At 38.9% G+C, this 72,089-nt stretch overlaps 1 protein-coding gene and 1 non-coding gene across 2 annotated transcripts; one reads left to right on the top strand and one right to left on the bottom strand.

Annotated features, from left to right (window-relative positions):
- Nucleotides 1-44,389: 44,389 nt before the first annotated feature.
- LOC145556841 (small nucleolar RNA R71) lies at nt 44,390-44,496 on the bottom strand. Its single transcript, XR_014091935.1, has one exon. It is a non-coding gene; the product is annotated as a small nucleolar RNA R71 (small nucleolar RNA).
- Nucleotides 44,497-51,097: 6,601 nt separating this feature from the next.
- Nucleotides 51,098-51,637, top strand: LOC145643006 (uncharacterized). The gene has a single exon (XM_081694169.1). It carries the CDS (start codon nt 51,098-51,100, stop codon nt 51,635-51,637), a length of 540 nt encoding a protein of 179 aa, XP_081550295.1.
- The last annotated feature ends 20,452 nt before the right edge of the window (nt 51,638-72,089 follow it).

Raw genomic sequence — 72,089 nt, 5'->3', positions numbered from 1 at the left:
TTTTTCTTTTACTAATTCAAGAAAATCGAAAACTAGAGGATTTATTATAAATTCAATTTCCAAAGCAGTCGTTAGAGTTCAATCTAAGAGGTATTTTAAATAAAGACTCCCCGACGAAAGATACAAACAAAAAGTTGTTTTTATTGGAATCTAAAGGAAATAAGCATGGAGGTTTTTGGTTCGCGACATCCTAATTTTGGAATAAAAAAGCTTTTTGACACAAATATAAAAATTGCCCTTTTATCCTCGCCCTTATTTTTATTCAAAGGAAAAAAAAGCATGCAGCTGAAATAACTCACTTAGAACGCCTTTTAAAAGATAATGTGGTACGATTGGATCGAATGAACAAAACCTTATGGAATAAAAATTTGGCTGCTTGTGACCCTTTAGGTACTGTCTTATTCAATGTTTGCTCAATTACTCATTTACCCGCAAATGCTATGTAGGCGTTCGGTTCAGCAATAATGATATCCCCCAACATACCAAAGCTGGCAGTCACCCCACCAGTAGTAGGAGATGTAAGGGTTGATACATAAAATAAATTTTTATTTGATTGATAATCATATAAAACCGACGAAATTTTCACCATTTGCATTAAGCTCAAGCTTTCTTCTTGCATGCGTGCCCCCCCCCCCCCGGAAGCACATACTATTATAAGGGGGATTAATTTATTGGCAGCATATATACTCAATCAATCAGGTGATCTTTTTCCCTACTACGGATTCCATACTGTCTCCCATAAATTGAAAATCCAAAACACCAATTGCTACAGGAATACCGTTTAGTTGACCTATACATGTTTGAACAGCTTCAGTTTAACCTGACTTTATTTGATAAGAATTAATATGATCTTTATAAGCTTCCTCCTCTGAATGAAATTCGAGAGGATCCATACAGACCATACCTTCATCCATAGGATTCCAAGTACCAGGATCAATCAGAAGTTCGATTCTATCTGAACTACTCATTTTTAAATAATATCCACATTGTTCACAAATACCCATTTTTTTTACTAAAGTAATTTCTTGTAATTTAATGCATAACAATTTTTGCATTGAACCCACAAATTTCTATATTTTTTGAGTTACATCAAGATTAGTAGAATTTTTTATTTTAGGGAAATTATTGTAGTTCGTGATAATTCTTTTACTGAAACTTTCGCAGGTATTTCCACTTTCATTAAAAAGTAACTTAAAATGTAACTATCACTATAATTGTCACTATCACTTAGGATGGAATTGCCACTACGGATTTGAGAATGAAGATAATTGGCAATGCAAATTATTAATGTGACTATTCCAACTATCTTCAATATAATCCATGGAATGATCATTATAAGTATTGCCACTCTTAGATCTAAAGTTCAGATTACTTGAATTCCAATAATTCGAAAAGGAACTTTGTAGTTCATTCAGAAAAGACAAATCTTTTTCAATCTCAAAAATTTGATTTTCAATATCGAAGTAAAAGGAATAATCGTTCCCTTTACTATCTATAAGTAAAAAAAGAGTATAAGAGATGAAATTCCGAATGTCCATGACGCGAACTAAATGATCAACATTATAATAAATAGACTGTCATATTTCTCCAACTATGAATGTTTTTTTCCTGTATCATTTAGACTTGAATCTTCCGTTGTACTGGTATTTTCAGTAGGAACAAGAATGTCCATTGATTTACTTAATCCACACATGTATCTGTGTTCTAACTCTTTTTTAGACAAGATCAAATTCATAGTGTTTTCATAGAGTTTTCTTGCCCCCCATTCACATGAAAAAAATCGACAAATAGTCATTATTTGATGAAAAAAATTGAACATTTCTTGTCAGAATAAGCATCTAGATACAACCGCTCATATTATTAACTAAATATTAATGAAGTATTATATTGAAAGAAAGAATTTTTTTCTCAGAAGAGAAAATTCACGCGTAAGAGAATGTTAAGAACTTCGATTTTAGAATTGGAATCGGGTTGGTATATTTTTTATTTAAAAAATCGAGTTCGAGCAGAGTTGTTTATGTTGATTGTATAAGAAAAAGAAAAAAAAAAAGACTACTTGTTTTACGCTTTGATAGGGAAGGTATATGTATGAAATCGAAAAGTCTCTTTAACAATGTTTCCAATGAAATTTCTTTTCAAATTCAAACCCAGGCTTGGCTCCAAATCAAATTGTACTAAACAAATCTAAGTAGGGTGTTCCTAGATCCATTTCTTCCAATCGATTGCGGTTGATTGGTTTTAACTAACAATCAAATATTACTAATTTATTAAACTATATAGTTTTAAAAAATTAGTAATACTCATTACTATATACGTAGTATTTAGTAGGGCTACATGGACTTGAACCGTAGACCTTCTCGGTAAAATAGATCAAACTTTGTATTCTCAAAATGATTTGAAATGTTTCAAAAACCTAACATGCATTTTTTTGCATTGGGCTTTTTCATTAATTGATATAAATATAATCTAGTCTACCATATTTTTCTTTATAGAAAGAAAATGGTTCCGTGTGCTTAGATTCATTATTCATTTGACCTTTGCTTCAAAAGCACTACCAAAGTTTTTCAAAGCAGAGTTATCTTGACGTAGGTCTGCCTTTGGCCTAGCTGAACTTAAAAATTAAATGGAGTCTCTATCATTTTGCTTAAAGAATCAAATATGAAACTTCATACACCTTAAAGTTCATAGGACGAAAAAGAGATTTTTTTTTTTTTTTGCCTTTATACTCATTATGCCTAGCATTGAATAGGTTGGGTATTCACCCTATCAATATGTCAAATCAATAATGGGTTCTATTTGGTAACTAAATAGACACTTGAATTGGACCGAACTAGAATTCATTGTCAGGCTATTATTCTCTTGTTTTGTTTCCTCAAAGCCTAGAGTAAGACATCGATTTTTCAAAAAGATTCATTCTTTTGATTGCATGATGGACTTCCTTGAAAAACATTGGCGCACGTGTAAATGAGGTGCTCTACCTAGCTGAGCTATAACCCTTGTGTTTATGCTCCATATTTTAGTATGTAGATAATTTCTTGTCAAGAGAAATATTCTCTGATATACCATCATAGCTCTTTGATCCCTTTGATTTCTATTGCTTATAAGAAGTATTCGGTTTATAATCAATCTATGGAATGGTTATAGTTAGTCCTCTTTGTAATGATAGAAGGCCTACTTAACTCAGCGGTTAGAGTGTTTCTTTTAACGGCGAGATTCATTGGTTCAAATCCAATAGTAGGTAAAATTATTAGATACCAAAGTCGAGGGTATTTAATTTCTACTTACCCTTTGGATTATTAAGAATATTAAATAGATTTTCTTTTAGATTCTATACAAAGAAAATGTGTACAAACAAAACTTCTTTTGATGATGATTATTTGGACGCAAGTACTGACTGGTTACGAAGAAATCAGATTGCTAGCCTCTACTCGTGTCCTAGCTCGTCTCAAAGATAAATTTGCTTCAATCACTTGTCTCTTTCCTTCCGCTTTCCTCAAGTTAGCTTTTGCTATTTCAAGAGTTTGCCGAGCTTCTTGTGAATCAATGTCACTACCCCTCTCAGCATCATTTACTAAAATTGTAATCTCATTATTGCCTATTCTAGCAAAACCGCCCATCAAAGCCATTGTTAACTGTAGACACCCATTTGTGTCTCCCCAAAACCAAACCCGGTGATGAGTACCTTTCACGTCAAGTCATAATCGAATGAAACGAAAGTGTGGAAAGGTCTAGTGTTGCGGAAAGTTTTATTTCTTTTCTTTTCTCTTCTCTCTGTTTTTGAAAACTTTATTTTAAGAAAACAGCCAATCCAGTTTGGTTGGTCCATGATATGGGTCCAATAGTGGTGTAGTTGGATGGGGTTTGCAAAGACCTTTCCAACGATATATTATAAGCCCAATTCCGATGAATATTGAGGAATTTATGGCCAATTTACTAAACTGGGCCCGGTTTGAGTTTTAAGTACGGCCCAATGATCTAGGGGAGGGCCTAATATGATTTATCATTCCTAATGTAATTAGGAATGGTTTTGGTCTTCTAGAACATTCTAGAAGGTTTTATCATTCTTAATTCAGTTAGGATTCTTCAGAGTTTTAATTAGATCAAATAGCATTTTCGACTGAAATTATATTATTTTATCTTCCAGTACGGGAAATTTATCAGATTTTCGAAAACGCGTTGAAATCCAAATTGGCGTCCAACCCCAGGCCTTGGCGCCTGGAATCAGGATTGGCGCCAGACGCCAGCCATTGGCGCCTGGTGCTAGCCACTGGTCCTGGCGCCAATGCGCCACGGCTGGCGCCAAGTTAGTTTTTCGATCTTCAGACTCTGTTTTGATAAATTATCTTTTTAGGATGATTTTCTCTATAAATATCGTATCAAAAACTCCGGTTTCAATCATCAACAATCACTTTTTTCAATTACCAATATTCAATTCTTTTTTACATCATCCATTCATCAATTTTCAATAACATTAATTTATGCATTCTTTCTTCTTTGCTTTTTAATACAAAATTCCGCATTCATTAAATCTAGAAACACCTAGCCATATTCGAAGTTGCCTTCGCCCTAGACGTGAAAGGTTTTAATTTTTGAGGGTTTGGTCCCAAATCTCTATTTCAATTATTTAATTTAATTGTTTTGTTTATTATTTTCCTTGAAGTTACTAACGTGTGTATTTTGTAATTAGAAAGAGGTACGAGGAATCCAAGTAAGTACTTTAATTGGTTTTATTGATATTATGATGTAGAAATCATGCTTAGATTGTTATTTTGATTCCTAGTATCATGTCTAGGGTAACTTTAATATCAAGTATGATTAAAAGTACGATGCTTCCTATATTCTTCCTAATATTAATTCATGTTAGTATCATGTTAGGGCTAAAGATTTGATTTTTATTGTTTAGTGACATGCTAGGGTTTGTTATTAATCTTGTTAGTATCATGCCTAGGATCTTGCTATTTCTATTATGCTTTAATATTAACATGAACATGATTATGATTATAATTGTTATAATTTATGGTTATTATGATTATTTATTCATTATGTTGCTTGATACATATTATTTTATATTGTTATTGCTTGATCACCTTTATTGCATGTTTAAAGGGAATTTGGTACTTGTAATCACGCTTAATAAGATAATTAATAATCTTGTTAGGTTAATTGTGATTATAAATTCAAGTGATCGCCAATAATAGATTTATTTGTGCATTAATGTTCAACCAACATAGATTAAACAGGTTTAGGGTTAATTCTATTGATTGTATGTTAGTCAGAAAGCGCACATGAATACGATCAGAATAAAGTAGAGGCCTATTATTAGGGCAGGTTCAATCTCTTTTAGGTTGGATTTGTACCATCATCCCCGAACCCTTATTTGGTTCATGACCTTATGGAGTTGACGATCTCTTGGATCGTTAAGGGGTGTAACCTTCACCTCGTGAACGGTTTACAAGTTCCTTAAAAACTTGTTGGCGACTCTTTTGCTCTATCTTCTTCCCTTTTGGACGCCACCGTACTTTAGTGTATGATCACAGTGGGGTTCAAGCTAGTGGGATTTTAAAGGCTTGAAATTATTCCCTACAGTTTTTGGCGACTCCACTGGGGAGGATTTCTATTTTAATTCCTGAATTTGTTTCGGCAATGATTTAGAATGAGTGGATGAGACTCGAAAAGTTCTAAGTATTTCATGTGCGTAATTTTGATTAACATTGTGTCATATGCATAAAAAGGTTCTCATTGGAAAGACCATCCGTAATGAGTCAAAAACATAGGATTTTTACACGTAGGAAATTTGAGAAATGTCTTTCACAACTAGGACTGAAATAACACCACGCGAAACTGGATGATTTTATTGAGCACAGAAAGCTGCTGAGGCATGTGGGAAGTAGCGTTAGGGGCCAGAGTTTGGCGCCATACTTTTAGCCGTAGCGCCAGACGCCAATATTGGCGCCAGACGCTACAGTTAAAAGTTGGTGCCAGTCTCTGTTTGCTGGCGCCAATTTCCCCCAATACCGAGCCAGAAATATGCGTTCTAATTTCGACCGGTTTTTCGTATTGTTTGCTCGATCCTACTTCCTGATTGAATTTTTTCTCACTTTTCTGAAACCCATATGTGTTCTACATATGGACATAACCCTCTGGGAATTTATGCTCTATCTACCCGATTGAACGCTCCTGGCAACAAAGGGTACATCTGAGATGTTGAATTCACCAAACCATGGAAGTGAGTTTTTTCTAAAAACTCGCGGTGTTCTATCCACACGCGTTAACCCTTCACGGTTAGGCTTCTACGCGGTGCATCTGGACAATCAACCATGGACCCTATTTGACTAAACCATATCCCGAACTTTAGAGAACTAGAGCCATGGTTAGGTTGCGAACTCATTGCATCATATTGTGCCTACTTGCCTAATTGTGCATTATTTGTTGTGCATATATATTCTATGCTCCTCCTAACCGTTTGTTGATTTGTGTTGAGATTAAAATTAATGACTTAAAGAACTTTGCCTAATTAATTAATTAATTAATTAATTCGAGTCAATAAAGTTTTTTTTTCTTCTTTTAATCGGAATTGACCTAGTACGACTTTAGGCATACCCCAGTTGACTAATAATATCGAAAAAAGTCCCAGACCAAGGCTCCAATATTGGTGCCAAAATCTGGGCTGTAGCGCCACTGTATGGTGTGTAGCGCCAGACATTTACTAAAAAGTCTGGCGCCAACCACCATATTGTGACGCCAGTCCTGTCGCTTGGCCGACAGTTCGGATTATTTGTCGAGTCATCACCTAATGTCTAATTAATCAATTTCCTGTTTAATTCGGTTAATTTTGCTGGCAATAATGCTTAATTGAATCAATATTCGAGCTTAGGCACTAAGTCCCATGGTCTTACACAAGAGTCCAAGCATGTCACTTACACTCAATACACACACCAATACACATGTCTTAACCATGATTAAGGGAGTCTTGTGTGCGCGCGTCATTTTTCGTCATTTTTTAGGGGGGGTAAGTCGGATATTAATCCTCCAAATAAATAATAATACTTAAGTTTCCTAAACACATGTACATTATTGCTCCCTAAAAATATGCATACTTTTTTTTAAAATAAAAGCCATAAAGTCAAACTGATTCGAGTAAAGTAATTAAAACGCAAACTGGCTTAATTTACAGCGCGTGGTCAAGAAAGGAAGGACGATTAATCAAAGATAACCTCTTCGTACAAGTCCAACTTTTCGACAAACCTATAGCTCGCAAGAGGAAGGCAAGAGTTATAATGGCAACTCAGGAAGAAGTTAACGATCTCAAGAACCAACTGGCTACTGTAACTGAGACACTAAAGCTTCTCGCACTTAAGATCGAGGATCCCGCGAAGCAACAACAAATGGACCTCATGCAAGAAAGCCTAAGCAAGTTGTCCAGCGACTACAAGTTTCAAGAACTCACATCCCAAGGGGTCTCGGTGAATAAGGATCTTCTTCCACAGAAGTTCAGTGCCAACGACATCCCAAAGTTTAGAGCAATCGACAACCCCTACTTCCATCTAAGGGCATTTGAAACAATAATGAGTATCAAGGGTATCGATAAGAAAGTTTTCCCTTCTCTGTTCTCGCTATCTCTCGAGACCGTTTGCCAACAATGGTTCTTTTCTCTTGAAAAAGAAAAGATCTCTACCTGGGAATCCATAGCAAACGCTTTCGTTGATAGGTACAAATGCAACGTTCAAGTCGAAACTGACCATAGAGAACTTGAAATCCTCAAACAGAAGGAGAATGAAGGCTTCACATCTTTCTTTAACAAGTGGAGAGAAACCTCAGCTAAAATGATTGAGGTACCAAGTGAAAAAGAGTCCGTGAGATTGTTCATTAAAAACCTCCAAGAAAAATATTCAAAACATCTTAAATATCAAAATAACCTTCATACCTTTAAGGCTGTTTATGATATTGGGATTAATATTGAAGATGACTTAGCTAAATCTAAAGCTGCCAACAATAACTCCAACAGTGGCTGGAAAGGAAAGAAGAACGACAATCCTTCTTCTTCCAAAACCGCCCACTCAAATAATGTTAGCGCCTTTAATCTGGGAGAAGTCCTCGCCATGAACAACCAAGGACAAAAGAAACCGTTTAGGAGAAACTTCACTCCTATTGGCATGAGTTATGACACCGCGTTTGATCGGCTAAATGCAAAAGGTCTTATAACTCCCATTGGACCATTTGGAGATCCACCAGTCGAGAAGAGGTCGCCTAATTGGAACCCCAATGCGCATTGCAAATATCATCAAGGTAGGGGCCATTCTACTGAAAGCTGTCGGAAGCTTAAGGAAGCTATTCAAGACTTAATTGACAGTAACAAGCTGCCGTTGCCTCCTGCCAGTAAGAAACCGAGTATTGACAATGCACCTCTAGCCCACACATTGGCTATCTCCGATGAAGAAAGCGAAGTTGACCCCTCATCTCTCATTAAGCCTGTCAAAGAAACCAATGTCGAAGAGGAAGAAGAAGAGACCTTTTTCGATGTCGAAGATAATCTTCCAGAACTAGCAAATGAGGTAGAGATACGAATACTCACACTGTATCTGAGGGAGACATCGCAACTGTTACATGAAAATCTCAAAATTTTTTGAATGAACTTCACAAGGAATATGATGAAGAACCTAAGAGAGAATTCACACCAGTAAAAATGACTTATGAGGCAAAATATTTTCCCTTACAAGTCACCGAAAGACCCAAGAAGAGCAATAAAGTTTATACTCCAATTAGGATCCCGTATGCACAAATGTTTAAAATGCTCTCCGAGAGTGGCAAGGTCAAACCTCTCGAACCGAGACCATTTGAATCATTAAAAAGGACAGATAGATATTACTGTCAATACCATCAGTCAGGAGGACACACCCTAGAAAACTGCTTCAAGTTCAAGGATTTGGTGCAGAAAATGATTGACAGAAAGGAATTAGTCCAAGTTCAACAAGAAGAGGATATAAATGTTAATGGAGTATGGGACAGTGACGAAGAAGATGTCTATCTAAAAGACATATTAGGACATTCACCTTCTGTATCATACACCACGGCCGACATTTGGGCTGAAGAAGATTCATCAATAGACGTCCTCACAAGATCCGGGAGAATACAACCTCCCGTTTCAACACAACCTATGCCTACTGTACAACAAGTTCCCATACCTATCATCGAAGACAATGACATCGTTAAACAATTCAAGAAAAACAAAAGTGGAGATGAATGTATGGAAGCTTCTGGATACATCTCGAGAACATAGGTTGGCTGTGATGAATGCCTTGGATAAAATCGGGATAGATTCTGACACTACTCCTGAGGGACTAGCTAACTTCCTCATTCATTAAATCTAGAAACACCTAGCCATATTCGAAGTTGCCTTCGCCCTAGACGTGAAAGGTTTTAATTTCTGAGGGTTTGGTCCCAAATCTCTATTTCAATTATTTAATTTAATTGTTTTGTTTATTATTTTCCTTGAAGTTACTAACGTGTGTATTTTGTAATTAGAAAGAGGTACGAGGAATCCAAGTAAGTACTTTAATTGGTTTTATTGATATTATGATGTAGAAATCATGCTTAGATTGTTATTTTGATTCCTAGTATCATGTCTAGGGTAACTTTAATATCAAGTATGATTAAAAGTACGATGCTTCCTATATTATTCCTAATATTAATTCATGTTAGTATCATGTTAGGGCTAAAGATTTGATTTTTATTGTTTAGTGACATGCTAGGGTTTGTTATTAATCTTGTTAGTATCATGCCTAGGATCTTGCTATTTCTATTATGCTTTAATATTAACATGAACATGATTATGATTATAATTGTTATAATTTATGGTTATTATGATTATTTATTCATTATGTTGCTTGATACATATTATTTTATATTGTTATTGCTTGATCACCTTTATTGCATGTTTAAAGGGAATTTGGTACTTGTAATCACGCTTAATAAGATAATTAATAATCTTGTTAGGTTAATTGTGATTATAAATTCAAGTGATCGCCAATAATAGATTTATTTGTGCATTAATGTTCAACCAACATAGATTAAACAGGTTTAGGGTTAATCCTATTGATTGTATGTTAGTCAGAAAGCGCACATGAATACGATCAGAATAAAGTAGAGGCCTATTATTAGGGCAGGTTCAATCTCTTTTAGGTTGGATTTGTACCATCATCCCCGAACCCTTATTTGGTTCATGACCTTATGGAGTTGACGATCTCTTGGATCGTTAAGGGGTGTAACCTTCACCTCGTGAACGGTTTACAAGTTCCTTAAAAACTTGTTGGCGACTCTTTTGCTCTATCTTCTTCTCTTTTGGACGCTACCGTACTTTAGTGTATGATCACAGTGGGGTTCAAGCTAGTGGGATTTTAAAGGCTTGAAATTATTCCCTACATTAACCATTGGTCGTTAAGACGTATTCTTAAGAAACCTATATCTACCGCTGTGGCAGTAAGGGCATGGTTTGGTAATACACCAATTTGGCCACTATTAGTAGATAAAATGATTTCTCTTACTTCTGAATTCCAAACACTTCGATTAGGAGTCAGTTTACAAATATTTAAAGTAATTTCTTTAATTTTCTCTCCGTTTCTAAGTTCATAGCTTTCACGGTAGCTTTGTTGATGTTACCTACCAAATAAAAATCCTGCTCAAGAAGACCATCTAATTCTCCGGAAAGGATCAATTGAAACCCTCTAATTGTTTCTGTAAGACCAACATGTTTTCCTGGAGAGCCCGTACATACTTCTGCTACGAAAAAAGGTTGTGATAAGGACGCTAAATTTTTCATGCTCTTGCTACAGTTAAACGATCTTCTTCGGATAATTCGTCCAATCCAAGGATATCTATAATGCCCTGAAGTTCTTTGTAATGATGTAAGGTTTCCTTAACTACTTGCGCAATTCCGTAATGTTCCTTGCCAACAATTCTAGGTTGGAGCATAGTTGACATTGAATCTAGGGGATCCATCGCTGGATAAATCTTTTTAGCGGCCAATCCCCTTGGTAAATAAATCAACAACTTTTTCAATAAAAGTGAGTCCTACAATGATGATGATTGGAAAAGTTGTTGATTTATTTACCAAAATGTCATGTGATAAACAAATTTTGTTTATCCCAGAGATTAACACAGTGTCGTCTCAAGTATTTAGGTCCCTGTGTTAATTTTTAATATTAGGCCTTTTAAAATATAAGAGACATGTAATTTGATTTGAGGTAAACTTTGTAGATTTGAATCTTAAAATTAAAAGAAAAAATAAAGAAAATTATCAAGGAAAATAAAGGTTGTTGGGAATTGAACTCTGATCTACCAGGCGGACTATTCTTCTTGCTTTTCTTTTTACTTGCTTTTTTTTAATGAATGGCTCTACACTCGGCTTCGTCCGTTTCTCCTCATGAGGCATAAAAACTCAAGAAACTAGCTACCACTATGCCAGTATCAACCATTTGGTATTCTCTTGCAGTGTACAATTTATATACACTATGTAGAAATTTAAATCCGAGGCCCCATTTTGTTGGGGGCCCTGTGCTGTGGGCCAGGATGTAGAGGTTGATAGCCGGGCCTGATTTGGATGCATCTCATCATCATGAGCAATAAGAGAAATAGTTGAAATCATATGTTGTAGGTTCATTAATGGGATCATAAGACAAATCATGGGAAGTCATGCTAATATTAGAAGAATCAAGATATTGAACATCAATATTAGAATCATGGTTACCCCTATTATAGATATCACAAACAAACTAAATAAAAAAAATCTCAAGCATTATAATTGACATTGCTCGAAATTCACCATTATACATGTTTTCGACTATGTCCCTAATTTGCTCAATCAAACCAAAATAACATATCTTACAAGCCTCCCAAAGACTACAACAATTGTAGTCAACAAATCCCTCAAGTCTATCTAAATATTCACAAAAAAAGCTCATTAATTATCATGTTGACGAAACGAGAAACTTGCCATTTTTTATAAAAGAAAAGTATATACAAAGACCTAGACTCAAGCAATAAAAAAACTCTCAAACATATACACTGTTTCCCGAAAGCGGCGCTTTGACGAAGGGAGAAATTAAACTAGGTCGTTAACTAATATAATCCTCCCTAAGATTTAATAAATCTATAATTACTTAACTAACCTAAATACAAGTACAAAGGGTCAAACCACAAGGAACGGTTATGCTATCGCGTTTCCAATCTATGCCCAAGCTAGGTCGAAGTCAAAGGCAAAGAATAGAGTGAAATAATACTAATTAACAACTAAAATCAAGAATCAAACAAACTAAGTACTGTTAAGCTAACTAATAGTTGTGAGAACTAATGGTAAAAGCTATTTATTGCAATTAAAGAGTGATCTCCTAATCATCAAAATTAGGTTCTCTCTAGGTGTGACAAACTAAGAAAGTCACAAATCAAACCAATCAATAATTTCAGCTCCAAAGTCGACTGGTCATGTCAAATGAATTCGCAATAATCTAGTTTAGTCATTAATGCCTAATTAAAATAATTACATGCAAACTTTCATTATCAATTTAATCTCAACAATCAATCAACCTAAATCTTCAAACTAAACTTAATAATCAATCACGCATGTTTTACCCAAACACTAGCAATCAAACTACTCACTACTTCATCATCAAATCAAAGCAAGTAATTGAAATCAAGAATCAATAAAAGAATATAGCAACAAAACTAAATCAACATGAAATAAAATAAAACAATAAAGAGGAGAGAGAGTGAGAAATTATCATTGATAATTGAGAAAATCTTCAATCCAATTTGTTTGGGGTAAAAAATACCCTAAGTACGTGGACCAATCATGTGATGACACGTGGCCCACTAAGCAGGTGACACGTATCACCATAGGAATATGCCACGTACCAAGAAGCATAAGAGCACTTGATATTGAAAAGAGAATAAGGCCTTCTTACATTAGGAGGCCCAACTACCCTTGAAAGCCGAAAAATGGCGCTCCTGGGGCACGTGTCCTACTCTGATTGCGCAGCTAATCACAGCACGCATTCCTAGGTCACTTACCCTAAAGGGGACAAATTCCCACCCCTATAAATACCCTAATCATTGATGATGGGAGGGGTAGATTGTGACATAACATTCAATAGAGCACTAAATAGATCTAAATTCTCTTTACTTTCTCTCTCTAGTTTACTCCGTTTTTCGGTCACTAAATTGATTGTTGGAGGCGGATCACCGGTCACCGGAGCTTCCGTGTCTTTTGTAGGTGTCCGAGTCTCACTGTCAGCTAGTACGCGACCGGTATCCCGAGGGATTCCAAAATACCCCAAAACATTTGGCGCCGTTTGTGGGGATATTCGTCCATAATCGAAGTAGATGGTCAGACACTAGGAGCCGGCCCTGGCCCCGGCTAGGACGACCATGTTGAAGATATTGTTACTATAATCTAGCGATCCCCTCACCTGTACGTTTTAAGAAGTTGATGATCCTCTTGTTACTGCTGGTTTGATCAAGCTTGCTCTCAACAAGCTCCGAAAGGAGATTGAGGGTAAGAGGTCTTCTTCTTCTAGGTAGCCGCCCAAGAGAGAGGGAGAAGGCAACCAGAAGAAAGCTCAGAGCAAAGGAACTAATGCCGAAGATGCTGGGAATACTCTGTACCGCCGTCATGAACATTCACCGAAGGTGCTAGGGGTAGATGTGTGCTGGCTCCTTGAGAAAACGCAGTCGGCTGGGGCGGCAGGGAAGACGGTATCAAATGGAGATTATTGAGCCGTCTCGCCGATGGAAGGATGCTAGAGACTACATTCGGCATAAGCAACGTGAATGGATAGCTTATTCGGACACAACCTCTACTCCATCTATGCCGGATGATTTCTCAAACCATACCTCTTCCAAGCAGACCAGCACGGCCAGGACTAGCATGAACCAAACTACTCGTAGATTAACTCCTATTCCAATTCAACCAATTCAATACCAGATTCCTTAAAATTTTAATGCTTTTTTGCCTCACAACCCTAATGTCCTTAGACAATATGGTCAGTTCGGCCAGCCGTTTGACCAGGTACCATACCTAGGTGGCCCGACCGTCCAACCTCAACCCATTGATTGGAAATGCACCTGCTTAATCTTGGAGACAAGCCGCCTCCATTCTATCAAGAGATTCTTAATTCTCCACAGCTTGCAAAGGTGAAGAGCGTACTCTTGGGTGCCCATGATGGCTTGGGCAACCCTGAGGAGCACGTCACTGCGTACAAGAACTTGATGTATTTGCAATGCGTTGATGACACCACTTGGTGTAGATGTTTCCCGACCACCTATAAAGGCGTGGCGCAGGGATGGCTTAATAGTCTGCCAGCCAGGTGCATCAACTGTTTTACTACTCTAAGTATGCTATTTGTTGGAAAATTTTCTTACAACATCTTCCCCAAGGAAGACCATCCTTAATTTGGCTACCATTGTTCAGGGAAAAAGTGAAGGGTTACGTTCGTACGTCAAGTGATTTAACTAGGATAAGGCCCAAATTCAGAACCTGCCGGATGAAATGGCCTATTCGAAATTTCTCCGGGGACTAAGGCATAATGGTTTCAAATTTGACCTGGTTAGGAAGAAGTTTCGGACATACGCAGGTGTTCTGCGAGAAGCCGAAGACTACATTGAGGTAGCTGATTTCTGTTCCCTCACAAAATCCGAAGTACCGGCCAAAGGAGCTGAGAAGAAGCAATCTTCTCAGCAAGACTTGGCTAGGAAAAAGAAAGAAGGAAAGAACAAGAAAAAGGAAGTGTGGGTGGCGGATGATCAACAGCCAAATTCAAAGAAGGTCAAGATGTACGAACCCCAGTACAAATTCAACAAGGATTGTTATTTGATTTTGATGGAGATTAAAGAGAAATTTGAGTTTGAGAAGCCTACACCGCTCAGAGGCTCGGCCTAGTACGATTGTAACAGGAACAAGTATTGCCACTACCACAAGGATGTAGGTCACGATACGAATGAATGCAACAATTTGAAGAGAATGTTGGATAAGCTGGCCGAGAAGGGCATGCTTAATTCATATGTCATGAAGCCGAAGTTCACTCCCACCGGACAGACAACAAGTCCGAGAAGAAAAAGCAAAGTGAGAAAGAAAAAGATGGAAATCGTACTGATTCTGGTTGTGTGGCTGTCATATCAGGCGACTTTGCCTAGGTGGCCCAACCATGAAGGGATTTAAGTAGGATGCGAGAAATTATGCAAAAGTAATGCATGCCGTGGGTGTCAAGGTGGAACCTTTCCTAGAGGTGACGGTCAGCGAGGCCGACAAAGGGGAGGTTAAGGCTCTCCACAATGACCCAATGATTTTTGTTCTAAATATTGCCAATTTGAAGGTCAAGTGGGTACTGATAGATACGGGTAGCTCGTCTGACATTATTAGTTTGTCTTGTTTGAAAATTTGAAGTTTTCGGAAGATGCCCTAAAAGAGATCTCCCACCCGTTGGTTGGGTTTGGAGAAAATGTTTTACATCCAGCTGGCCAAATAGATCTTCCCGTTCGAATCGGGTTAAAGGGGGAAGGCAGGGATATGGCCGTCCGCTTCCTTGTGGTCAAAGAGCTCACAGGCTATAACATGATACTCGGCCACCCCACTTTAACTGCAGCCAAGGCAATAATTGTTCCCCATCTAATGCTCTTGAAGTTTGAGAGGTAAGACGGTAAAATTGGTTCGATTCAAGGAAACCAAAAAATGGAAAAAGAGTGTAACCAGCTGGCTGTTAAGCTGACCATTCGTGGATGAGGGAAGTCGTCTGAGCCAATCTCAGATGATGGTTCACTCCAAGCATACCAGGTCGGCCAGAAGAGGAAGTCAATTAAAAAAGAGAAAGCATAACAATTAATGATTGTCGGTCGGCCAGAAGAGTTAAGACCCCAACCGGCCGGCGATCACCAGGATATAGTGCTGGACCCTAAACAGCCTGATCGAATAGTTAAGGTCGGTACTATAGCCGTGGGTTTGCTTGGGGACGACCTAATCAAGCTGCTGAGTGAATTTAAAGATGTAGTCGCGTTTGAAGTAAGCAAAATGCCGGGTATTATCCCTGACCAAGCTGTGCATAAGTTAGATGCGAACCAGCTCGTTAAGCCCGCTCGGCAAAAGAAACGAAATTATGGGGAAGAGACGAATAAGGCGGTCGCAGCCGAAGTCAAGAAGTTGCTGGACGCAAGTTTCATTCGGCAGTGTTATCAGTGTTATTACCTAGATTGGGTGGCCAGTGTTGTGTTGGTCAAGAAGCCGAATAGAACCTTAAGGATGTGCGTGGACTATACAGATATTAATAAGGCATGCTCGAAGGATAGCTTTCCCTTGCCTAAGATTGACCGACTGGTCAACTATACGGCCGGGCATGCACTTATGAGCTTTATGGACGCATAATAGATTTCATCAGATCTCATTATGGAAGGAAGATCAAGAAAAAACTGCATTTGTGACCGAGCAGGGGCTGTACTGTTATAAAGTTATGCCGTTCGGCCTCAAGAATGCCCTGCTACCTTTAGAGACTTGTGAATACTATTTTTGGAGATTAGATTGGCTGAAATATGGAAGCATACATTGATGACATGATTGTCAAGTCAAATGATCCGGCTGACCATCTGAAGGATCTGCGAGAGACATTTATCGAACTCAGGCGGCATAGGATGATGCTAAATTCAAAGAAATGCGTCTTTGGTGTTGATTTCGGGAAATTTCTCGAGTTTCTGATTGATCAACGAAAAATTGAGGCCAACCCTGAAAAAATTTAAGCTGTGTTAGATATGAAGTCGTCGAGTACAGTTAGGGAGGTGCAGAGACAGACGGGCTGTTTAGCCACACTCGGACGTTTCTTGTCAAAATTAGGGGATGAGTGCCGATATTTTCTCCAGATTATCAAGAAAAAAGCAATGTTCGAGTGTATAGAGGAAGCCGAAGAGGCCTTCGTCCAGCTGAAAAGTCATTTGCATACATTGCCTCGGCTTGTCAGTCCACTCAATGATTAAAATTTGTAAATGTATCTTGCAATCTCAAACCATTTAGTAAGTGATGTCCTCCTTGTAGAAAGGGACGGCCAACAGACCTAGTCTATTTCATTAGTCATGTGCTGCGAAACGTCGAGCTTAGGTATCCACACATAGAAAAGTTCGGCCTTGCCCTGTTTATGGCATCAAAGAAGCTCCGGCCATATTTTCTTGCCCACTCTGTTGTGGTTTACATAGATCAGCCGCTGAAGGAGTCGTTTACAACTTTGGAAGCCAGTGGTCGGATGCTAAAGTGGACCCTAGAGCTCAAGGGTTTTGATTTAACCTTTGAGCCTAGAAAGGTGATCAAGGGGCAGGCCTTTGCAATTTTTTTGGCTGAAATGACTAGGCCGGACCTACAGCCGGCAGGGGATCAAATATGGAAAGTTTATGTTGATGGAAGTGCAACATCGTCTGGATGTGGCGTAGAAATCATTTGTCAATCTCCTGAAGGGGACAAATTTGAGTATGCAATGAGATTTCAGTTCCAAGCCTCCAACAACAAGGCCGAGTACGAAGCCCTGCTGGCCGGCCTTATAATGTGTAAGGCGGCAGGGGCAGTTAAGATTGATGTTAGCTCGGACTCCTAGCTGATAGTCAGCCAAGTGAATGGTGACTTTGAGGCCAGGAAGCCGACCATGATGAAATATCTGCAAATGGTTAAAGAAGAGGGCGAGGGCCTAGAATATTTTGCTGTGTAGCACGTCCCCCGTTCAGAAAATCATCAAGCGGACGCCCTCTCTAAGTTAGCATCCTCGGCATCATGTGTTAATCCCAGATCATTATTTTTGGTAGTAAAGGAAAAGAAGAGTATTGATGCCGAGCCAGTGTAGATAATCGACAGAAGCTCAACTTGGATGGACGGAATCATTTCCTATCTAAAGGATGGATTACTTCCGGCCGATTCGAAATAGAGTTGGCTGATGAAGAAGTGAGCGGCCTGGTTCAAGATAAAGAACGGGGAACTATTCAAAAAAGTTTTGTGAAGCCATATCTGAAGTGTATAACCCAGAAAGAGGGTATGATGTGCTATTAGATGATCTCAATCAGGGGCACTGTGGTTTGCATATTGGAGGACGAGCCTTGGCCGAAAAGCTAAGGCTACCTACTTAGGGTATTATTAGCCGAGCATGAATGCATACGCCATGCAAACGGTGAGGAAATGTGATAAATGCCAGAGGTTTACAACCTTAATTTCACCGACCGGCCAACAGTCTATCAACCATAAGCAGTCCACTTCCCTTTGCAAAATGGGGCATGGATATCTTAGGGCCGTATACCCCAGAATCCGGCTAGAGGCGGTAGGTGCTTGTAGCTGTTGACTACTTCACAAAGTGGGTAGAAGCCGAGGCCGTCCAAAGGATCTAGTGGACGGATGTGTTAGCCTTCATTTGGAAGAATATAATCACTTGTTATGGGGTGCCGCAGTCTATGGTGTTCGATAATGGACCACAATTTGAGACGCGTCAGCTCAAAGAATGGTTGAGTGACCAGGGCATAACACACTGTTTTGCCTCAATCGGTCGTCCACAAGCCAACGGCAAGGTAGAAGCCTACAACAAGTTGATTTCTAATAGTATTAAGCGTAAGCTTGAGAAAGCAGGCGACATGTGGTCAGATGAGCTGGTTAATGTATTATGGCCCATACGAACTACAACAAAAAGTTCCACAGGAGAGACCCCATTCTTTTTGGTCTATGGTGCAGAAGCCGCGCTCCTAGTTGAGATGTTTGAGCCCACCCTTCGAGTAATGCTATATGATGAATCGGCCAACTGGGAGGCCATGAAGACTTTCCTGGACTTTCTTCCAGAAGCCAGGGGCAATGTGGCGCTTAGACGTGAGATTTATCGACTAAAGATGATCTGGGAATATAACCGCCAAGTATCTAAGCGTCCATTGAAGATGGGAGATTTGGTTCTAAAAAATATGGAAGCGGTAGTGTAAACACCCAAATGTGTCTCCCCAAAAACCAAACCAAGTGATGAATATCTTTCACTTCATTTGATTATCAAACAAAGTGAAAGTGTGAAAAGTCTAGTGATGCGGTTGTTTTAATACAAAAATACTTCTTTATGTTTTCGAAAATATTCCTTTTCTTACTCTTCCTTCGAATTGAGGAAGTCTAGCCTTCTGGTGAATCGCTCATAATAATAAGCGAGCTCATCCAGATCAACCATCATGGTAAAGGCATCTTTAAAGCAGTTCTTGAGGCGAATAAGGGCCGATTGTTCGACGCGGATGACGTCGGCTGGAGGAATTAGCCTTGGGGCACTTAGTTGAAGTTTCAGCTCTTCTACCTCCTTTCTTAGCCGCTCAGCCTCACGGTTGCTCTCGTCCGCAGCCTAGAGAGCTGTTTTCAAAGCCTCCCTGTTGGACTCCAGCTCAAACCTCAGCTGCTCGGAGGAATCGGCCGCTTCCTGCGGGCTGGCTACCAAGCTAACTGCGTCGTCTCTTTCCTTAGTGAGAGCTTCATTGGCCAGCCTCTCCAGTTTGAGACCATCGCCCATTTTAACGATGTCCTCAGTCTGCCAAGCTGCCTTCTCAGACAAGGCATTCATGGCTATCTCATGTTTACGCCTCTCCAAGGCCAATAGGCTAGTGTTATCATCTTAGAGAAGTTTGAGACTGTCCCACTCAGCCTGAATCTCACGCTGCAGCCGAGGACGCCAATCTTAGAAGGCAAAGAGCCTAAGGAGAAGCTGCGGATGAATGAAAAAGACAATTATGAAATGAGTGAAGAAAGAAATTGGCTAAGTATTTGCTAAAGTCTAAAGTTATACCTCAACACAACTGTTGATCATTGGACCGAGGTACCCATCATGGATCCCTCAAAACTTGTCCTGCGTCTCGGCCGGGACAACCTTCTAAATGGCGTCTCGGATGATCTTTCGTTTGGCCCCAGTCAGAGAAGACCTAGGGAGTCGAACGTCCATATCATCAGAAGTTTTTACAAAGCAAACTAAAGTGAGAATTATGAAAAGAAAAACTCAGAAGGGAAAAAGGTGAAGTGAATGAATACCTTCTGAGAAATGGAGGGGTTGCGGACGCCTCTCAAGAAGAGGAGTCGGCGAAGGCTGCACGCCTGTCTTCGGCGGGGAAGGCATCTCTCCTTTTGGTTGTGAACCAGAAGGCTTGGTTCCCAAATACTCAACATACGGAGTTAAGTCTCGACCGACCGTGTTGTCCAGGGTTGGCACCTCCCCCCCTCCCCCCGTCCTTTTGGACGGGATCATTTTGGGCCATCTCGGGCGATGGTGGATCCGAGGGCTTGGAGTCCCCACTAAGTACCAGTTGGGATTACTATCCTTTAGGTTACACAGATGCAACCCCCGACCTTGCCCTGGTTGCTTCCTCACAGATTTCGAGATAGCTGACTGAAAAGACAAGAAAAATTATGTTAGCAACTTCCGTTCGGGTAGCATTAAAGAAAAGAAACTTAAAAAGAAATTCACTTGGCAGATGTATATTTAGGACCTGTCCGAGTAAAATTGTAGTAAGGAACCTACAATTCAAATTCACTCGGCCAGGGGTGAGGCATTAGCTAATTTACGAGCTATTCGAGTAGAATTGTAGTAAGAGACCTACAATCTAAATTCACTCGACCAAGAGTGAAATGCATGCAGCGACTGACTCAAAACAAAAGAATTGTCCTTTGAAGCATAGTAGATCGGACGCAATATAAAAAAAAAAGGAAAGATAAAAGTTCAAGGCAACGAGAATGGTCGTACCCCCTTTGCCGCATCATATGAACCCTCATGAGCTTGTAGCGCTCCATGTTGAACTCGTTCATGTCCATCTCACCCTTCTGAGCTAGATCAAGCTGAGACATGGATTTCTCTGTTACAAACAAAAGAAAAAGAGTTAGAAGAATTTTCTAAGTAAAAACATAGTCAATGATGCATGATGCAAAAGTCAACCTTGAGGATAGTTTCGGAGCAGACTGAATGAGGACATGAATAGGGGATCCCTTAGCCAATTCACCAAGGGGATCCACCTTGGAATAATAGGTACCCGGTGCCCCCCCTCTAAACTCTCGCTTGACCTTGAAATAGTCAAGCTGATCAACATGGTCCGGGTGAATTGGGGGGCGAGTCGGCTGCTGATCCCCTCGTCTAAGCTGAACAAGAGAGGAGTTGAAAATTTTCATCTCTTTGTTGAACTCCTTGTCTCCCGTCTTTATGAGGTATAACCTCTACTTCCAGTCACGCCACTTGGATGGCTTATGCATGCACACCATGTACTCTGGCCGGGTGCTTAAAACAAACCACCTGTCCGAGTCGGCATCCAGCTTTACCATGTTGTGCATGGTGCAGACGACTGAGAAGTTGGGGGTGAAGCCATTTTTAGACAAGTCACCAAATATTAAAAAATATTAGCCCAGCTATTCGCACAACTGAACCATGGCAATTTGATATTCGTCCAGCAGCTCCCGAACGAAGGGGTGAAGGGGGAAGTGGAGGCCAACCTCTATGGCCGCCCGGTATACATTAAAACCCCGGCAGACGACCCTAGGGTCTTCAAAGGCAACAATAGACACAGAGGTCCAAGGAGGACTTATCCAAAAGCCCTCCCCTATCATGAGGAACTCCCTCCGTTCCTCAAACCGTTCGTTGAGGTACTCAAGGGCTACGTCCCCAGTCAATCAGCCGTAGGGGATGTTAAAATCATTTTCTTCTTCCTCTCCCTTAGCGGCAGTATTTTCAGCTTGTTGATTGGTCGGCTGAGGTTCAGGGGCCCTTGCCGAACTAAATTCTTGGGACAAGACCCTATCCAGCTTGTATGCCTCAGCAGAACTCCCTCCAACCAAGTCCTGCCTTAGCTCGGCCGATCCTGGTTCCTCGGGCGCTAAAGGGGCCTTACTATTTTCCTATACTCCAACCCTAGAATTGTGATTTCCAAATGAAGCGTTACAGGGGGGAGTCGGTCAGTTCAGCAATTATTATGCCAGTTTTAGGTCTGGTCGACCAGATATGTTGAGAGAAGGGGGGAGGAGGATTTAGCCCGGTCGCGCTAGAGGAGCCTAACTGATTTTGGTATTGTGCCCGAGTAGTCGCCGAGGACTGTGGCCGACTTTGGCCAGATTGAATACAGTGGTGGTGCAATGATTGCTCCGGCCAATTTTGATTAGATTAACCTGCGACCGTTCGAGGTGGAGAGCGGGGTAAAGAAGTCGGTAACTCGTCCTCTCCAAGGATCGAGTTAGTAAATAAAGCGCAGGATACGTTCGGACTCCTCCCAGAAGTGGAGGTGCCTAATTAATTATGGCGTTCTTCAAAATAGGTGGTCACTTTGACCACCGAGCACGCACTACCATCAATAGTAGTGGTGGTGTTTGTGTTTGTGTTTGAGGTTGTGGTTTCCAAGTCTGTGTTGTTCAGATCATAGGAGGCCAAAGGTTGAACAAGAGTGCCATCAGAATTTCTAGCTGCATGAAGGTCGTGTGTTTGCCTCGTACGCACCATGTTCGGCTATAGGGACACAGAAGAATAGGTGGGGGTGAGTTGGTACGCACTAGAAATGGAATCACTCCATAAAGACAAGGACTCGTCCCCGTCTACTCTAGATTCCCCAGTCCCAAACGAACAGACGTCTTCATGAAAAGAAACAGACGAGCGGGGTCGAGTGTTGATCCAGGATGTTTGAAAAAATTAAGCAAAAAATGAAAAGAAAATTAAAGAAGAAAGGAAGAGCATTCGGTTACCTTCGTCCGAGTAGAAGGTTGAAAAACTTGAAAGTTTCTTGGAAGAAAAGTTGACCGGGAAACTCAATTGATCGCCAGGAAACTCAACTGCTCGCCGGAAAATTCAAAGTATACGGTGGAACTCTTGAAGATTCAACGCCAAAAACACTTTCTCTCTCTAGAAGCTCTGAATCTCTCTAGAATGTAAGAAAATCCAAAGTAAAAAAATGAAGGTCAAGGACTTGCTATTTATAGGCAAAATTTGGAGGGGTAAAATGGTAAAAAGCCATTCCCGCCTAAAGGATGTCAAAAGGTTAAACGCTTACTTTTGACGAAATCCGTGTAAATGTCATGACATTTATGATAGAATTGGGACGGGCATCATAAACACCCGTAAGCCTCTTCATGTACCTCAGAAGTTGAACCACTTCCTTGGAAAGTGGAACATAGTTGGATGACAGCGAAAAAACCCTTCGGCCTCTACTGTCCGACTCACCATCTGGCAAAGTTTTTTGAAAATGCTAAGACAAATTAATCAAGGCATTTAGCCCAATTCAAGGCCATTCGGCCCACTTTGTCCTATCAAACTGACTCGGTCAAGCTACTAAAGGGCGCCAGGTTATTCGAATAAGGCATTCCGCCCAAAAAGGTTAACAGACGATCCTGTTTGACCCCTACCAGCAACTCAAGAATGCTCAAGATGCGCCTGAGGTACTCGAACGAGTAAGATTAGAGGCGGCCTAGTTGGGACGAGCCACCCCCTCTGAGGGGCAAATGTTTAGGGTAAAAAAATATCCTAAGTACGTGGACTAATCCTGTGATGACACGTGGCCCATTGAGCTGGTAACACATGTCACCATAGGAAGATGCCACGTACCAAGAAGCATAAGAGCACCTGAAATGGAAAAGAGAGTAAGGCCTCCTTACATAAGGAGGCCCAACTGCCCTTGAAAGAAGCAAAAACGGCGCCCCTGGGGGGCACGTGTCCTACTTTGATTGTGCAACTACTCAGAGCACGCATTCCTAGGTCACTTACCCTAAAGGGCACTGTAAGGAGGGTGTTCCTATCGTAGGGGATCCTTCTCCTTAGATGCCCATGGCCCTTTAAAAGCTTAAGACTTTACACTTGTTAGGGTGTATTAGGATTTGAATTCCTGAATGTTTAGGAGACCTTGGATTATAAATGATACTCTCATCACGCTTTTTTGTAAGAAACAAGTAGGAGTTGCCAATGATGTTTAGGAAAACTCATAAACCTCATTCATGCCTTTCTCCTGAGTAGAGTTCAAGGCATAATTAGCACGAATCGTAAGTTTGCCCATGCCCAAATTGGTCTACATAGACCAGAAATGAGTTCGGGAGTGAAGATACTAAAATAACGTTCCTTTTAGGGAGGAATCGCTATTCTAGCCCTAGTTACGGCTTCTACTAGCTCTTCCTTTTTCACAAATTCATTACCAAACAATATATGCAACGTCATACCTAAAGCTAAGTTAATTGATTTTATTTACACACATTAATCACGTAGGAATTACATTACAAAGTCGTTATTCTTTATTTAATTTAGGTTCGTGATAGGAACAAAATAAACAAGATTCGCCTTAGCTTAAGTGATTACTCAACATTTATTTATTCAATTCTATTCTTTTTAACGCAAGATACTATGTGGAATTGATTAATTAGAAATCCGTTTAAAGTGATCAAGCAACACTAATTAATTAATTAAAGTCCTTTTAAACAAAAAGAAAAAGGTGATTGATCTAAGTGCTCAGGAATTTACCACTTCTCTTTGCTAGATCTTCGTTTAGAACACTTATAAACTCCTTCTTGTTCGGGAACCTCCACCATAGTAACAAAGATTAAGAGGGGTGAGTGTTTAGGGCAAGAGGGTTTGGTTGCACACAAGTTCAAAAGTTTTCTGCCAGCAATTTAGGTTAATTTCTCTGTGTTTGAGCCTTGTATTAAGCCCCAATTTATAGGGAAGGGATACAATTAGGGTTTTGAGCATTCTGCCGCAGATGGTGTCACGTGCATCTAAATAAGTTGCGCTCGACTGATCAACGCAAGTGATTTAGTTGCGCTGCTATAGGCAGGGCAATAGATTGTCTTGCGCGCAGTATAATCGTAAGATTCTATTTCATATTTTTATAAAATTCTAAATCTTTCGCAAGCGCATCACTAGAGGTTGCTCGCAACCTTACGAGTTGCGCGCGCCAGACCAGCGCGACTCGTTGAGATGCGCGTGGATTTTTGACGAGGGGAAAAGTAGGTTGTTATCTAATCCTCTCTCGGTCAAACTAAATTTATAAACACTTAACAAACCTAAATACGAGTATAGAGGCAAGTCAAGGGTCGAACCCAAAGGAACGGTAATGTTCAAGGGCTCTCAATTATCGCCTAAGCTAGGTCGAAATCCAATCACTACGTGAAAAAATAAAATTGGCACCGGTTCAAACCCGGCATAAGGCACCGGTTTGAACCGGTGCTAATGTGGGGGGTGCCAATTACCCCCCCTTTTGGCACCGGTTCAAAACCGGTGCCAAAAATACATTAAAAAAAATTTTTATCCTCCTTTTGGCACCGGTTAACCGGTGCCAAAAATGTCCAAAAAATTTTTTTTTTTTTTTTTTTTTTTTTTTTTTTTTTTTTTGTTTTTGTTTTTGTTTTTGGTTTTTTTCACTTACCAATTAAATCAATCAACTGAAAAAAAATAACAATCACAACAAAAATCGAATTGGTTTCAATATATATAATCAAAAATTTACAATACATAATCAAATCCAAAATTACAATATAGATCAATTACAACTAACATATAAATAAATAAATAAAAATTACATTATAAATCATAAAAAAAAAATTATAATGTAAAAATAGAAAAATTACAATATATATCAATTACAACTTGCATAATCTTCTGTACCTACACTAATTAAAACAGAAAAAAAAAAAATCAATTGGTAAAAATAAGCTTAAGAATAAATAAAAAAAAACCCAAAACTTCAAGTCGAAATAAAAATCGAAATTATCAAAAACGAAAAAAAAAACCAATTAAAAACCCAAAAATTCAAGTCGAAATTATCAATTCAAGTCGAAATAAAAATCCCAAAAATTCAAGACGAAATAAAAATCGAAATTATCAAAATCAATATCGGAAAAAAAATCAAAATCAATATCGGAAAAAAATCAAAATCGAAATTATCAAAAACGAAAAAAAAACCAAAATTCAAATCGAAAAAAAGAAACCAAAAATTCGAAAAAAACAAAATCAAAATCGGAAAAAAAAACAATTAATATTGGAACCCAAAAAACCAAAATCAAAAACAAAATCTTAGAAATCGAAAACAAAATCCAAAATCAAAAATCAAAATCAATATTGAAAACCAATAAACCAAAATCAAAAACAAAATTCCAGAAATCGGAAATCAAAAACCAAAATCAAAATTGAAACCCAGAAAACCAAAATCGAAAAAAAAATCCTACAAATCGAAAAAAAAAACCAAAATCGAAAATAAAAGGCAAAATCGAAAAAAAAAACCAATTACGAAAAACAAAACCAAAATCGAAATTGGTGAATCGATAACAAAAACAATTAAAATCGAAAAAATAAAGCCAAAACTTGAACTTTGAGAGATTTTGTGGTGGTGGCGGCGGCTGTTGTTGTTGGTGCTCGAACTTTGTGGTGGTGGCGGCAGCTGTTGTTGTAGATCGAAGGGAGAATATGAGGGAGAGGAGATCGATGGAGATGAAAGAATAAAAAAGAACGAAGAGAGAGAGAGAAGAACGAACAGAGAGAGAGGAGATTGAAAGAAGAAAGAAGAACAAACAGAGAGAGAGGAGAGAGAGATCGATATATGGAGATTGAAAGAAGAATGAACAATGGAGATTGAAAGAACAATGGAGATTGAAAGAAGAATGAACAGAGAGAGAAGGAGGAGAGAGAAGGAGAGGAGAGGAAATGGGGGCGGATTAAACGGTTTTAGGGTATAAATGTTTAATGCTCCGTTTTTTTTTTTAAAAGGATGAACCGATTCAGTGGCACCGGTTCAAACCGGTGCCCTTTTTATTTTTGGCACCGGTTCGATCTGAACCGGTGCCATTTCTCTTGGTCTAAAATCCTGCCCATTTTTAGGGCGGTTTTTGGCACCGGTTTGGTTTGAACCGGTGCCATTTGGGGGTTGCCTTTTTGTATTTTTCTACTAGTGAATGTAAGAGGTAACACTAACAACTAACAAAACAAGCAACCAAACAAATAAAACACTAGGAATGGGGATCAACAAGTAATCATGTCAATTGCAACAGCTTGGGAAGATCATGCCAATCAAAGGTTGTGAAGACTAATGATAAGAGCTATCAATTGGAATCAAAGAGCTATCTCTTAACTGTTAAGTTAGGGTTCACTATGAATAACAAACTAAGAGAATCACAATCGAAACCAATCAATAACTGCAATTCCTAAATCAATTGGTCGTGTCATTAGAAATTACAATGCAATCTAGCATAATTATTAAGGCCTAATCGAATTACACACATGCAAACCTTCATTAATCACTTTAATCTCAACAATTAATCAACACAATTCCTAAATTAATCTCAAACAATCAATCATATACGTTTCACCCATTTCCTAGCCAAATAATTACTCAAGAATCATCATCTATCAACAATCAACTAAAGAAATCAAGAATCAACAAAATGTCAAGAACAATTACACTATCAAGAATCAAACATCAAAATTAAACCAAACAAACATGAAATTAAACAAAGAAATAAAGATGAGATAGAGTGAGAAATTCTCATTGATTGATTAAGAAGATCTTCAATATAATTGTCACAATTGAATCTTCAATCTCTCAAACCACCATTAAAATCCCTCACTTTCTCTCTCTAAAACTACTCCTAAACTATCTCTAAAAACTAGAGAGAGAAGCTCTCAACCTAACCTAAGATATGAGAGAGAAAGTCTCCAAGCTAATCTAAAAATCGTTTCTAAAATAGAAATGACAAGGCTAAATTATAATAAAACGAGCGAGGGGAAATAGGGAAATCCGTGCGCACGCACCACCTCTCTGTGCGCACGCACAACAGGCCACAGAAAATTTGTGCGCACGCATCACCAAGGCTGTGCGAGCGCACAGCTAGGTCTGCGCGCACGTAACACCTATGCTGCGCGCGCACCCCTGTTTGGAGCTCGTGGCCTTGTTTCCTTCGCTTGCTCGATCGATCTCCGCGCTCCCAAGCATCCCTATCATTGGTGCACTCGAGGCGATGCTCGTTAGAAGGACATCTCCTTTATCTTCCAAGCACTTGAACATTCCAAGCTAAAGCATTGCTTCCAAGGTCCTTGTGCTTGCGGAGCTAGCTTGAATTACATGTTTGGATTCCTGAACTTAGCTCCATCAACCTCCTTGAGTGCGCTCGAGCTTCCTCCTTGATAATTAAATCCCGAGAAACTCGACACACCTACAAAACAAGTCAAAGAAACGAAGAAGCGAGAGAAATAGCTGAGAAATGAATAAAATAATAAGAAAACCATTAAAAGCATGCATTTCTCTAAAATAACAAAAAAACACACAAATCAAGAATATTTTCTAAAAACACGACATAAAAGACTAAAAGCGATCATAAAAATAAGAAGAAAACCTAGCCTAAGAGTGCCATAAATGGCACGCATCAAATTCCCTCAAGCTAAAATTTTACTCGTCCTCGAGCAAAATAAAATCCAACCCAAAGGAAAAAATGATGAAATTATTCAAGCGAAGAAGGAAACAAGAAAACTAGAGAGGATAAGGATATACACTAACTCACTTTCGTAGGAATCACGGTCAATTTTAGCAACTAAAGACAAACCATTTAAACCCCTAGATTGCCCTAGAGGACGAGTGATGCTCTTGTAAAGGTTTCCTAAGAGATTATCCTATAACTCTTGTAAAAATACAAACAAGGCAAAGCATGAAAAAGAAACCAAAATACAAGAAAAGCAAACAAATGTTCATGAACGGACTTTTCCAAATGTACAAGCACAAATGAATGAAAATCTTTCTAAACAAGTAAGGGAGTGCACGTTCTAAGATATATAAGGTTGATTGAAATATAGGACATGCTAAGCATAGAGAACTAAAGAAACGCGATTCACTTTCATCTCAAAACATTTTAGCACATTCTCCCAATTAGCTTCAAATCTACTTTTTAGTGAGCATCTCTATAGTTCCTCAAAGGAACTGGAAAAAACAAATAGATTTGAGGTTTCTCGAAATCTTGACTTTGCATCCCCTTTCCTTAGGCTTTAACTCATAATTCCCTCCCCCGATATGTGACTCAACCTTTAGGTCAAAAGGGCTTTCCCAAAGGTTGAAACGTATGGGAAAAAGGTTTAGGGTAGGCTTAAAATTTAGAATTTGGTGGTATTCCTAATTAGTGAAACAAAAAGGGTGATCAAACATTCTCCTCATAACCAAATAATCACCAAACAAAAACGAACTAATACCCCCAAGCTTATTCAACATTCTCCTCATAACCAAATAATCACCAAACAAAAACGAACTAATACCCCCAATCTTATTCAAAGCTATAACCACAATCATATATACAAAAAGCGTAAGAACGCTTCCCCCCAAGCTTGAACAAATCATTGTCCTCAATACTAAAAATAGAGAGAAAACATTTACATCAAAATATTTTGGAAAATTTGATTTTTACCACCTTAAAATAACCACTTAATTGAATTTACCACCTCCAAAAAAAATATTTACTTTACCACCACCAAAATTTCCAAAACTTCGATTTTACCACCAACTATCGGATTCCGTCCATGAATCCGTTAGTATGGCCCACATTTTTGACGTTTCTTCTTCATCTTCCCCGATCTTCCATGTCAACCAACCAGCAACGACATCAAATACCTCGGTTGGTCGGAATTTTGTGTGGGTTTCGCGTCTAGGTGGTGGTGGTTTCCGGTCACGATGGTTACGCATCTGGGTGGCGTGGTTTCTAGTCTGGGGTTAGATTGGTTTTGGGGTTAGGTTGGCTAGGGTGGGTTGCGGTGGTTTCGCGTCTGGGTGGTGGTGGTATCGGATCGCGGTGGTTTTGCGTCTGGGTGGAGGTGGTTTCTTGTCTGGGTTTGGATGGTGGTGGGGTTGGTCATAGTTGTTAGGTGGTGGCTAGGGTTTTGAGGTCGAAAATTGGTGGAAAGAGGTAGAAATCGGTGCGGCTATGGTGTGTGGTGCAGTAGTAGCGGTTAGGTGGTGGGGTTGGTTGTAGCTATTAGGTGGTGGCTAGGGTTTTGAGGTCGAAAATTGGTGGAAAAGGGGTCGAAATAATCGGCGCGGCTGTGGTGTGCGATGCGGCGGTAGCGGTTTGATGGTGGGGTTGGTCGTAGCTGTTAGGTGGTGGCTAGGGTTTTAAGGTCGAAATTGGTGCGGTGGCTGGGGTTTTAATGGTGGCTGGTAGAGGTTAGGTGGTGGGGGCTGGTCGTAACGGTTAGGTGGTGGGGCTGGTCGTAGCCGGTCCGGCGGTGGGGGTCCCGACGGTGGCAGCAACCACCGGTTGCTTGATGGGGATTTTTTAATTTTTTTTTAAAACTTACCCAATAATATGGCGACACGTGTGCAGGGTAGGCCCCACTAATGGATTTTTGGACGGAATCCGTTAGTTGGAGGTGATTGGTTGTAAAACTGATGTTTAATTTTTTTATGAGGTGGTAAAGTAAATGTTTTTTTTGAGGTGGTAAATTCGAAAAAGTCGTTATTTGAAGGTGGTAAAAATCAAAATTTCCAAAACTTTTTGTACTTTTTCATTTTTTATCGTTTTTTTTTTCAATTTTTGCCAAAGCTTTAAGAGATTAGCTTTGCTTTTTCTCAACTTTTCAAGTTTTCACTTTATTCAATGTCCTTGCCTCTTTTAACCATGGACGACTTTTTTACAACTTTGCAATTGAATGTCCTTGTCTTTTATAACTATGGACGGCTTTTACTTTTATTCACTTGTCATTATTCACAAAATATACAAAGCACAAGCTTGCTTACAAAGAAGAACCAATATCCAAACTCATGTATCACAATCTCTAAGAACATGACCATTTGCACCACAAAAACCAAAAATGGAACAAAAAGAAACAAAAGGCTCAAAGTTTTAAAGTTGTGGCTTGCAAAGAAGGGAAAAGACTCAAATGGTTAGCAAGTAGGCAAATGGAAACCCTAGGACTAAAATGAAAGAAGATTATCCTAGAAAAGAAACATTACCACCCCGAAAAGATGCTTTTGTCCTCCCTAGATGGCTTGGTCTTGTGCTTGAGAATTATGAGTCAAGTTTCAAGATTAGGTTTGCAATAGTCAAGGATCCATGCCGCTCTTACAAGATATGGAGAAGGCTAAAAAACCATGAAACCTCACAAGGTTGTGGCAAAAACTCACTAAAAGCTTCAAATTCACCAAAGGGGACACAATTGTGAGTTTTTAAAAACAATAGAATCCGGATTCAAGGTCCCAATAGTTCTATACGACCAACTTAACATGTTCTATCCTAGAGTCAACCAAAGATACTCTCAAACCGTGCACACCGTTACCATTTAAGAAGAATAGCATTCAACTATACAAGTCCAAAAGTATGATGTCCAAAGCAAGAACAAAATAAAACACATTGCAAATTTTCCTTGAAAGAAACAAAAATATTTTTTGGAGTTTTTCAAAATAAAGAACATGGACATGCATATACAATTGTGCATGGCATATATGAATCAACATCCCACCAAACATGATAGAATACCCTCCCCAAAGCTTGAATGAGAAATCATGCTCAAACACAAATTAAATAATCCATGAGAGGGGAAAAGAAAGAAATCAAACCAACAATACCAACACATGTCCAACAAGTTATCAACCATTAGAGATAGAGCAAGGAAAGATATTACCGAATGTTAGGTGGGTGTAAATACCCGCAAATGACCTAATTGAACCTTTTAAAACCACTTTCCTTTAGAATTGAATCTTGCTTTCCATATGCTAGCAAATATGGAGTTGTAGGCGTCGTTCAAAGTGCACCTACGTCAAAGCATGTTGTGAATATGCTTGACACTCATATGAAGTGGGAATTGACATATACGATTAGGGACAAAGCAAAGTAGGGAGCCGCCAACAAGTTTTTAAGGAACTTGTAAACCGTTCACGGATCATTTAAGGCAACCACGAATAAGGGACAACGATAGGCAACAACGATTGACCCGTGAAGGTTACACCCCATTCATAATCCATGAGATTACTAACTCCATATGGTTCAGAACCACAAAAGGAGGATCAGGGATGATGGTATGAAGTGAGTCATGGATTCACATTCTCCCGTATTGGCCTATACTCGATTCTTATAGTGAAAAATGATTCCTGCAATCTCAAAGGCATACAAACAAAAATATTCAATTCGCTCTAAACTATTATTAAGCTAAATTGGTTGAATATTAATGCAATATATAATTCTAAAATATCGTGATCACTTGAATTAATAACAAGACTAAAAAGGATCCTAAACCGGTTGTCCAAATTATCTTATTAGGCGTGATTTTCAATTACATATTCCCTTTAACATGCAATATGGTGATCAATAAATATAATAAAATAAACATTAATATTGGAAGCAATTTAACAATAACAGCATTAGTCAAATAAAATATAAAATAACCTAATCATGATACTAGCAATATAAAAATAAAATAAGTAATTAAATTAATTAATTACTCACATTCCACGCATTCCTTTAAATTGCTACATCATGAATAAATTTTTAGTAACTTCAATAAAATATATAAATCAAATAAAAATTAAATTAAATGAAATTAAATAATAAGTAGAGTTGATTTTCTCCAAATCCTCAGTAAATTATACCTTTCACGCCTTGGTTTTAGGACGGAACCTAGGGTTAAGTATGGACTCCTTGGAGTGCTTAGGGGGAAGTATTATGAGAGAATAGGAAGCCTAGTGTTTAAGCTAAAGAGGGAGAAGAGAATTATTTTGTGATAAAGCTTGTTGATGATTGGAAAAAGGGTGATATGACCTCTATTTATAGAGAAAAAAGAAGGGTCAAAGAATTAAGATAAGATCCGAATTAAATCGGAATAAAACTCGATAGACTGCCGTTTTTGCGGTTTTTGTTTTTATCATATCTTTTGATCCAAAAATCGGAATAAGATAAATAAGATATCGTTCGAAAGATATTGAAGTCTAATTTCTAACACAATTAGAATAATTTTAAAATATTATTTAGAATAAAAGATATTTCCGAAATAGTAAGACGATGTCAGTTTTGGATAGAGTTTGATATTTAATTCATATCTTTTCCGTTATAGCTCGGAATTGATATTATAATATATCATTGGAAAGATAATTTCAAGGGCTATCCAACCATATAAAATTTGGATAAAAATATGAGGCACAAAAATAATATCTGTCTATCTTTGAACGTCTTTCAATTCGGATAGAAATAGGACTTTAAAAAAGAGGAGTTTTATTCAATTTCAAACTCTTTAATCTTATCTTTTCAAAAAGGATAATTAAGATATTTTAGAAGCTTATAGAAGCTTATAATTAATACTAATTGGTTTAGGAATGAGATTAAATAATTTGGACCCTCCACATGATCATTGGGTCGTAGGTAAGGTGGGCTTAGGTTCGGTTTGGGCTCAGTTTAATATTTTGGTCATAACTTATTCGTTATAACTCGGACTTGAGCTTATAATATATCGTTGGAAAGCTCTTTTAAATCCCCATCCAAATATTCAATCATTGAACCCTGGTAATTGACTAAAATAAACTGTACTAAACGTTTTTATAAAAAGGACACGAAATGAATGATTTTAAAGGACACGAAATGAATTATTTTGGGTTTAAAGGCACAAAAAGAGGAAAATAAGTTATGGTTTGGGGAAATGGGATAGGAGTTGGGTTGGTTTATGAAATGGAAATATGGATTTAAGCACTCCAAGATTAAATACTCAACCCGACCAATAATGGCGGTGAAAGGTTGTTCAATGTTCATCATCGGGTTTGGTTTTGGGGAGACATTTTTAGGTGTCTACAGGAGTCATAATTCCTTAAATCTCAATTCAAACCAATGTATCAAAGTATATCAATTCATGTACCTAGCAAAAGGCACACAAACATTTCCGTGAGATAAAATCTATTCTAAAAAGAAAATAAAATGAAAGCAATAAAGCATGAATTACTTCCCGAGAAAGTCTTGCTTAAGGTTTAAGGTTGACCGCTCTAGAAAATAATAATTCAACGTACGCAAGAGCTTGTCAAATGCACTACTACACATTTCATATGAAAGCAAGTATGCACATGACAAAGAGAAAGCATGCAACAAGCTTAGTGCACACCTTTGAAGAGAGAGATGCCAAGAGAAAGAAGAAGAATCAAAAGAAAATTCAACAAAATAAGAAAAGGAAAAAGAAGAAGAAGAAGAAGAAGAAGAAGAAGAAGAAGAAGAAGAAGAAGAAGAAGAAAAAGGCAAACTCTCCTCACAATATTTTTGGGTGGCAACATCACCCTTTTCCAAAATAGGAGACAAATGAGGCGCATATAAATCATCATAGACAAGGGGTCCCCAATAGGCTTATTGACAAAAGAAGGGAGGGAAATAAGAGTGTAAAGAATATGGTCAAATCTCCTTGAAAAAGGTACATGAGAAAAGGGAATAGGGGCTATGGTCTCATAAATGAACTTTCCTCACCACCATGCCTCACATCACCAACAAGAGTATGGAAATCAATCATAGAATCCTCAAAAGAAGAACACTCATGAACTCCATTTCCCTCAAACATCCAACTTCTAAGAGGAACTACATGATCCCCTCCATCACAACTATGAACAATAACTCTCTCAACATCTTTAAACCCCAAAGTCTCAAAACCATGCATGAATGGATGCAAATTCATTTCAAACTCATCTCTTTCCCATGAAGCATTCTTAATGAACTATCTCAAAAGGCTATGAGTTTTCATTTGACCCTCAAAAAACACATTGGTCATAACCTCATTCGAGTCCAAATACTTGTAGACATCTACTTTTGGCCTCCTGTCCCGACAGGAAGTGCAATGACGATAAATAAAACCATCTTCATGTTGGATTGAAGTGGAGAATGCTTATGGATAACTGGTTAAGCCACAAAACACAAAAAACTAGCCCAAACTAAAGAACAAAACTAAACAAGGTCCAATTAACTAAATCCGATCAATATTAGGCTTAAGCACGTGCTTAAAACCCAATAATGACGGATTTAGGAGCACCTAGGTTAAATTTTAGTGCTGCCGCAAGAAAATCCACGCGCATCTCCATCAGTCGCGTTGGGCAGGCGCACGCAACTAATTCAATTGCGCGCGACACTCAGCGCAACCTCTAGAGATGCGCTCGCGGAAGATTCAGAATTTTACAAAAATATAGAATAGAATCGAATCTTACCATAATGCCGTGCGCAACACACCTTGTTACGCTGCCCATAGTAGCGCAACCCAATCACTTGCGCTGGGATGCCGCGCACAACTAATCCTGTTGCGCGCGACACCTGCTGCGGCAGAATGCTCAAAACCCTAATCCTACCCATTCCCTATAAATAGAGGCTTAATCCGAGGCTTAAAACACACAGAACAATAACCTAAAACTCTGGCGGGATACTTGTGAACTTGTGCTACCTAACCCCTCTTGTCCTAAACACTCACCCCTTGATATTTTGTTACTACGGTGGAGGTTCCCGAACAAGAAGGTGTACATAAGTGTTCTAAATGGAGATCTAGCAAAGAGAAGTGGTAAATTCTCGAGCACTTAGATAAATCATATTTATTTTCTTGTTTAAAAGAACTTTAATTAATTAATTAGTGTTGTTTGATCACCTTAAAAGGACTAATTAATTAAATCCGTGTAATATATTTTGTTAAATAAAGATTAGAATTGGATAATTAATTGTTGGTTGATCACTTAAGCCAAGGTGAATATTGTTTATTTTCTTGTTCTTTTCACAAAACTGATTATATAAAGAGTAACAACGTTGCAATGTAATTCCTGTGAATTAACGTGTGTAAATAAAATCAACTAACTTAGTTTTAGGTATCGCGTTGCATATATTGTTTGGTGATGAAATTGTAAAAAAGGAAGAGCTATTAGAGGCCGCACTAAGTCTAGGATAGCGATTCCCCCTAAAGGGAACGTTATTTTAGTACCCTTGCTCCCGAACTTATTTCTGGTTTATGTAGACCTATTTGGGCATGGGTAAACTTACGATTCGAGCTACTCCATGAACCCCACATGGAAGAAAAGCATGAACGAGGTTTATGATTTTTCCTAAAACTCATTGGCGGCTCCTACTTGTTTCTTGTAAAAAAGCGTAATGATAAAATCAATTCTAATTCAAGGTCCCCCAAACAATCAGGAATTCAAATCCTACTACACCTTAACAAGTGTAAAGTCCTAGGATTTTAAAGGGCCAATGGGCATATAAGGAAGGACCCCCTTACGATGGGATCACCCTCCTTACAGTGGCGATTTCACTGGGGACTTAGAGGTTATATGATTAGTTCTTAGTTATGGTCCAAGGTTTCCAACACTAGGTTGCCTATGGGTTGTAACAAGAATTAACTTGGATAATCTCTAGTTAGAGAGCGAGACTTTAACGCATAATATCTTCCTTTTGCACTAAAGTAAAAACCAAACAAGCAACATCGCATCATGCATAAGAATAACACACTTTAACCATTAAAGATTGGCTCATTGATTAGGGGTCTCCAACACTAGGCTTCTATCCCGAAATCAATAACAATCATCCCACCCATATCACCAACAAAATGTTGAGAGGACAATGCCATGATTCAACACGTTGAGTGATTGATTTGTGCGTCGTTTCTTAAGATATGGTACCTTTGGACACCCAAGCCTCTTTGACCTTAGAATGGCATTACGTGAATCTTGGCTTATGACATGCTTTATGTGCTTATGTGACTATATGCAACGTGTTAGGATAGTCTTCTTTTTTTAGTTTGGTCTATGTTCCCAATTTTAGTTTGGTCTATGTTCCCAATTATGAAGTAGTCTCTTCGTAATTTTGAGTCATATTTGAAGGGTAACATAAAAGAAAAAAAAAAAACGATGACAAAAAAAAAAAAAAAAAAGAGCACTCGAATTAAAAAAAAATCTTACGAGCAGGTGGCACGCGCAACTTAATAAGTTGCGCGACCACTACCAGCGCAAGAGATTCGGTTACGCGCGCCTTCCACGCGCAGCTTAATCTCTTGCGCGTGCACACTATTACAAGTCGATTTGATTTCTCAAAAAACAAATTGACTCGTTTAAACAATATCTTCATTGGAGAATTGTTTAAGGGTGATGTTATCCGTTCGATTATATCTTGCGTCATTTCTTTTTTTTCCTTTCTTCTAAACAAGCGTATCATTTTACTTATCCTTTCGTACTTCCTTTAGGGCCGGTTCTCAAGCTTGGGAACGAAGACTCCCGGGCGCTCGTATTCTACGTTTATCATCAAGTAATCCACCTTTTTCAAACCACCTTCCCTCGACAATTCATCCTAGTCCAACAACAACGTCAACCATCGAACAACTCCAAGAAGAGATTGCTCGCTTGAGAGAAGAAAAGGCTCAAGAGGGCAAGGAAAGAAGAATTAAGAAACTTGAAAAAGCTAAAAAGAAAAATGTCGAGGCTCTAGCCTTGCAACAAAAGATGGAACAATTATCCGTCAAAGAAAATTCGTTAGAGAAGCTTGTTCTTCGTTCCACCATGGGGAACAAGTACTTTGACGCAAAAAAGTTTGCTCATCCCTCAAGACTTGCTTTACCAGAAAAGTTCGTAGCTACGGACTTGCCAATATTTAAGGTGACCAATAACCCATAAAATCACTTAATGTGTTTTACTGGCACCATGGCATTAAAGGGAGTTGATCCTAAGCTTTATGCTTTGAATTTCCCTTTATCTTTAAACCCAACCGCGAGACAAGGGAATTATAAGTTAGATCCGAAATTTAAAACAACATGGGAAGATGTAGTTTTGGCTTTCATTACCCAACATGAGAGTAACGTAGAGTTCAAATCGACTATACGTGAACTTGAAATGCTTAAACAAGGAGATGATGAAGGTTTCCTTGCTTTCTATGGCAGACGGCGAGAAAAGGTGGCCCACCTTGCCCAAAGGCCACCTGAACTCGAGTTGGTACAAAAATTCATCGACAACTGTCATGAAAAGTACAACAAACATCTACGCTACCTTGGTTTAGACACTTTTCAAAAGGTCTATTCTGTGGATACTAGGATTGAAGATGATCTTGCTAAATAGAAAGCAAATAAACCCCATTATCATCATCAACCTAAGAATAACTACAAAAAAGGGAATGATAATACATCATCCCCTATTGATGTATTTGCGACTACCACGCAATACAATAATACAAATCAATACAACAATAATGATCCTAGAAGGAGATGGACAAAAGAAAGAAAATTTACACCATTTCTTGTAAGCTATAAAGTGTTATTAGAAAAATTAAGCGAAAAAGGATTACTTGCGCCAACAGGGCCGACACCACCCACTCCACCAGAAAGAAGGTTTCCTCAATGGGATGGTAATGCTTATTGTGCATATCATAGAGGCGTTGGGCACGGTATTGAACGTTGCTACGTCTTAAAGCACAAAATACAAGATTTAGTAGACGATGGGAGAATTCCCACGCCTAAACCTAACAATAATGCATCCCCATCAGGGGTGTTTCATATTGATGAGGACCATATGGGAAGTGGTACGACGTTCAATTCTTTGGACTATATCACACCTATAGAAAAACCTCTAGCCACAATACTCGTAGGGGAAACTAACGAAGTATGTGTGTAGACACCTAAAAATGTCTCCCCAAAACCAAACCCGATGATGAACAACCTTTCACCGCCATTATTGGTCGAGTTGAGTATTTAATCTTTGGGGTGCTTAAATCCATATTTCCATTTCATAAACCAACCCAATTCCTAGCCCATTTCCCCAAATCATAACTTATTTTCCTCTTTTCGTGCCTTTAAACCCAAAATAATTCATTTTGTGTCCTTTAAAATCATTCATTTCGTGTCGTTTTTATAAAAAGTTTAGTCCTGTTTATTTTGGTCCATTATCTGGTCCAATGATTCAATAATTGGATGGGTTTTGAAAAGATATTTCCAACAATATATTATAAGCCCAAATCCGAGTTATAACGAATAAGTTATGACCAAAATATTAAACTGAGCCCAAACCGAACTTAAGCCCACCTTATCTACGACCCAATGATCATGTGGAGGGTTCAAATTATTTAATCCCATTCCTAAACCAATTAGGATTATTTGAAAGCTTCTATAAGTTTCTAATAGATCTTAATTATCCTTTTTGAAAAGATAAGATTAAAGAGTTTGAAATTGAATAAAACTTTTCTTTTTGAAAGTCCTAATCTATTTGAATTGAAAGACGTTCAAAGATAGACATATATTATTTTCATGACTCATAATTTTTATCCAAATCTTATATTGTTGGATAGCCCTTGAAAATATCTTTTCAATGATATATTCTAATATCAATTCCGAGCTATAACGGAAAAGATATGAATGAAATACCAAACTCTATCCAAAACTGACACCGTCTCACTATTTCGTCCATATCTTTTATTATACAAAATATTTTAATCTGATTCTAATTGTATTAGAAAGTATACTTCAAGAGATTTCCAACGATATCTTATTTATCTTATTCCAATTTCTAGATCAAAAGATATGATAAAAGCAAAAATAATTGCTGTGTATCGGGTTTTATTCTGATTAAATTCGAATCTTATCTTAATTATTTGACCCTCTTTTTTCATTATAAATAGAGGTCATATCTCCCCTTTTTCAATCATCAACAAGCTTGATCATCAAATCATTCTCTTCTCCTTCTTTAGCCTAAACACTAGCCATCCTATTCTCTCATAATACTTCCCCTAAGCGCTCCAAGGAGTCCATATAATACCCCAAATTCTATTCTTAAACCAAGGCGTGAAAGTTATAATTAACCAAGGATTTGGACCAAATCAAATCTACATTTATTTAATTTAATTTCCATTTGATTTATTCATGATGTAGCAATTTTAAGGAACGCGTGGAATGTGAGTAATTAATTAATTTAATTACTTATTTTTTTTTATATTGTTATTATCATGATTAGGTTAATTTATTATTCGATTTGACTAATGCTATTATTGTTAAATTGCTTCCAATATTAATGTTTATTCTATTATATTTTTTATTGATCACCATTGCATGTTTAAAGGGAATATGTAATTGAAAATCACGCCTAATAAGATAATTTGGACAACCGGTTTAGGTTCCTTTTTAATCTAATTGTTTAATTAAGTGATCACTAATATTTTAGAATTATGTGCTTCATTAATATTCAACCAATTAGCATAATAATAGTTTGGAGCGAATCGAATATTTTGTTTGCATGCCTTTGAGATCGCAAGAATCACTTTTCACTATAAGAATCGAGTAGAGGCCAATACGGGCGAATGTAACTCTGTGACTCACTTTGTACCATCATCCCCGATCCTCCTTTCGTGGTCCCGAACCATATGGAGTTAGTAATCTCATGGATTATGAATGGGGTGTAACCTTCACGGGTCAATCGTTGTCCCTTATTCTTAGTTGCCTTTAATGATCCGTGAACGATTTACAAGGTCCTTAAAAACTTGTTGGCGGCTCCCTACTTTCCTTGTCTCTAATCGTATATGTCAACTCCCACTTCCTATGAGTGTCAAGCATATTCACCACATACTTAATCGTAGGCACACTTCGAACGATGCCTACAATTTGGCGGCTCCACTGGGGAGGATTCTTGGTTATTTATTGATTTGAGTGATCGGTATTTAATTGAGATGAGTGGATGAGAATTGAAAGATTCTTGAATTGTATTCCTGCGATTTAATTGGCATTGTCACATATGCATTTTAGCTTACCTATTTACCATAATAGTACGTGTTCTACGTATGTGGCTAGCCCGGGGGATTTATGCTCTATCAACCCAAAAATGCTCATGGCAATAAGGGTTCATCTAAGTTTTTAAATCCACCCAAACCATGGAGTCGAGTTCAATTTCATCACGAACTCGCAGAGCCACCCGTTGGCATACACCCTCAAGGGAGGCTGCCTTGCTAACGCGTCTAAACTCTTAACCATGGTACCCTTTGACACCCAAAAGCTTGACCATAGTGGAACATAGATCTTGACTTTAGATTGCAAACTTCATTGCATCATGCTTGACGATGTGCTTATATGTGCATTTTTTTAATTAATTTTTTTTCTCTTATCAAACCCTTTTTATTTTTTTAGAGTCGAGTCATAGATTTTTTTTTTTGAGTCAACCCGGATTTTTTATTCCCGTATACTGCACAAGAGTCAACATGTATTGGTCATCGCCAGAGTTCGATAAAGAGTTACGCATCGTTCCACCTAAGGATCTGTAGCCCCGAGTTTTATCTTTCATTTGGAGTTGGTTTCGTCCTAATCAAAGTCACAGATCAAAAGTTATAATCGATATATTACAGCCTGTCCAGTTTAGGTGTCTTTTTAGCGTTACCTTTTTTATTTTATTTTTTAAAAAAAAATCGTGTCAAGCTAGTCTTAGCCAAGTCCTTTAATCCTTGTCAACTCGTATAACATAGGATTATAGATTTTTATTTTATTTTTTTTATACCCTTGAGTCATAACTCTTCTAGAATTCTAGTCTTCTTCCTAGTTTCTTGTGATTGATTTTTGCGCTAACCTTAACATGTGTTCTTCGTCTTTGATTGTGGTTGATCTTATTTATGACTAATGATTGCCAATGGACTGTTTTCACCTACTAAATAGCATGAACAATAAAATTGGACAAAATTAATCAAGTTAGTTTGTCTTTTAGTCTTCTATGCTATTTGGCCATTGGGTCTTTTGTTTTTTCACAACATCCTCATGTCTAGCCATGCGATCATATCACGAATCTTAATAAATTCACCTAATCACACATGTTGAGTCATTGCACACACTTTATATTCGAGTAATGCACTATATTGTTTATGATCGTATACTAGGACCATGCATGCGTCGTTTTCCGTCGTAAAAGGAATGAGTGGAGTATTTCCAATCAGATTTCAAAATTGTTTCATACACTCTTCCTTTCCAATCCGAGTATTGAGTCAATGCATTAAGTGAGCTCATTTTGTTCCATAGTACTCGAGTTCAAGAATCACTAGGCAAGAGTTGGAAGAGTAAGGGGAACGTCATTCCTTCCTTCTTTTCTTCCAATCAAAGCATCAGCAACAACAAAATTTTTTCCTCACCAGGCGGCAAGAAGTTACTTATAAACAGCCATGAAGACAAAGCATGATGCAAGCTTCTCACCAAGATTTCATGTTTTCTTCTTTTTTTGTTTCAAAGCCTTCCCCCTTATAAAGTCTAGCATAGGTTCTCCTTTCCATGTGTCTATGTGTCACATTTCTTACCTTCTTCATAAATAAGCATCTTTTTCTTACATTAGATCATGTGATTAGCACAAAAAAATTTTTTTATTACCGAACCAAATAGGGATGTCAATGGGGTGGGTCAAGTAGGAGACCCGCCCCATCCCCGCCCTAGTGGGGCGAGGATGGGTCTTGGTTTGGTGGGTGGTGGGGCGGGGATGGGGATAAAAATCATACCCGCCATGGGTGATGGGGCGGGGATGGATTTTATATTGTACCCGCCCCGCTCCACCCGCCCCACTTCGTACCCGCCTTATCCTCACCTCACAACCACATCTATATATTTTATAAAACAAAATTATATACTTTTGTACTATTTTATATATAAAAAAGAATATGTAAAATAAAATAGTAGATATAATAATTTGTAATACACTAATTTTATAAGTAAAAAAAGTGTGTAATATTAATAATAATTTTATTTGTTGTAATAATTTTTTTTATTTTCTTTTAATTTTTATTTATTTCTTTTTCTTTATTTTAGTTTCTTTTATTTTTCTTTATTTATTTTAGTTAACTTGTATTATAAAAACCCCTTTTGGAGTTAATACCCTCTTAACTTTTAACAACCATTTTTTAGATTAGTTTTGAAGGAGTTTCTCTCTCTTAGGGTTAGATTAGATAATTTTAGAGAGAAAGTAGATTATTGCTTAAGTTTCTCTATTGTATTCAACTTTTAGTCAAGTTCATTTCAATTAAGTAATACTTCCAAGTTTTCATCTTTAATCAAGTTCATCTTTAGTAATCTCTAATCCCTTCTTTTAACTTTATTTATTTGATTTATTGTTGATTATTTTCATTGATCTTTTTAGTTGAACTAGTTGGCATTGTTTTCTTTGTTCTTAATCATGCTTAGTTTTGTGCTTCTTGAATTCATGTTTAGTATTGTTATTAAGCTTAATCTCCCTTCCCTAGGCTAATTTCTTAGCTAGGGGAAGGGGGTGGAAAATATGTGTTGATATTGGATTAATGATGATGGTTGGATTGAACTCATGCCATAAATTGATGAAAGACATGATTTTTGATAGCTTGAGATTACTGTGGCACTTTATTTGATGTTCTCTAGTTTAAATGTATGAAAGTGATTTGAACTAGATTAATATCATCTTTCTTTTAATGATTGCATTAGAATGAGTTGTTAAAGTGGAGTTTTATGGATTGTGTTTCTTTATTCTCTTGATTTGATTGTAACTAATAGGATGCATGATAATGATCCTAATTAGTATAGACTGACCTTTTTCATTGATTTGCCTAGACTATTGCATGAGAATGAACTGTTTAGGTAGAATCATGTGTTCTTTGGCATGTTCATCATGATAACCATTATTGTTCCCCTCTTTCTAATCATGTTTGACACCCCCGTACCCCTAGCGTCGTTCTCTCTAGATTTTAATCATCTCTATCTTTGCTTGTTTGTAATAATAGTGCTTTTTATCCAAAAACCAACAAAAACATTCCCCTTTTTACTCTTGCATTAGTGATATTGATGTTGGACGAGTGAGCTTCCTTAGTGATTCGACCCTTTACATACCCCTATACTTGTTTTAGGGTAGTTTAGGTATATAAATGATTAATTTGATTACGGTAGTAGACTCAACGACCATCTAGCCCTGATCAAATTTTGGCGCCGTTGCCGGGGAAACGGCTTGTTTAACATTTCTTTTTGCTATTGTTAGAGTCATTTTATTTGCTTTCCTTTTTTATTTTTCTTGTTTAATCCTACTTGTCATTGCTAATCGTGTGCTTAGCTTTGTTGTATTCAAAAAGAGATATGGCAGGGCAAGAGGATGACCTTCTTTTTAGGGAGTTTGAAAATCCGGAAATCTATGAGCTCAAGTGGTATACTTCTCCCAACCACCGAGACTAATTTCACTATCCATCCACAATCTGCTAGGATGGTACAAATTGAGCGATTTTCCGGAGGTGCAAGTGAAGACCCTATTGAGCATTTGGACCGATTCCCTTGAGTTGTGTGCAATGATGCAAACCAATGAAGTGAGCCAAGATTACATTTGTATGCATCTCTTTCGGCAATCTCTCACCGGAAAAGCAAAGAAATGGCTCAAGCTTTTGAAGCCCAACTCTCTCACCACATGGAAGGAAGTTGCGAAGGCCTTTCTCAAGAGTTTCATTTCTGATGAGCAAACCGCAAAAATGAGGAGGAAGATAGCTTCCTTTAAGAAAGAAACGGATGAAACTCTTGGGGAAGCATGGGGAAGGTTTAAGGATTTGATTAGAGAATGTCCTCATCATGAATTTAACCATAATTTGCTCATGAGATTCTTTAATGATGGCTTGGAGCTAATGTCAAGGACCAATCTAGATGCGGGTGCCGGTGGCCAATTGATTAATATCCCTCAAAGCCAAGTTGAAGCTACAATTGAAGAAGTGGCTACTAGCTATTCTTGGGGAGGCCAAAGAAGGTCCTAAGGGAAGCAAGGACATCTTTATGAGTTGAATAAAGTCGGCCAACTTAAGCACATAGTTGAGCTATTGAATGAAGGTTTTTCCAAGTTGAACTCAAGTGTTGGTTTGGGTTCAAAACCTTCACAAATCATTGATTTCTCTGTGCTCGTTGTGGTGGGAAGGATCATGATGCATCCTATTGTAGAGAGTTCAATCTCAAGTATGGTGAAGCTTTGACTTTGAGGGAAGAAGAGTTTGTAACCCAAGCACAATCCCAACAACTTCAACAACCTCCAAGGCAAGAAAACTCCTACCCCCAAGATGGACCTCTCTTCGATCCACCAACCTAAAATTTTTCCTACCCTTCCAACCAAATAGGGAATTCTCAAGTTCAACATCATGACCTATATCTTCAAGCGTATGAATAACAACCCCCACCCGACCACACACAAACCCAAATTTTTTAACAACCTCAAATCTTCACTCAACAAATCCAAGAGATCAAATCTCACAATGAAGTTGTTGATTCCCAACTAGCCGAAATTTCTTCTCTCCACTCCACCAAAAAACTCCCCTTACAATCATCTACTAACCATTCACACACTTACCAACCGGAATCTTGTAAGGAGGTAATAACTTGTTATTTGGTATGATTTTAGGGTACTTTTGAACCTTGTTTTCGAGATTATTCGACATCAAAGTTCATTATTTATCCTATTTTTATACAAATTTTGCACCATCCATGCTTCACGGGTTGTTTGTATTTTTGATGTAATGTAGCTATTTTTAGCACTATATATGGACGTGATCAAGCATGAGTGAACAAGGAGAAGGGAAAGCTTAGTTGATAGAGCAATGGAGGAAGAAGGATGAGTGCCTTAAAGAGAAATGAAAAGCTTTTGGAAAGTTTTGGAATGATTTTTTCACTAAGGTCAACTTCAACTGACCATAACTTTGGTTCCACTCAACATTTTGAAGTGATTCAAATTGGAGATTAAATTTAATTTCAAGAGCTTTCCAGCGACTGGTCAGATGCCTTATTCCGATGAGTAACGAAGAAGTTATGACCTTCCAAAAATAAGCTATTTCGCTAGAAAAGGTCTGCACGTCCGTGCCAATAAGTGGCACGTCCGTGCAAGTCACTGCACGTCCGTGCCAAATGAAGCACGTCCGTGCAATGTCAGGCAGTAGCTACTGCTCGTATATTAACAGGTCTGCATGTCCGTGCAAACTTTGGCACGTCCGTGCCGACCTGTAAACGAGCCCGACTCTTGTTTTCTCCGTCCTTTTTATTTGGGGGTCATATAAATACTCTTCTTAACTCATTTTGTACGGGGGATCCAAGTTTGGAGTGCCTTCTCTTAATTTGTAATTTTAGAACACAAATATTCTCAAATCATTAGTTAGATTTTAATTAATAGCTTGGAAATTTCAATCTCAATCATTGTAGAAGACAAGTTCCACCATTGTTATTCAAGTTGAAGCTTCTAGTAACATTTTCTCACTCTTCTCTTCCATTTTAATTGCTTTGATTGTTAATTATCTTGCTTAATTCTTGTATGCTTAGATTGTTATTTGGCTTAATCTTTTGTTAAATCTTGTTCATGAGTTACTTGAATTCCTTAATTGCTTTAATCTCCATGGATTGTGAGTAGTCTAACTTTCTAGGGTTTGGGTAAAACCCTCAATGTAGTCACTAATTACTTGTTGCATGTGTTAATTTGGTAATTGTTGGGTGTTAATTAGTTGAGCTTAAGTGGTTTAATTGCTTAGTTCTTGTATATGGCCATTGCTAGAACTATTATCTAAGCTTTCTCAACGAAGGATCGAGAGATGAACTTGAGTTAGCTCCCTTATGCTTAATTGACTTGAAATGCCATGAGAATAGGAATTTCTAGTCAAGGGAATGTTTTTTTCATCGTGATTTTTCTTTAATACTTGTTTTATGCTTTGTAACCACGAGAGTAGGTTATATTCATGATTCAAGTAATCCCTCTAGCTTGAGAGAGTAGTTGGGTGCTTCAGATGATTTCCCCTATATTATCCCCTTAATTTATCATTGTTTGCTACATGCCATTTGTGATTTGTGACGAATTTTAGTGGTATATCCCGAGCCCTAGAACTCTCTAATTATTGTTAATCACCCCTTAGTATTAGTTGATTTGAATTAGTACATGCTACATAAAACCAAACCAATTTCGACTTCATTTAGCTTGTTTAAACGGTAGTATCTCGGTGGTTGATTCAACGCCTCTCTTGGGTTCGACCCTTTCTTACCCTTGCTATTAGCTAGTGAGACCAAGATAGAACTTTATCTTTGGTAGGCTTGACGACGGCCTATCAAATTTTGGCGCCGTTGCCAGGGAGGCAAAGTCACATTTAATGTATTATTGTTGAATGAGACTAAATGTGTGTATATGTATCATAGTTTTCCTATCTATTTTTGTTTATTTGTGTTTTTAACTTATGATAGTCATTGCTAACGTCTTTCTTAGCTTTGTTTGACTTTGCATGACACGAAAGAGTAAGCAATCACCGCTTATTCCCGTGGATTTAGAGTTGAACAAGACCTTGAGGAACGTGAGGAGACTTTTGCAAGGCACACCCGAGTTCTCTATTGTATATTCGGATTCCGATCCGGAAGAGGTTTTTAAAACTAACAACGAAGATATCATGGGTGATAACAATCCTCCTCCACCTTTACTACGAGACTATGACCACCCCAATGCCTTCACACTTCGGAGTGACATACGTCTCCCCACCACAAATGCAAACAACTTTGAGCTATCACCTCAACTCATCCGTATGATTCAAAGTGATCAATTTGGGGGTAGTCCTTATGAGTGTCCTTTTGCTCATTTAGACAACTTTCTTGAATTGTGCACAACTATCAAGCAAAATAACATTTTAGAAGAGTTTATTCAGATGCACATGTTTCAATTCTCCCTCCGTGATAAAGCAAAGCATTGATAAAGCAAAATAACATTTTGGGTTGACTCCTTGACTTGGGATGTGAGAAGAAGAAGAAGAAGAAGAAGAAGAAGGGGATGAATTAGATGCAAGTTGAGAAATTTGGGTCTCAAGCATTTTCATATGAGCATTGGTTCGTTTTTGGGCCTCTTCATGTTTCTTTTGATCCTCCTCATGCATTTTTAAAAGAGCATCTAATTTAGCCATCACGGGATCTATTGGAGGGGCTTCAAGTTGAAGAGGTTGTTGAGGTGGAGGAAGTTGGGGTTGATGGAAACCCAGAGGCCTATTAGTTTGGGCATAGTTAGAAACAAATTGACCCCTATTGCCTCCGGTGCCTTGGTTAGGAACATTGCTTTGTTGATTATTTCCCATGTTACCTTGGTCACCAAAATTTTGATTTTGATGGTCATGGTATCGGGAATTAGGTTGTTGGTTTTGATTACCATACCCCCTTTGGTTAGAGTAGCCTCTTCCATTGAAATTGGAAGGGCCTCCCCCACCATGGTATTGGTTATCATAACCACCACCACTTTGGTTCCAACCACGGTTTCCACCTTGATTCCAATTCCCCATTTTATTGGAGTTTGGCCTCAAGTTTCCTACATTTCCCATTCTAGGAGCAAGATTCATAGCATTGATATTTTCCATATTACCATCATGTTCATGGGAAGGGGGTTGAATTTCACAAGCATATACACAATGAAAGGTATCATGATCATTGGTTTCACAATTGGAACAAAACATGCATCCTTGGGGCATTGTATTGTAAGAAGAGGGGGAGGAAGTATCCATACCATTGCCTCCCTTGGTTGAAGGGGAGGTATTACCATGAGGGTTGGACCTTTCTTTCTTCAATTCATCCATTTGCTTGGTCATTTTGGAGATTTGGGTAGAAAGATTGTTGATTGCGTTGGCTTGCTCCAATGCATAAACACCCTTGCTAGAAGTAGCATCCCTTTCTCCTTCGTACCAATCATCATAGTGCTTTGCGGCCTCCTCTATAATACACTCCACTTCATGCTCTCCTTTGTTCATGATTGGACCACCGGCCGCGGCGTCTAGGCTTGTTCTTCCTTGAGGTGTGAGACCTCCATAGAAAGTGTGAATGAGTTGATACTTGGGTATCCCATGGTGTGGGAATTGACGTTGGAGCTCTTTGTATTGTTCCCATGCCGCACTTAGAGACTCACCACTCTTTTGGCGAAAACCTTGAATCAAAGACCGAGCCTCGGCGGTCTTCCTATGGTTATAAAACCTCCTCAAGAAAGCCGTAGTCACTTGGTCCCATGTTGTGAGAGAATTAGGGGGCACCTCCTTCTCTAGCCATTGTAGACCTATCCCAATTAGCGAAAATGGAAACATTTTGAGGCGAATATATTCTTGAGTCACTCCATTGGCCTTTATTGTGTCACAATATTTCTCAAACTCTTTTAGGTGCTCATGAGGACTCTCATACTTTCCACCCGAGAATTATTTCTTCTCAATCAAGGCAATCAAATTAGGCTTGATCTCGAAATTGTTGGCTTGAGTAGTAGGAGTTAGGATCCCACTTTGCGCTCTAAAAGCTTCGGGGGCCCCAAGACGACTCAAAGGCATATTCTCTCCCATTTTAGAACCTTCTTCACTCTCGAACTTATAGGTTGAGAAAGGGTTGATTTCTGAACTCGAAGATGATTTAGGGCTATCTAATTCTTCACTTGAGGGTGAAGAGGGTTGAGTATCTTCTAATTCTCTTACTCCTCTCGTTGGAGTGTGGGAATTTCTAATCCTTGCTCTTGCTTCTCTTCGAAGTAGGGACAAAGACCTCTCTAGCTCTGGATCGATGGGAATCAAAGATCTTGAGCGGGTTCGTCCTCTGTTCATACAACAAAGCTAAGAAGAACGTAAGCACTGACAAGTAACAAAAGTAGCAAACACTAACAAATAAAGATGAGATAGTCTCTAACAAGCAATGAAATAGCAATGGAAACCGTCATCCCCGGCAACGGCGCCAATTTGACAAAGCAATAATCGTGTCGTTGAGCAACTACACCTAAATCAAATGAATTTATAACGCTCTACTGACCTAATACGTGTATAGGGTAAATAGAGGGGTCGAACCACAGGGAGAAATGCTTAAGCACTGCATTCATTACCTAGGGTCTAAGCTATCTCGGAACAAGAAATGTGAATAACTAGAAGGTTAAACTAAGAACGAAATGGATTAAAATTAATATAGCTAGGCACCAAGGGAAATGGGTAGGTGAAGTTGACGCTTGATCATGCAATAACAAAGTAGCATATCAATGGTAAACTAAACATGCATGAATACCGAAGTAAAGGGGTCCAATCTAACCGCCTTCTGGGGTTAATTGGTTTCTCCTAACATAGCCTCTATGTTTCCACATTAGAACCATATATTAGAAGGTGCAAACAAAGAATTATCGATAGTAATGAATCTCAACTAAGTCAACTTCCGTTACTTGTTAGTAAAGACTCATCTTTGATCAACTAACAATGTGCACTTGCAAGAAAGACCAAAGAATATCAAGCATGCAAAGAATTTAATCACCATTAACATAACCCCAACATTATAAGCATGAACAATTAGCAACTACACCATCCCCACACCCTTGGCTAGGTGACTACTCACAAATCATATTGAAAACAATATCAATCATCAAATCAATAAGCATCAACGTGATTAATAAGCAAAGAAGAAAAATCAAAGCAAATAAGCAAAATAAAAAACAAAGGTAAAGAGAAAGAGTAAGAGATTGCTCATTAATTGAAGATGAAGGTCTACAAAGGATTGAACAAAACTCCTTCTTCAAAATCCAAGTTCATCAATGAAGAAAACCACACATTCTCTCTCTACCAATGAAGACTAATAGTGTTTCTCTCTCTAGATTAAGCTAAAATGTAGAAAAATTAAAACTAAGTTAATCTAATCTCTCAAAACATTCTAAGATGGGACTTATATAGTCCGTAAAGAGCTAGCTGATAAAAGGAGAGGTCCGACCGAACAATGGGAAGGTTCGGCCGGACTACAGGGTAGGTTTGGCTGGACTATAGGGTAGGTTCGGTCGAACCATGGGTAGGTTCGGTTGAACCTCCCTGATCCTGGTCTGGTCGAACTCCTGTGGTTCGGCCACTCCTGCAAAACTGCCAAATTTCATCTTGTCCCTGCCTCGACGTTCGGCCGAACCACTGAGCAGGTTCGGCCACACCTTCAGGAGGTTCGGCTGAACCTCTTCTGAATCATGCTTCCTCCAGCTTCCCTTGAGCTTAGCTTCCTCCTCTGGAAAATCCCGATGGTTCCTACAAAGCATAAGCATGAAAATCACAATAAGAACAAAGCGAGAAGACTAAGAAAAGGGAAGATAAAGGAGAAAGAACGAAAAGAGGAAGCAAAACTAAGTAAAAATGCTTAGAAAAAGGGCCAAACAAGTGCAAATGAGGGGAGAATCCTTAGAGAAAAAGGATAAAAGAGTGGCATAAATGCCACTCATCAAAGTGCAAAGCCAGGCTCCATTGAAAGCATATGAGCTTCGTATTCCATTCCCTCATCGAATGATAGAGAAGAAGTTAAATGAGAAACTTTCCAAGTTCCTTGATGAAATGAAAGGACTTAAATCAAACATTCCACTTCTTCATGCTTTATCACAAATGCCTACATATGCAAAGTTTTTGAAAGATTTTCTTTCTAAAAAGCGTAGGCTTAAGGAGAGTGATTCTATCTCCCTTCCAACGGAGATAAGTGATATTCCTAAAAATGAGCTTCCCAAGAAGTTTGGTGACCCCGGTAGTTTTGCTATACCGGTGAAGGTTGGGGATCTTGAATCAACAAATGTGTTGTGTGACCTTGGGGCTAGTGTTTTCCTTATGCCCCTCTCTATGGCTACAAGGTTGAATCTTGGGGAGATAAGTCCCACCAAAATGTCAATCCAACTAGCCGACCACTTGGTTAGAATCCCATTGGGAGTCTTAAGGACATCCCGATTCAAGTGGGGAAGGCTCTTGTGCAATGCGATTTTGTAATCATGGAGATGGATGAGGATTCCAAAGTATATCTCATATTGGGTACGCTCTTTTTGAAAACCGCGGGTGTTAACATTGATATGAAACAAGGACTACTTAGCTTGCATGTTGGGAATGAAAATATTTTCTTCTCATTTCCGGAAATTTCAAGTGAGCCCATAATGAAACAAGTTTATCGGATCGATGTTTTGGATAGTACTTTGAAAGAAGACATGGAGGAGCCACAAGAATTGACTCATGCTTCGGAGTGAAAAAGCAAAAGAGGGTCAAGAAGAAAAAAAGAAACAAGATCAAGTTGATGGAGAAATTATTTGATTGCATTTCTAGTGATGATAACAATGTAGTTGTTTTGCCTAAGGAAAATGGCAAGTGTGTGGGAACAATGAGATGGGTCAAAAAGGTGTGTCTTGACCCTCCCTAATTATGGATAGCGCAATGTCGTCAAGCTAGTGAAGCTAAAGAAGCGCTTCCGGGAGGCAACCCGAGTATTTTTTTGTATGGATTAAGTTGTTAAAAAATACAACAACAATAACAACAACAAAAAGCAAAATTAAAGTCTTCCAACAAAAACCAACAAGAACAAAGGTACCAAGGAGGTTCAAGCTTCAAAGAAGGCCCGATCCTTGAGTTAGTCTTCTTTCTCCCCCTTTTTATGTGCTTTTATTGCTTAACATTGAGGACAATGTTTATGATATCTTGGGGGGGGGGGGGGAGTCATTTGCATTTCTTCTTGGCATGTTGGTTTGTTTTTGTTGTGTTTGTTTTGGTTGTTTCATTTCCCTTTTTAATCCAAAGCCCTTAAATCCAAACTTGCTTCCTTTAAATCCAAACTTCTGATCATGTGTGAATACTTCTCTTCTCTCCTTATTTAGATGTATATTTATGTTTTATTTTTATGCTTAGCTTAACTTAACATTGTAAATATTTTTGCTTTCTAGTAGTAAAAAAAATGAACAAAAAAAAAAAAAACGAAAAAATGCCCAAGGGTGAGACTCAAATGAAAATGCTTATATGATTTGCTTGCTTGACTATTGAGTGATGAGTAAAAGTTCTTTTAAAAGGGTGTATGCTAGAGTTGGGGTCATTTAGAGGCTTATTAATCTTGATTGCATTAGAGTATATAAAATGAAAACCGATGAATGCTTAATTGCACGTCTAGCATAGGATATTGTCAAATTTTCCCAATGTAGGATATGTTTGAATCGAATTGCGGTCCCTTATGCCCTTAATGTTCCTCCCCTCCTCCCCAAAATAATGAAACTCTATTACGGAATTGTATCTATTTGTATCTTGTGTAATAAGTGGCATAATAAGCCACATGCCTCGAATAAAAGAAAAAGCCGCTCACAGTTAAAAGAGGCGAGGGCAATGAATGTAAAAAAAACAAAAAAAAAGAAAAAAAAAAGAGAGAAATCAAAAGAAAATAAATATAGAAAAAGAAAGGGAGATGGAAAACTCCTCCAAATTTTTCACTTTTTCTTATTTAGAGGTCAACTTGTGGACGCCTCCCACACTTTGTCTATTTTGATGTTTCTTGTGTAAATTCCCGAGTTAGAGTGTAGTTAAAGGGGATTGGGAGTGCATTTTGGGAGGTGGACTTGTATTTTGAGATTTTATAACCGAAAAAGGGCTTGTTGCAACTTTGGAATATCTAGATGTGCTCTAATGAACTAGTAAAAGGTCTAAAGAAGTATCCTAGTGCAACCTTGCTTAGTTTTCCTCTTTACCACCAACTCATGTGTACATTTGTATGATTGGTAATTCTTGAAAGTTGCTCACTTGTCTTGCTTGTGTCTCATATCCCGATGAGTCGACTTGGTAAAAAAAAAACATTGAAATTGTATGAATGATTTTTTATGATGTGTTGTGGTTTGTGTGAGTTGTGGGTTAGGCTCAATGAAAACCCTAACGAGATAAAAACTCGTCCTCTTAGGCGACTTAGGGGTTTAAATTGCTTGTCACTTGTGCTAAAAGTGCTTATGGTTGTTACCATGCGGATTTGTGTTTTTGTGTTTCCTCTTTATTACCACTCCTTGTATTGATCATTAGCAAGTTATCTTCCTTCTTGATTTGACATGTTTGTTTTGCTCGAGGACTAGCAAAAGCTTAGCTTGGGGGGATTTGATAACTTGTTATTTGGTATGATTTTAGGGTACTTTTGAAACTTGTTTTCGTGATTATTCGACATCAAAGTTCATTATTTATCCTATTTTTATACAAATTTTACACCATCCATGCTTCACGGGTTGTTTGTGTTTTTGATATAATGTAGCTATTTTTAGCACTATATATGGACGTGATCAAGCATGAATGAACAAGGAGAAGGGAAAGCTTAGTTGATAGAGTAATGGAGGAAGAAGGATGAGTGCCTTAAAGAGAAATGAAAAGCTTTTGGAAAGTTTTGGAATGAATTTTGCACTAAGGTCAACTTCAACTGACCATAACTTGGGTTCCACTCAACATTTTGAAGTGATTCAAATTGGAGATTAAATTTAATCTCAAGAGCTTTCCAGCGATTGGTCACATGCCTTATTCCGATGAGTAACGAAGAAGTTATGATCTTCCAAAAATAAGCTATTTCGCTAGAAAAGGTATGCACGTCCGTGCCAATAAGTGGTACGTCCGTGCAAGTCACTGCACGTCCGTGCCAAATGAAGCACGTCCGTGCAATGTCAAGCAGTAGCTACTGCTCGTATTATAACAGGTCTGCACGTCCGTGCAACCTTTGGCACGTCCGTGCCGACCTGTAGACGAGCCCGACTCTTGTTTTCTCCGTCCTTTTTATTTGGGGGTCATATAAATACTCTTCTTAGCTCATTTTGTACGGGGGATCCAAGTTTGGAATGCCTTCTCTTAATTTGTAATTGTAGAACACAAATATTCTCAAATCATTAGTTAGATTTTAATTAATTGCTTGGAAATTTCAATCTCAATCATTGTAGAAGACAAGTTCCACCATTGTTATTCAAGTTGAAGCTTCTAGTAACATTTTCTCACTCTTCTCTTCCATTTTAATTGCTTTGATTGTTAACTATCTTGCTTAATTCTTGTATGCTTAGATTGTTATTTAGATTAATCTTTTGTTAAATCTTGTTCATGAGTTACTTGAATTCCTTAATTGCTTTAATCTCCATGGATTGTGAGTAGTCTAACTTTCTAGGGTTTGGGTAAAACCCTCAATGTAGTCACTAATTACTTGTTGCATGTGTTAATTTGGTAATTGTTGGGTGTTAATTATTTGAGCTTAAGTGGTTTAATTGCTTAGTTCTTGTATATGGCCATTGCTAGAACTATTATCTAAGCTTTCTCAACGAAGGATCGAGAGATGAACTTGAGTTAGCTCCCTTATGCTTAATTGACTTGAAATGCCACGAGAATAGGAATTTCCAGTTAAGGGAATGTTTTTGTCATCGTGATTTTTCTTTAGTACTTGTTTTATGCTTTGTAACCACGAGAGTAGGTTATATTCATGATTCAAGTAATCCCTCTAGCTTGAGAGAGTAGTTGGGTGCTTTAGATGACTTCCCCTATATTATCCCCTTAATTTACCATTGTTTGCTACATGCCATTTGTGATTTGTGACGAATTTTAGTGGTATATCCCGAGCCCTAGAACTCTCTAATTATTGTTAATCCCCCCTTAGTATTAGTTGATTTGAATTAGTACATGCTACATAAAACCAAACCAATTTCGACTTCATTTAGCTTGTTTAAACGGTAGTATCTCGGTGGTTGATTCAACGCCTCTCTTGGGTTCGACCCTTTCTTACCCTTGCTATTAGCTAGTGAGACCAAGATAGGACTTTATCTTTGGTAGGCTCGACGACGGCCTATCAGGAGGATGAGATCAAGGAGGACAAGGTTGTAGAGGATGTGATTGAGAAGAAGGTTCAAGAACAAAATGAGGAGCCATTTGATTTTAGTGAACCAAACAAGTTTGAAGGCCTGGTTCCCTTTCCTTGTAGGCTAGTTGAGAATGTTGTTTTGAAGATCCCTATGTCGGTGAGCGTATGTAGAGTTGATGTGGTCGATGGTGTGATGGCTAATGAGAGCTTACCTCCACGTGATGATAAGGTGACAATTAGGTATGATGACTTCCTTGAAGTTCCCGCTTGGTTTGAAGGCTCTCTTGAGGAAGGTGAGGTTTCCCTTCCTAATATTGAGGATTCCAATTGTAATCGCCCATTTAGAAGGAAAAGAAAGAAGAGAGAAAAAAGAAGAAGAAATAATAAGAAAAAGAGAAAGAGAAAAGATGAGCCACCATTAGCTCTTGATTCATTCCCTCCTTTCCCTTGTGGTGATTTGAGACCTCAAGGAGTGCTAGTTCTCAATCTTGGGGGCATCTATGATTCAATCCTCAAGTTGATGAGGGTGATGTTCTTTAATCCACCTTGAATGAGGTGAAGGGTCAAGCTAGAGACCATAAACAAGTGCTTCCCGGGAGGCAACCCGAAGGATTTCTTACCCTTTTTCTTCCCCTCCTTTCTTTTTCATTTTGTTTTATTTCTTTGTTTTCTTTTAATGTTTTCTTTTGTGTCTTATCTTTCCTTGTAGGTTGCTTTTTGGAAGCTTGGAGCGGATTAACATTTGGTGAATTCTATTTTATGCTCCTTTATTCTTTTAAGCTAACCTCCCGGTGAGACCTTTCTTATTTTTACTCCTTTACTCTTTCTTTGAGTGCTTAGTTTAGGACTAGTTTAGGAAGAAGTTTAATGGTTCTAATATCTTTTCTTTTGGTTCAATGGAACCTGGGATCGTTGATGTTGTTAACGAACGATCACTTGTATGACATTGGGATTTACTTGGACTATATGCCTCGTTTGTGAACCTTTTTTTTATTTCTTCCTCTTTCTTTTGTTTTGTTTTCCCTTTTGTGTTACAAACATGACTATGAAAAGTTGAATTGATTTTGATTTGGAATTTTCTCTTTCATTTGGATTTGTGTGCTTTTCATGATGTGTCATTGAATGCTTATTTTCCTAGTTGATGAGGGATTACTACACGGTTTGAAAGTGCTTAGGGTTGAGTTAGAAAAATTTTAAGCTAAGGTAGCACGGTTTAGAACTTTTGAGGACGTTTGAACCCTTAGTTCACGGGAAAGTGGTAAGATGGTGTTGCTCTCTATAGTGGATATGAACCTCTTTAGTTGGTATTTGCTTACTTCCCATCCCTTGTGAGGTTTAAATTGTTCAATCCTTCATCAATTTTGTTGAGCGGCATTTAAGATCCTTGACTATGCGTATCATAATCCTTGTGTTGTCCTTTAGCTCCTAAGATCGTGACCAAGCAACTCTAGGGGAGGAAAAGGGCACCCTTTTCTCATTTTTCTTTATCTTCTTTTTGTTTTGTTACATATTTTGTTTTTATTTTGCATTTGCTCCTCTTGCTAACCCTTTGAGCCTATTCCCTTTCTTGATTATGAGCCATTACAAGCCTTATGACCTTTCATTTCCCTTACCCTTAGTTTTGTGAAACATTTTGGTTTGAGAGGTTGTTTTGTGTTGTAATGAAGATGAGAAAGTATTATGCTCTTTGGACCAAGCAAAAAAGTAAATTGTATATATTGTGTGTAATAAAGCAAACACATTCAAGAAAAAGCCGTCCATAGCTAAAAAAAAGGCAAGGTCAACACTTAAGAGTTTTTTTTTTTATAAAAAAAAAAAATAATAAAAAAACAAAAAAAAAAAACAGTTTGGTTTCGTTTTCTTCCCTAGTTTAACCATTGAGGACAATGCTTCGTTCAAGCTTAGGGGGAGCGTTACTTCGTTTTTGTTTATGTCAAGTGTTTGTGTTGAGTAAGCTTGGGGGAGATGGCATTATTGGTATTTTTGTTTATGTTCGGTGACTTCTTGAGTTTGTTTTTGAGAAAGGGCCCCTCTTTTGCTTCACTTAGGAAATATCACCAAAATTTTCAATTTTTTGCCCCGCCTTGACCCTTAGCCTTACTTTACAACCCTAGTAAAGACCCTTTGACTTTAGAGGGGTGAGGTCAAAGACCGGTGGAGGGAGATAGATTTCAACCCTATGGAAAGAGTATGCATAGTTCAGATGTCGGGATGACCCTCTAATTCCACAAATTGAATCTTTTTCCGGTTCCTTCATGGAATCATGAGGAGCTAACTAGGGGGTGATTTGAAGCTAATGGAGAGAACGTGGACCGTCTTGGATGGGGCTAGGGCGGAGATTGAATTCTCTAGTTCTCTATGCTTAGCTTAGGTTTTTCTCTTTCAACCATGAGCATCTTGGAACATGTATTACCTCGTTTAATTGAGAAAGGTGAGTTTTCTTTGGCGCATGACTCTTCGTTGAGTCCAAATGGAGCATTTTCCGCCTTAGAGCTTGATTGGTTTTCTTAAACCTTGTCATGTTATGTTGGCCGTGGTTGTGTTTGCCTTTTGTGTTTGCTTTTATTTTTCTTTTTGTTTTGCCTTGGTTTTTGTCTAGAGTTGTGGGTTAAGCCCTTAGGAAACCCTCACGAGAGCACACTCGTCCTCTAGGGCGATCTAGGGGTTTAAAGGGCTTGTCTTTGGTTGCTAAAATTGACCGTGATTCCTACGAAAGTGAATTAGTGATCATTCTTATCTCCTTTAGTGTCTTAGCTTTGCTTGAATAATTCACTCCCTTTATCTTGTGTTTCGTGTTAATTTGCTCGAGGACGAGCAAGAGTTTAGCTTGGGGGAGTTTGATAAGTGACTTTTATGTCACTTTTAGGGTATTTTTATGCTTATTTTTTGGTTTAGTTTCTAATAATTTCCCTAATTTTACGCTTTATTTCTCTCTTTTTCTTATTTTTCTTATTTGAGCTTTATTTTATGTATTTTAGTAGTTTTTAATAGTTTTTAGCTAATTTTCTTAATTTATTTAAATCCTCTTATTTTCTATGTTTATATTTTAAGTTTTTAGTTCGTGTTATATAATAAGTTCCTAGTTTCTCTCATTTTCTTATTTGTTTTAATTTAGTCCTTTATTTTGTTTTACTAGTTTAATTTTTTACTTCGTTTTATTTTTATATTTTAGTTTTTTGTCTCTACTTCTCTCCTCGGTTTGGTTGATGTGTAGGTACGTGTTCCGGTCGAGGCACGGGTTTTAAATAAAAGCCATTTTTGGAGCTCCAAGGGTCGATTCAACAAGCAAGTGAACAACCTATTGTTGCCCCTTATCCTACACTCCACCATCACCTAAACCTACACCACACACTCTTCACATCACCTTCCCCTGCTCCCTCACGCAAACACCATTGCTTACCCAAAATAACTCCCCTGCTCCCCTACTTTCCACAACAATAACAACAATTACAGAAGCAACCACGCATATCCAACAACCAATACACCACCAAACCACCTCCTATCACTACCACGCAACTACCATCAGCCGCCAAAACCACCAGCCCTCAACCCCTGTTTCCTGCCGCAACTGTGACCAGACATCACCACCACAACAGGCCCACGAATTGCAGCCAATTCCCACGCAGCTCCAAGCCGCAGCAACTCATAGCACTCCAGCAGCACCTACGCCTGCCACCATCTCCTTCACACAAAGCATCACCTCGCAGCAGCACCGAATAAGAGAAGCCGCATCAATCGAACCCAAATCCGCAAAAATTGCAATCCCCAAGCAACCCAGACCGCCGCGGGCGCGTTTGCTGATGCCGCGGGCGCGACCCTCGTTCCTTCCACCCATTGCAATATTTCAGTAGATGCTTGGGAGATGCCCAACCGCGGCCGCTCCGTTTTATCGGGTCCAATTGTTGGGAATTAATGAGCTTCAACGGTTGGGATTAATTCAATTAATCCAAGGGCTACGATTGACAACGATTAACGATGATGATTGATGATTTTGATGCGTGGTGATGGTGATGGTGATGAAGGAAATCAGAGGAGCCACAAAGTTGGGGAATGGGGGTTTGATTGTTTTAGGGGATTTTGGTTTATTTTCCTTTTTTTTTTTCTTTTAATTTTTATTTATTTCTTTTTCTTTATTTTAGTTTCTTTTATTTTTCTTTTTTTATTTTAGTTAACTTGTATTATAAATACCCCTTTTTTGGAGTTAATACTCTCTTAACTTTTAACAACCATTTTTTTTAGATTAGTTTTGATGGAGTTTCTCTCTATCTTAAGGTTAGATTGGATAATTTTAGAGAGAGAAAGTAGATTATTGCTTAAGTTTATCTATTGTATTCAACTTTTGGTCAAGTTGATTTCAATCAAGCAATACTTCCAAGTTTTCATCTTTAATCAAGTTCATCTTTAGTAATCTCTTATCCCTTCTTTTAGCTTTATTTATTTGCTTTATTGTTGATTATTTTCATTCATCTTTTTAGTTGAACTAGTTGGTATTGTTTTCTTTGTTCTTAATCATGCTTAGTTTTGTGCTTTTTGAATTCATGTTTAGTATTATTATTAAGCTTAATCTCCCTTCCCTAGGCTAATTTCTTAGCTAGGGGAAGGGGTGGAAAATATGTGTTGATATTGGATGAATGATGATGGTTGGAATGAACTCATGCCATAAACTGATGAAAGACATGATTTTTGATAGCTTGAGATTATTGTGGCACTTTATTTTATGTTCTCTAGTTTAAATGCATGAAAGTGATTTGAACTAGATTAAGATCATCTCTATTTTAATGATTGCTGACACGGGGTGGAACTAGGTCGTTGAAACTAATCCTCCCTCGGTCAAACTAAATTTATTAACCCTTAACAAACCTATATACAAGTATAGAGGCAAGTTAAGGATCGAAGCCAAAGGAACGGTAATGTTCAAGCGCTCTCAATTATGTGCCTAAGCTAGGTCGAAGACAAAGATAAAGAGAGAAAACTAACAACAAACAAAGAAAGAAACCAAACAAATAAAGCACTAGGAACAAGGATCAACAAGTAATAATGACAATTGTAGCAACTCGGGAACAATATGCAAATCAATGGTTGTGAAAACAAATGGAAAGCTCAATCAAAAGAGTCAACAAGCTATCTCCTAGAGGTCAAACTAGCGCCAACTACGAGAGACTCTAACTAGGAGCATCACTAATCAAAATCAATCGATTATTGCAATTCCTAAATCCATGGTCTGTATCATTAGAAACTACAATGCAATCTACCATAATTCTCAAGGCCTAATCGAATTACACACATGCAAACTTCCATTAATCACTTTAATCTCAACAATTAATTAACACAATCCCCAAATTAAGCACAATTAATCAATCATACAAGTTTCACCCAATCCCTAGCCAAACAACTACTCTAACATCATCATCAAATCAACTAACAACTAAAGAAATAAAGAATCAATAATATATGAAGAACAACTACACTAATCAACCATCAAAACATCAAAATCAATCCAAACAAACGTGAATATTAAACAAAGCAATATAATGAGATAGAGTTAAGAATGCTCATTGATAATAGAGAAGATCTCCTACACAATTGTCACCATTGAATCTTCAATCTCTCAATCACCATTGAAATTCCTCACTTTCTCTCTCTAAAATCTACTCCTAAACTAACCCTAAAACTAGAGAGAGAAGCTCTCAACTAAGATAATATTATGATCTAATCTAAAATGAAACTTATTCTAAACTTACCCCAATTGGGTTTACAAAGGTATTTATAGAGGTGTGAAAACAAAAACCGAGCAAACAAATACCCAGAAAGGCGCGGACTTATTCTAAACTTACCCTAAAAATTGGGTTTTCAAAGGTATTTATAGAGGGGTGAAAACAAAAACCGAGCAAACAAATACCCAGAAAGGCACGCCTGAGCTGCAGGGGAGGCGCGCCCGTGCTGCAGAGGTGGCGCGCCCGCGGATGCTTGTAGCGTGCCCTCGCCCGTGCCTTGCGCGCCCGCGCATCTCTGGGTTTCTTCGATCTTCTTGCGGCTTTGTGCGTCTGCTAAGGTCTTCGAATGAAAGCACAATTATGATGATAATGTACACTAATTGAGGCAGTCCTAAAAGCACATGATTGTGGGTTCAACACCCCATATTCATGAGAGCACGACTTGAGAACGCAAGAGCTAGAACTTGGAGAATTCACTTCCTTGCATCTTGAGCTTTCCAATTGCCATAAGCTTGCTCCCAAAGCTTCCTCCACCTTAGTAAATCACCAGTATCAAGACCCAAACCTCGTACAATACCTACAACCACGAAAATAGAGAAAATAAAGGAGAAAAGACTAGAAAAAACATAGAAATGCACAAAAGCTACAAAATAAGAGAGGAAAGGTAAGACTAAGACCAAAAGAATAAAACTAAGCATTTGTTAAGCATGAAATCCATGAAAAGAAGGTAAAAACAACCTAAATGCTCATCAAATGGGTTCCATTTATGACACCCATCAAATACCCCCAAGCTTACCTTTTGCTCGTCCTCGAGCAAAACAAAACCAAGGGAGAAATGATGAGCTTATCCAAGAAAACAAAAAGAAGAGAAGAGACATGAATATACAGTAACTCACTTTTGTAGGAATCACGGTCAATTTTAGCAACTAAAGACAAGCCATTTAAACCCCTAGATCGCCCTAGAGGACCAGTGATGCTCTCGTAAAGGTTTCCTAAGAGATTAACCTATAACTCTCGTAATAATACAAACAAGGCAAAGCGTGAAAAAGAAACCAAAATACAAGAAAAGCAAACAAATGTTCATGAAAGGAATTTTCCAAATGTACAAGCATAAATGAATGCAAATCTTTCTAAACAAGTAAGGGAGTGCACGTTCCAAGATACCCAAGGTTGATTGAAACATTAATATGCTAAGCATAGGAACCAGAGAAACGCAATCCACTTTCATCCCAAACAGTCTTACCGCGTTTTCCCTACTAGTCTCATATCTTCCCCTAGTGAGCATCTCAAAAGTTCCACGAAGGAACCGGAAAAAGAGATAATTTTGGGCTACTCGACGTCTTGACAATGCATCCCCTTTCCTTTGGCTTTAACTCATAATGTCCTCCCCTGATATATGACTCAACCTCTACGTCGAAAGGTCTTTCCCAATGGTTGTAACGTAAGGGAAAAAGGGTGAGGGTAGGCTTAAAATTTTAAAATTTGGCGGTATTCCTAATTAGTGAAGCAAAGGGTGATCAAACCTTTTCCTCATAACCAAGAAATCGCCAAACAAAAACAAACTAACTCCCCCAAGCTTATTCAAAGCTATAACCAGAATCATATATACAAAAAGCGTAAACGCTTTCCCCCAAGCTTAAAGGAAGCATTGTCCTCAATGCTTGAAAAGGGGAAAAGAATCTCATCAAAATATTTTTTTTTCTTATGTTCACTTTTTTTTGTATTTTCATTTATTTCAAAGCAATTTTCCATGCCTCTTTAACTTAGGACGACTTTTACAATTTTTGCATTTGCATTGTCCTAGCCTTTTTTATTTTGGACGGCTTTTTTCATTTATTTATTTGCCATTATTTACACAAATATCACAACATAAACTTGCTTTCAAGAGAGCCAAATATCCAAACTCCTCCACCACAAATTCTAACAATAATGATCAATTGCTTCACAAAAACCAAGAACGGAAACGAAAATGAAACAAAAGGCTCAAGATCTAAGGATGTGGCTTGAAAAGAAGGGAAAAGGCTCAAATGCTTAGCAAAAAGGCAAATGTAAACCCAATGAACTAAAAAGAAAGAAAATTAACCTAGAAAAGAAAAATTACCTCCCCGAAAAGATGCCTTTGTCCTCCCTAGATGGCTCGGTCTCGAGTTTGAGAATTATGAGTCAAGATTCTAGATTAGGTCCGCAATAGTCAACGATCCATGCCGCTCATGCAATTATATGTTGAAGGCTTGAAAATCAAAGAACCTCACATGGATGTAGCAAAAACTCACTATTGGTGTCAAATCAACTATAGGGTGCAACTACCAACATGCCACAAACAAGTAGAATCCGGTTTCATGGTCCCATTAGTTCTAACCAACTATCTTAGCATGCTTTATCCTAGAATCATCCAAGCATACTCTCAAACCGTGCACACGTTACCATTTAAGAAGAAAAGTATTCAACTATACAAGTCCAAAAGTATTATGTCCAAAGAAAGAACAAAACAAAGATACATTGCAAATTTGCCTTAATAGAAACAAAAATCTTTTTGGATTTTTTTCAAAATATAAGAACATGGAAAAGCATATACAAAGGTGCATAGCATATGTGAATCAACATCCCATCAAACATGATAGAATACCCTCCCCCAAGGTTGAATGAGACAATACAGCCAAACATAAATCATAGAAACAATGGGAGGGGAAAACAAGGAGAGCAATCCAACAAACCAACATACGTCCAACAAGTCATCATCCACTTGAGAAAGAGCAAGGAAGGATATTACCAGATATTAGGTGGGTGTAAATACCCGCAAAGGACCTAATTAAATCTTTCAAAGCTAATTCCCAAGAATTAAACCTTGTTTCCATATGCTAGCAAAAATAGGAGTCAACCTTCCTTAATTCTTGATCCAAATCGAAGCACCAAAGTATATATAGTCATATACCTAGAAAAAGGCACACAAACATTTCCATGAGAGACAATCTACTCTAAAAAGCAAATGAAAATCTAATCTAAAGAAGGGGTTACTTCCCAAGAAAGGCTTGCTTAAGGTCCAAGCTTGACCGCTCTAGTAAAATAATAATTCAACGCACGCAAGAGCTTGTCAAATGCAGTACTACACATTTTGTAAGAGAGAAGGTAGGCAAATGACAGGATAAAAACGTGCAACAATATTATTGCACGCATGTGAGGAGGGAGGTACCAAAAGAAAGAAAAAGAGGGATCAAAAGGAAAAACAAGAAAATAAGAAGAATAAGAAGCAGGGGGAATAAAAGAATGGAAAGAAAAATAAAAAGGCAAATCCTCCTCACTAAAATATTTTTGGGTGGCAACATCACCCTTTTCCTCAACAATAGACGAATGAAGGTGTAGGCGTCGCTCGAAGTGCGCCTACGTTAAAAGCATGTGGTGAATATGCTTGGCACTCATAGGAAGTGGGAATTGACATTACGATTAGGGACAAATAAAGTAGGGAGCCGCCAACAAGTTTTTAAGGAACTTGTAAACCGTTCATGGATCATAAAAGACAACCACGAATAAGGGACAACGAAGGCAACAACGATTGACCCGTGAAGGTTACACCCCATTCATAATCCATGAGATTACTAACTCCATATGGTTCGGGACCACGAAAGGAGGATCGGGGATGATGGTACGAAGTGAGTCATGGAGTCACATTCGCCCGTATTGGCCTCTACTCGATTCTTATATTGAAAAGCATTCCCATGATCTCAAAGGCATACAAACAAAATATTCAATTTGCTCCAAACTATTATTAAGCTAAATTGGTTTAATATTAATGCAACATAATTCTAAAATATTAGTGATCACTTGATTAAACAACAAGATTAAAAAGCATCCTAAACCGGTTGTCCAAATTATCTTATTAGGCGTGATTTTCAATTACATATTCCCTTTAAACATGCAATATGGTGATCATAAAAAAATATAACAGAATAAACATTAATATTGGAGGCAATTTGACAATAATAGCGTTATGAAATAACCTAATCATGATACTAGCAATAAGAAAATAAAACAAGAGTAATTAAATTAATTAATTACTCACATTCCGCGCGTTCCTTTAAATTGCTACATCATGAATAAACTGTTAGTAACTTCAATAAAAAATAAAGTAAATGGAAATTAAATTAAATAAATATTAGATTTGATTTGGTCCAAACCCTCAGTTATTTGTACCTTTCACGCCTTTTTTTAAGGATGGAACCTCGAGTTAAGTATAGACTCCTTGGAGTGGTTAGGGGAATTGTTATGAAAGAATAAGGAGGCTAGAAATTAGGTTAAAGAGGGAGAAGAGAATGATTTTTGGTGTAAGGTGAGAGAGAATGATTGTTGGTGCCCCGAACTGCAGAAAGGAGGGGGGCATTTATAGGGAAAATGAGTAGAGGGAACACACGGAACCCTAAAAAGATAAAAACCCTAAAAAAGGCTACCGCGACACGGTAGATTCTACTGCGACACGGCAGATTCTACCGTGTCACGGGGGAAATTAGCGTGACGCGGGGAAAAATAGAGTGACGCGGGAAATATTTGACCTACGGGAGTAAAAACGCGTGAAGGGATTACGCGGAAAGGACACGGAGTTTTCCCATGTCACATCACTGGCACAGTGGCACGGGAATTCCTACCGTGACACGGCAGTAATTCCCGTGTCGCGGGGAAGTCTTAAGCACCGTGACACGTCAGCAACCCACCGTGACACGACAGAAAACGCCGGGTCACGGTACTTATTCCAAGTCACGGAGCACTAAAAAACATGAAAATCCCCTCCAAATTACCGTGTCACGGGAATTTCTCCCGTGCCACGTCAGATCTTGCCGCGTCGTGGCATTTTAGCTGCTGCGCGGCAATTCCAGTTTTTTACGCGTTTTTAAAATCATCATAACGTTTGATCCGTAACTTGGAATAAAGAATATAATATATCATTGGAAATCTTATCAAGTCTAATTTCCAACCCAATTAGAATCAGGTCAAAATAATATGTAGATTTTAATATATGGCCGTTTTAGTAGAAGGGTGTCGGTTTTGGGCCGAGTTTAATGTTTTGCTCATATCTTTTTCGTTACAGCTTGGAATTGGGCTTATGATATATGGTTGGAAATATTATTTAAAGGCCTATCCAACAAAATAATAATCGGATCAAAATTTTATAGCCATAAAATCAGTTTCTCTCAATGGACACGAAAAGTGGAAAATAGGTTATGGTTTAGGGAAATGAGCTAGAAATTGGATTGGTTCATGAAATATATTGGATAGAACATGGATTTAAGCACTCCAAAGATTAAATACTCAACTCGACCAATAATGGCGGTGAAAGGTGTTCATCAGTGGGTTTGGTTTTGGGGAGACATTTTTAGGTGTCTACAAAAGCCCCCACTTTGACTGAGTTTGTAGAAACGGCAGTTTCGAAAACGATAGTCAAAGTAGCCGATAGGGACGGAGAATGATTTAAGACGTTCTGCGATCTTAAATCATTCTGTATACGCCGATACCTGCAGAAAAATGTTAGTTCTACAGATAAAAGAGTAAAGGGATAGAATGCTTATCTAACACTAGTGTATTGGTGGCAAATGAGCTTGGTAGCTTCCTATGCTTGAAGGAATCCACCGGATGACGTCTGTTGAAACGCTTTCCATGCCTGAGGAAAGTCGACGTATGAATTTGGTGTCATTCTATGCTTGAAGAAATCCACCGATGATGCTTTCCATGCTTGAGCAAAGCCGACTTGGCGGTTTTCTATACTTGAAGAAAGATCCACCGATAACGCTTTCCAAGCTTGAGGAAAGCCGACTTGGCGGTTTTCTATATTTGAAGAAAAATCCACCGATAACGCTTTCCAAGCCTGAGGAAAGCCGACTGAGGAGTTTGGTAGTTTTCTAAGCCTGAAGAAACCTACCGGATAATACTTTCCATGCTTGAGGAAAGTCGACGTATGAATTTGGTGTCATTCTATGCTTGAAGAAATCCACCGATGATGCTTTCCATGCTTGAGGAAAGCCGACTTGGCGGTTTTCTATACTTGAAGAAAAATCCACCGATAACGCTTTCCAAGCTTGAGGAAAGTCGACTTGGCGGTTTTCTATACTTGAAGAAAAATCCACCGATAACGCTTTCCAAGCCTGAGGAAAGCCGACTGATGAATATGGTGTCATTCTATGCTTGAAGAATTCCACCGATAATGCCTTCCATGCTTGAGGAAAGCCGATTTGGCGGTTTTCTATACTTGAAGAAAAATCCACCGGATAATACTTTCCATGCTTGAGGAAAGTCAAAAGATGATGAGATTGCAAGTCTCTGTGTATTGAGAACCTTGCGTCATGAAATGATGGTGGTCCGCTTGTCCCCGGACGTGGGCTGTAGATGGTCCGCTTGTCCCCGGACGTGGGCTATAGATAAGACCTGCAAAAATAAATTTACCAATGGACTCGTATATACTGTGATTGACTTGACCACTAACTTGACCAAGTTTGACTTGATGTGACATGACATGTGTATGACTTGTGAGTGTATGTGTGTGTATATGTGTGTGTGCAGACACAAGCAAACGAAGATGCAAAAGCAAAAATTTTCCGTCAATTTTTGTCATGAGTGGAGGGTACCGACTTTCTCCCGAAAAAGAAAGATGTGAAAACTGAACTTTTATTTTTGAACTTCCTTCCATGAAAACTTGGAAAAAGTTTTTGAACTTCCCCAAAATAAAATAATGAAAAGGGAAAGAAGTTTTGAACTTCCTCCTTGAGCAAGACGAAATGAATCGTATGGATTGAATTGTTTGTCCTGAAAATAATGTATGCATTATTTTGGGTGTTTTTGTCCCTCGGGAGAGTTACGGCACGAAGTCTAGTCTAGCCGGTCTGTACCTGCAAAATAACGGAGACTCCGGGTGGTTGGAGCTCCGCCTCCGACGGTCAAGTTAGTAACTTGAAACGGAATAAAGAGTACGGAAATTTAGGTGGGGATCTGCTTGGATTCCAAGCTCAGGTGTTTCTCTGATGTAAGAGAATGCAGATGTAATAAATGGTAAAAACGTGCCCTCAAAATGAGGGACATCTCCCTATTTATAGGGTAATTGGGAATTGTGCCCCTAATTAGGTCACTGAACCCTAATCATTGGTGGGCTGCGCCGTTTTGCGGCATTCTCGGGATTTGGGCCTGAAGGCCGCCTTTTCCCTTGATTTCTGGAATGACACGTGTCGAGCAGGGATTGGTCCATTTTGGACCAATTTGGGGCTGACACGTGTCACCCTGTGATTGGGCCACGTGGCAGGGTGAAATTACCCTAAACATTTGCCCCTCACAGATGTGATGTGGCACGCCTCGTGGCATCTGTGACACATGTCACGCTTTGGTTGGTGGTAATTTTACCATTACAGAGTAAATTACGGAAATGCCCCCATATTTACCCTCTATATATAGCCGTTTTACCCTCATAATTTTATACGTTTACAAAAATTTTCTAGAGAGAAACTTTGAGAGAGCAGAAGTCATCCGTTTGAGTCAGGCGCGAGCAAGAAACTTTGTTCTTCCGCAACCCAGCCGGACCCGCCTTCCTTTAGATATCAAATCCAAAGGTACCGTCTCTGTCTCTCTCAGCTCTTTTCTTTTTTCACCGCTTGTACATATTTCTTGCAATAAATGGATGCATCACCAACACACACGGCACAGCCTAGGTTAGAGTCCAGCCGGTCACCAGGGACGGCTGAGTCTAGGACTGGGAGTGCCGGCTCGGGGTGTTGGGACCACCCTTTGCCATGGATTCCGACCAGTTATGTGTCTGTGCAGGACACCATGGCTCGGACAATGCAGACGGCCACTGATCCAAATTACAGAAGCGAAGGCTCAGGCGGCCAAACGCCTGAGAGAGAAACGTCTGGTCAGGGAGACCAGACGGCTCTGGAGAGATCCCCTCCGCACGCCCCTTCAACCCCTGCTGACTCTTTCTTGGAAGAGTGTGATCAAGGCGGCGACGAGGCCGCCTCTGCCCCCATGGACCAAAGTGAGGGGGAGACGGAGAGTGACAGCTCCGCCTCTACCTCTGAGAGCAGCGATGACTTGCCCCCTCTTCCGGATAGCGAGGAGGAAGAAAGGAAAAAGTGGAGTGAGAAGGACGATCCCTTCAACATCCACGTCTCCTCCAAAGACCGAATCCAAATGGGGGAGAACTTAGAGAACTTTAAGAAAATGCACCCGCTTGGAGACGGGTATAAGATCCGGGTGCCGCCTGAGCTTGGCACCATCGCTTGGGGGGATGATCAAGAGAACGCCAATAGCTATTTTGGCTGTTATGAGGCGGCGTTCAAAGCCGGCCTTCGCTTCCCCCTTCACCAGGCGGTGAAGGCAATTTTGAGAGGCTACGGCCTTGGGCTCTAGCAACTTACCCCCAACTCCTGGACAAACATTCTGGGGTATGTTGCCGCCTGCGAGTTCCAAGGGCTTAACCCCGGCTGGGAGGCTTTTGCAAGCATGCACTACCTCAGTAGGAGCCCAGGCGGCTGGAGGGCGTGGTACACTCTAACCACGCAGCCGCAATATATGATGACCTTGGACAAGGTCTCCAAGTTCGATGGCTGGAAACACAAGTTCTACCTGATGTCAGCCCCAACCAGACGGGAAAACTATGAATTCCGTCTGTACAATAAGAAGCCTGACTTGTTGGGCAGGAAGTGCGCTCTTCCCCGGATCCTAGAGGACGACTTTGACAAAATAATTGAGGCAGAATTTTTCGGCCTCATAGACGCAACTCTGTCAACCGGGGAAACAATAAAAGTCCCTAAGAACTGGATTCCCAAGAGCGCCTGGTTCAGGGATGAATGTTTCTTAGCCGCCTGCGGGCTAGGGCACATGTTTAATAAACGTGTGCACCTGAGTTCATACTATCTGTAGTATTTTTCTATCGGTATTGATTTATGATGTTGACCAATTTCTTTCTTTTTGCAGAAGAAGCATTGAACATGCTGCAGACGGAGAAAACCCCCAAGCGGTCTTCTGCGGCCATCCGCAAAGAGCTTGCGGAGAAAGCTGCGGCCGAGCTCAGGGCCAAGGTATTGAGCGCCTGACCCTTTCTTAAGTTTATTCTATAAACTGTCTTGCCCGGATACTAACCTTGACTTGTTTATTTTCACAGGGGGGAGAAGTTGGGAAATCGTTTGAGAAGAACCTCAAACGGGCTAGAGAGGAGGCCCCAGCCGTTCTTAACAAGATAAAAAGGTCCGCCTCTGCGTCAACTCCTGGCGCCTCGGCCGGGGCTAAGACGATGCGGATAGCGGGGCGACTCGAGAAGGTAGGCGGCAGCCTGTGCCTTGATCTTGTCAACCCCTCAGCAGCCGCGGGGTTCACCACGCCTGCAAGCATTTCCCGCTTGGCCGGCTCTGAAGGTAAGAACCCTTTTGAATCCCCGCTTGAGCTGGGGTGGCCTTTACGGGTGAAATCCCACTCCCAACAGACGTCATCCTCAGACGGTCGGCAACAGATAGGTGCTGCCTTAGTTTCGCACTCATCACGTATTGATTGTGGTGCAGATCAATCTCCCCGCTGGCCAGACGTCCAGAAGCACGCCAAGGCCATGCTGGATGCCGTCCGGAAGAGGGATAAGGACAATATCCCTGGGATAGAGACGTTCAATCTTGAACGCATTCTATCCCTTCTGGCTGAGGTAAGAAACTTGTCAATTCAATGTTATTTTTTCCAAGTGTTTTACCCCGCCTGCAATTCTTATACCGCCTGCTTTTTTGCAGGCCATGCTACGGGTGGACGGGCTCAAACGTCCTTATTCCCGCAAACGGGAAGAGGTAAAAAGGGCCAAGAAGTCCGCCATAGACGCTGATAATATTGTTTTCCACTCAAATATCGTAAATGAACTTGAAACTAAAGCAATAATTATGACACAGGCGTCTAAAATCCAGCAGCTGGAGCTAGATCTGAAGGCGGCCGACCAGCGGGTAGCGGATGCTGAGACGGCCAAGAAGGGGGCGGAGGAGGCCCAGAAGAAAGCAGACGAGAGCGCCAAATAGGCTGATGAGGCGCTCAAGAAGGCCCAGGCGGACCTTGGCAAACTGAAATCCAAGGTTGAGAGGCTGGAGAAGGATGCTGCTCAAGCTCAGAAAAACTTTGCAGCAACCCTAGAGGCGGAGCAAAACCGCCTTGTTGCTGAGAGTGATGCTGACAACGACGCCCGTATGAAGATTGCTTGGGCTGCCTTGTATCCAGACGCTGGACAATGGCACACAGCTATGCCGAGTACGTGGTGTACTTGAGAGAGCAAGGCGAGCCAGAGCCTGCCTCCTTCGAAGCCTGGCTCAACAACAATGAGCCGACCGTGCCTGAGCTTCCTAGATCTGGTGAAGTGCACCAAATTCCCTCAGATGGTGAGGAGAAGGAGGAGAACCAGGAAGCTCCGTCTGCAGGCCAGAAGTGACCCCTCAGCGGCAGTATGCCAATCTTTGCTTTCTTTTAATTCTTTTTATTCAGCGGCTGTATGCCAAAACTTACTTTTTCCGGCCTGCGTGCCGAGTATCCTTGTATTTACCGGCTGTGGAGCCGGGTTAATTAACAATTACTTTCTCCCGGACGGGGTCCGGTTAACATTTGATCCATTGCAACCGTTTGGTTGAATGAACTTTTATGAAATGCACCGAATAAGTCGGTTTTGATCATTTTGCATTTGAATTTTTAATTTTTGCCTAACTTATGAAAAGCATGCGGCGATTTCTTGCCTAACTAGTCAATAGTCTGGCTGTCCTTGCCCCTGGACGGCTGTGTGATTGGTTTCAATTGGAGCTGGTTGATTGACTTGAAAACATCTGATGCTGCAAAGAGCATGATATGTTTGTAAGTCAATCAATCATAGTAGTGATTTCCCCAAACCAAGTGCACAGCCGTACACCAA

This window comes from Chenopodium album, chromosome 8, assembly GCF_948465745.1.
Source record: "Chenopodium album chromosome 8, dcCheAlbu1.1, whole genome shotgun sequence".
Classification (NCBI taxonomy): domain Eukaryota; kingdom Viridiplantae; phylum Streptophyta; class Magnoliopsida; order Caryophyllales; family Amaranthaceae; genus Chenopodium; species Chenopodium album.
Note: the sequence above shows the minus strand (reverse complement) of the source record. Positions and strands in the feature narration are given on the sequence as shown.

Bases quoted from the DNA above. Each gene is read 5' to 3' on its own strand.
- LOC145643006 (XM_081694169.1), top strand. From the start codon at position 51,098: ATGCCACTCATCAAAGTGCAAAGCCAGGCTCCATTGAAAGCATATGAG.